Here is a 60,349-nt window from a genome sequence, read left to right on the forward strand (position 1 = left end):
TTGCTCCACCTCCTTCGCCTCTCCCTACGTCTCTGGGTCCTTCTGCCCCCCTGGGCTTCCTCCCTTCTACTCTCCTCTGACGCTGACCCCCCTGATCCTTCTGCCTCCTTGCGGCGGGCTTTAGGACCTGGCTCACTCTCCGGGCTGCTTACTGCTCCAGCTTCCGCTGCATTTGAACTTGGCGCGCGCGCCCAACTCTCTACTTTCCTCTTAACCGTTGCCTCGCTCTCTGAGGAGGGCGTGACCACCCCTGACTCGTGCCCTCCCTCCTGCTGACAGCCTCCGGAACCCGATGCCTGGCTACCTTCCTCCCTGCTGCTCTCAGTCTTGAGCGTGGGTCCCGACTTCCAGCTGCTGCCGCCCTCAGTTATGAGCGTGGGTCCCGACTTCCAGCTGCTGCTCTCTGAATCTCCTCTGTTCCCTTCCTCCTGGGGTGTCCCCCCGGATCCCCCCCTTGCTCTGCTCACTGGGGCTCCCTTTTGGGAGTCCTCTGACTCACTGCTTAGGCTTGGAGATCTCGGGTCGTCATCATCACTCATTCTCCCTTCGGCTTCCTCCCCCTCGCTCTCTGTTTCCACCCTTCTCTGCGTCTCTGCTTCTGAACCCCTGACATCCATCCCCCCCTCGAAGCCCCCCCTTCCCCCCTCCCCGCTGTCAGGTGTGGGTGCTGGGCGCTCCATCATCATGGGAGGGAATGCTGGATACAGGTCGCTCCCCGTGGGTGGCCGCCAACTGAAGACCTCCGAGTCTTCCCCCTCGCGGTCGTCGACGTTGACTTGTTGCTCTTCCATCTCTGTACCGCCGTGCTCGAACCCGAGGTCCTCCCCGAACACGTCCATGTCAGTCTCTGCGTCGGTCGCTCGACCTGGCATCTCCAGCCACTTCCTGCGCCATCGCTCCTCTGGTCGATCGTCCCACCAATACGAGTTGCCTGATGCCGAACCTGCCGGTGAACCTTCTGGGGAACGGGTGCTCCGTGCGGGTTCCCCTTCTGAGTCGAATCCATGGAACGTGCTGGAAGAAAGTGTGGGTGTGAACAACCAGTCGTCGAAGAAGCTCGCTGGCATGGGTTTGTGTGGGAAGAGGGCATGAAACTCGTCCTTGAGCAGGGGTTCCTCCAAAGCGTAGTCTGGTACCCAGCTATTGGCGCTGGCCCGGGTGCCCTCTCTGGCTAAGAGGTATTCGACTCCCTCTTCCCCCCATCTGGAGTCCAAAATCTCCGTGACCTCGTTGATGTGGTCCTGGTGCTTCACCTCCCGCGTCTCCGTCCGTTCCCGGAGCGGACTTGGCGCCGTCCCTGGCTCCTGGAACCTGTGAGGTGCCTTGTAGGGAGTGAGCACCGACCTGTGGAACACCGGATGCATTCTGGAACCCTCCGGCAGCGCCAGTCGGAAGGCTACCGGGTTGATCTGCGCTTCGACTTGGTACGGACCGATCTGCTTGTGCCCCAACTTCTTCTTGGCAAGCGACCTGGTCGGCACTGCGTGGGCTGCCAACCAGACCCAGTCTCCCACCTGGATCACTTCGCCAACCCGCCTGTGCTTGTCAGCTTGCACCTTGTAGGCGTGCTTAGCTAGCTCCAGCTGCCGTCTGAGTTGATCGTGGACCGCCTGCAGCTCTGACGCGAACGCGTCCGCCGTCTGTGGTTCTCCTTCCCCCACTCTCTCCAGTCCCGGGAAGGTTCTGGGATTCCTTCCATTGTTGGCAAAGAACGGCGTCACTCCTGTGGACACGTGCTTCGTGTTGTTGTAAGCGAACTCGGCTAGCGGCAGGTAATCCACCCACGTCGCAGGCTGTTGATTGGCATAGCATCTCAGGTACTGCTGCATGATGGCATTGACCCTCTCTGCTTGCCCGTTGGTCTGCGGGTGTCTTGCTGATGCCAGATTGACCTTGACATTTAGAAAACCCATCAGCTTCTGCCAGAAAGACGAGATGAACTGGCGTCCGCGGTCGGACAGGATAGACCGTGGCAGGCCATGCACTTTGAACACGTGATCTATGAACAGTTTGGCGGTTTGTTCCGCCGTGGCCACCTTCGCACACGGAATGAAATGTGCCATCTTGGTGAACAAGTCCACCACCACTAGCACAGCTGTCTTGCCTCTCGAGCTGGGTAAATCCGTCACAAAGTCCAGGGCCACCCTCTCCCACGGTTCAAACGGTGTTTGCAGCGGTTCTAACAGTCCCGCCGGTGGTCTGTGTACCGGCTTGGCCCTCTGGCAGGTGTCGCACCTCGCGACGTAGTCCGCGACCTCTCCTCTCAGCCTGGGCCACCAGAAGTCTCTCGCGACTAATTCCATCGTTTTCTCTGTGCCAAAGTGACCGGCCGTGGGTGCGTCGTGCAACTGTTGCAGTACCTTGGCGCGAAGGTCGTCTCCTGGTACATAGACAGCCCCTTTGCGTAGGAGCAAGCCGTCCCGCACCTGGAACTCGTCCGTGGTAGCCGTGCCTCTGAGCAGTTCCGCCATCTTGTCTTGCGCGAATGAGTCGTCCCGCAATGCACGTCGCACCGCATCCAGGTCTACTGTAGCTGAGGCACACGCCCACGCCGTCGGTGCGAAGATGTGCATGGCCGCCGCTGGCGTCACCTCTTCTAGGTATTGCGGTTTTCGGGACAGTGCATCCGCCATGATGTTGGTGTCGCCTGGGACGTACTCTATTCGGAAATTGAAGTCAGCAAAGAACTCCGCCCAACGTATCTGCCTCTGGTTCAGGAACTGAGCTGTGCGCCAGTGCTCCAGATTCTTGTGGTCCGTGCAGACCTGCACCGTGTGCTTGGCGCCGATTAGGAAGTGCCTCCACGCCTTGAAAGCTGCATGAATGGCCAGCAACTCCCTGTCCCAGATGGTGTAGTTCTGCTCCGACTTGCTGAGCTTTCTGGAGTAGAACGCTCCCGGCCGCCACACCCCCTGCGGGTCTCGCTGCAGCAGGACAGCTCCCACGGCTCTGTCTGACGCGTCTGTCTCTACCCTCAACGGTTTACTGGGGTCGATATGCAGCAGTTGCTTCTCCGATGCGAAGAGATGCTTGAGCGCTTGAAAGGACTGTTCCGCCTGCTCCGTCCAGATGAATTTCTTTTTTTTGGAGCTGAGCGTGTCCGTAATTGCTGCCGTCTGCATCGCGAACCCCTTGATAAACTTGCGATAGAAGTTGGCGAAGCCGACAAACCGCTGGACCTCCTTCCGGTTGCGCGGGCTTTTCCAATCCAATACCGCACGAACCTTGGTGCTGTCCATGGCAATCCCCTTGTCCGACAACTTGTATCCCAGGAAATCCACCTCCGTTGTGTCGAACTGGCACTTCTCCAGCTTGGCGTACAGTCTATGTTGTTGCAACCTGCTGAGCACCTCCCTCACGTCTCGGTCGTGAGCTTGCTGCGAGTCAGAGAAAATCAGGATGTCATCCAGGAAGCAGACGCATGTCTTGTAGAGGAGTCCCTCCAACACGTGATGCATAAAAGCTTGAAAACAGTGAGAGCCATTTTGTAATCCAAAGGGCATAACTCTGTATTCGTAGGTGCCCAGCGGTGTGAACATGGCCGTCTTCCACTCATCGCCCTCCCGCATGCGGATGAGATTGTACGCCCCTCGCAGGTCCAACTTGGTAAACACGCGTCCCTTGCGCACCGTCGCGAGGAGGTCGTCAATCCTGGGCATGGGGTAATCAGACGGTTTGGTCATCTGGTTCAAAAGGCGGTAGTCCACAACTAGTCTTTTTTGGGGCGTGTCTTTCTTTTTCACGAAGAAAACGGGACTGCCCCCCACTGCCTTGGACTCTCTGATGAAGCCACGCTCCAGATTATGCTCGATGAACTGTTTGAGTTCCTGCATTTCATCTTCAGACATGGAGTATAGCCGCCCCTTCGGCAGCGTCGCCCCCGGTAGGAGGTCAATCTTGCAGTCATATGGCCGGTGAGGGGGTAGCTTGTCCGCCTCCTTCTCGCAGAAGACCTCCAAAAAGCTCGCGTATTTGTGGGGGACCGCTTGCAACGTTCCCAACTGCAGTTGTGATTCCTCCTCCTCTCCCTCCCGTCGGGGCAGGATGCAGTGTTCTGCGCAATAAGAGGAGCCGAAGATCAGTTGTCTCTGGTACCAAGCCAGTGTCGGACTGTGCCTGTCCAGCCAACTCATGCCCAACACAATGGGCGTGTCCGACAGTTGGGTGACATTAAAACTGATGACTTCCCTGTGGTTGCCAAGGCGCATCACCATCAGTGGCGTCTGCTTCACCACCTGCCCCCCTAGCAACTCTCTGCCATCCACTGTGACGACTTGCAGGGGCAGAGTGGCAGGCAATAGCTGTATAGCGTGCTGCTCCACAAAGCTCTGCGCTATAAAGTCTGCGTTGCTTCCAGAATCCACAGAAAGCGGCACTTCGATAGTGACGCCGTCGGGTAGCTGGAGAGATGCTGTGAGCTGCACTACTGGTTTGGGTGGGAGGGGATCCGTGGGTTGCAAGATTGCTGGGGACTGCTTCACAGATGCGTCTGGCTGGGCCCCAGTGCCTCCGTCTCCAGCCAGACATCGTCGTTTCCCTGCTGTGGTTCTCCTTGCTGCGTTGCTGCAGTCACCATTGCTGAGGCTGCAGTGTGCTTGTGGAGCCTCCGGGGACACTCCTTCGCCAAATGGCCTGGATCCTCGCAGATGTAACACTTCCTGTTCCCTCTAGGAGGCTTCGCTTTCACTGCTGCCGGTGCTAGGGCTCTGGCTGCTGACTGAGCCCTTGCACCTCCAACCTCCATCGGTTCTCCTCCCCCTCCTGGCGGAGGTGTGGATTGCGCACGCGCTGCTTCCCTCGGAACGAAAGAGAAACTTCTCGCTGCTTCGCGCCCTCCACGTCCTTCATCTCTGCACCATGGACGTTCTTCCAGCCTCACCCCCACAGTCAGCGCCCTTTGGACCACCTCCTGCGTGCTTCGGGGCCTCTCCCCCCTTGCAATTTCATCCTTAACCGCTGAACTTAGACCCTCCCAGAAGAGGTCTCTGACAGGGGGCGAATCCCGATCCCATTCTAAAGCACTGACCAGCGCAAAAAATCGGGCGTGATACTGCCGGACGCTCGCCCTCCCTTGTATTAGTCCATGAATCTCCCGTCTGGCAAGATCCACATCAATAGTAGACAAAAAACACGCATCCATCGCTTTGATAAAGGCATCTGCATTCTGAAGCGCCGGATCTTTATCCCTCCACAAATTGCGCAGCCAGGCTTTGGCATCCCCATGCAAATGGGACAATATGAACCCCACCTTCTCTTCCTCATCTCTAAAGTCTTTTGCCAGCAGTTGCAGTGCGCACATTACGTCTGCTCTAAAATTAGGGTACTGTTGCAAAGTCCCATCGAAGTGAGCCACAAGCCCTCCTGCTCTCCGTGCCAATCCCACGCCCTCCGGTCTGGGTCCCGGTTGCCCTTGCTTAACAAGCATTTCAAACCTGGCGTGTAGGTCTCTGTAGGCGGCTGTAGTCTCCTCCTCCCGTTTCTTGGAAGCCAATACCTCTGAGGACAACTGGGTCACTGCCTCTCGCAGCGCGGAGATCCTCTGTTCTTCCGTCATTTTGCTAACCTTTGTGAGCTCGCTTACAGACACCCCTCTTCCTCCCCTAGTGGCTTCTGCTCCCGCTGCGAGGTTTCAGGTTTCTGAAGCTTTAATGAGACGGGTCTTACTGTCAGAGCTGCTACCAGGTCCCAGCTCACATAGGACCACGCCACACAGCGTCCACTTTAAAAGAGTCTTTATTGAGTTACAGGTTTCATTTCCGAACTGCAGCGTGCAGCTCTACACCTTCTGCTCTAGGTCGGCGAAGACCCGTCTGAGTCCCCGCCTCTTGCACACCAGCTTAATACCCTAGCCTTGCTCCACCTCCTTCGCCTCTCCCTACGTCTCTGGGTCCTTCTGCCCCCCTGGGCTTCCTCCCTTCTACTCTCCTCTGACGCTGACCCCCCTGATCCTTCTGCCTCCTTGCGGCGGGCTTTAGGACCTGGCTCACTCTCCGGGCTGCTTACTGCTCCAGCTTCCGCTGCATTTGAACTTGGCGCGCGCGCCCAACTCTCTACTTTCCTCTTAACCGTTGCCTCGCTCTCTGAGGAGGGCGTGACCACCCCTGACTCGTGCCCTCCCTCCTGCTGACAGCCTCCGGAACCCGATGCCTGGCTACCTTCCTCCCTGCTGCTCTCAGTCTTGAGCGTGGGTCCCGACTTCCAGCTGCTGCCGCCCTCAGTTATGAGCGTGGGTCCCGACTTCCAGCTGCTGCTCTCTGAATCTCCTCTGTTCCCTTCCTCCTGGGGTGTCCCCCCGGATCCCCCCCTTGCTCTGCTCACTGGGGCTCCCTTTTGGGAGTCCTCTGACTCACTGCTTAGGCTTGGAGATCTCGGGTCGTCATCATCACTCATTCTCCCTTCGGCTTCCTCCCCCTCGCTCTCTGTTTCCACCCTTCTCTGCGTCTCTGCTTCTGAACCCCTGACAGTACATTTAACCAAAAATCGCAGAGTGACATGTTTGTTATCAGCCCAAAACAAGCAAAGGTATATTGGTTCAATCTGACTAGAAAAAGGATGAATAAGCTTAGATTTCGCTTTCGGTGTTCAGTCACCCACAAATAGCAAAGCGGTGTAGTAAGACTAAACAAAGCCAAACAGGTTGTTTTGGTTTCGAACTACATAGATAAAAGAATCTTCGATTGCACTTAATGTCGTGTTCTTTGCTGTTAATGCACATTGACACAGAAATCGTAGTGTGCAATGAGACCAAAATAACACAACATCATCTTTTCGCTTCCATATGCGTAGAAATCAGAGTGGGCTTTTTTCAATTCGCATGGTGTTATTTGGGTGTGCGCCAGAATCACACCGAAACCAAAGCAAAAAGGTGTTTTGCGTTCCATCTACATAAGAAGAAGATGATAAAGCTCTGATTGGGCTTATTTCAAGTTGGTGTTTTTGAGGTTATAATGCACATTCACCCAAAAATCGCAGATATGTTTGTTACCAGACCAAATCAAGCATAGGTAACATCTCAATAGAAAAAGGACGAATAAGCTTCGATTGCCCTTTCGGTGTTCATTCACACACAAATAGCAAAGCAGTGCAATAAGCCTAAACAAAGCCAGACAGGTTGTTTTGGTTTCGAACTACATAGAAAAAAGAATCTTGGATTGCGCTTACTTCATGTCGTGTTCTTTGCTGTTAATGCACACTGACAGAAATCGCAAAGTGTGTGCAATGAGACCGAAATAGCACACCATCTTTTCGCTTCCATATGCGTAGAAAGAAGACGAAAAGGCTTTGATTGGACTTTTTTCAATTTGCATGCTGTTATTTGGGTGTGCACCAGAATCACACCAAAACCAAATCAATAAGGTGTTTTGCGTTCCATCTACATAAAAAGAAGGTAATAAAGCTCTGATTGGGCTTATTTCAAGTTGGTGTTTTTGGGGTAAGAATGCACATTCAACCAAAATCACAGTGACATGTTTGTTATCAGCCCAAATCAAGCAAAGTTGTCTTGGTTCCATCTCAATAGAAAAAGGATGATTAAGCTTCGAATACGCTCTATCGGTGTTCATTCACCCACAAATAGCAAAGCGGTGTAATAAGCTCAAACAGGTTGTTTTGGCTTCAAAGTACATAGAAAGAAGAATCTTATATCATGTCGTGTTCTTTACTGTTAATGCACATTGACGCAGAAATCGCAAAGTGTGTGCAATGAGACCAAAATAACACAACACCATCTTTCCGTTTCTATATGCGTAGAAAGAAGACGAATAAGCTTTGATGGGGCTTTTTTCAATTCGCATGGTGTTATTTGGGTGTGCGCCAGCATCACTCCAAATGAAAAGCAAAAAGGTGTTTTGGGTTCAATCTACATAAAAAGAGCATGATAAAGCTCTGATTGGGCTTATTTCAAGTTGTTGTTAGAATGCACATTCACACAAAAATCGCAGTGACGTGCTTCTTACCAGCCCAAATCAATCATAGGTGTTTTCGTTCCATCGCAATAGGCAAGGACGATTGCTCTTTCGGTGTTCATTCACCCACAAATAGCAAAGCGGTGTAATAAGCCTAATCAAAGCCAAACAGGTTGTTTTCGTTTCGAACTACATAGAAAAAAGAATCTTGGATTGCACTTCCTTATGTCGTGTTCTTTGCTGTTAATGCACATTGACACAGAAATCGCAAAGTGTGTGCAATGAGTCCAAAATAACACAACACCATGTTTTCGCTTCCATATGCGTAGAAAGAAGACGAATAAGCTTTGATTCGACTTTTTTCAATTCACATGGTGTTATTTGGGTGTGCGCCAGAATAACACCTGTCAGGGGTTCAGGAGCAGAGGCGAGGGCAACGGAGGAAACAGAGAGTGAAGGGGAGGAGTCCGAAGGAAAGATGAGCGATGACGACGACCCGAGATCTCCGAGTCTTTCCTGTGAATCGGAAGATTTACAGAAAGGAGCGCCAGTGACCAGAGCAAGGGGGGAGCTTAGGGGGATACCCCAGGAAGAAGGGACAAAATGGGGTTCAGAGAGCAGCAGTTGGAAATCGGGGCCAACATCCCCAACAGAGCGCAGTGGGGGAGAAGGGCGCCAGGCATCGGGATCAGGCGGCTCACCGCAGATGGGAGGACATGAGTCAGGAGTGGCCACACCTCCATCGGAGAGAGAAGAAATGGTCAAACGGAAAGTGGGAGGTTGGGCGCGCGCGCCAAGTTCAAATGCACAGGAAGGCGGCACAGTAAGCAGCCCGGAACGGGAGCCAGGTCCTAAAGCCCGCCGCAAGGAGACAGAAGGGTCCGGGGGGGTCAGCGTCAGAAGAGTCCCGGAAGGAAGAGACCACGGGGGGCAGAGGGACCCAGAGAAGAACGGTCAGGAGGAAAAGGTGGAGTAAGGCTAGGGTATTAAGTTGGTGTACAGGAGGCGGAGACACAGACAGAGCTTCGCCGGTCTAGCTTATAAGACGTAGAGTTGCGCGCTACAGCTTGAAAATGGAAACTGTAAATCAATAAAGACTTTTATACAGTGAATGCTGGCTAGCGTGATCCTCTGTGAGCTCGGATCTGGAAGCAGCCCTGACAACACCAAAACAAAATCAATAAGGTGTTTTGCGTTCCATCTACATAAAAAGAAGATAATAAAGCTCTGATTGGGCTTATTTCAAGTTGGTGTTTTTGGGGTAAGAATGCACATTCAACCAAAAATCGCAGAGTGACATGTTTGTTATCAGCCCAAATCAAGCAAAGTTGTCTTGGTTCCATCTCAATATATATATAAAAAATGATTAAGCTTCGAATAAGCTCTTTCGGTGTTCATTCACACACAAATAGCAAAGCGGTGTAATAAGCTCGAACAGCTTGTTTTGGCTTCAAAGTACATAGAAAGAAGAATCTTGTTACATCATGTCGTGTTCTTTGCTGTTAATGCACATTGACGCAGAAATCGCAAAGTGTGTACAATGAGACCAAAATAACACAACACCATCTTTTCGCTTCCATATGCGTAGAAAGAAGACAAATAAGCTTTGATTGGGCTTTCTTCAATTCGCATGGTGTTATTTGGGTGTGCGCCAGCATCACTCCAAATGAAAGCAAAAAGGTGTTTTGGGTTCAATCTACATAAAAAGAAGATGATAAGGCTCTGATTGGGCTTATTTCAAGTTGTTGTTAGAATGCACATTCACACAAAAATCGCAGTGACGTGCTTCTTACCAGCCCAAATCAAGCATAGGTGTTTTCGTTCCATCGCAATAGGCAAGGACGAATAAGCTTCGATTGCTCTTTCGGTGTAAATAGCAAAGCGGTGTAATAAGCCTAATCAAAGCCAAACAGGTTGTTTTCGTTTCGAACTACATAGAAAAAAGAATCTTGGATTGCACTTCCTTCATGTCGTGTTCTTTGCTGTTAATGCACATTGACATAGAAATCGCAAAGTGTGTGCAATGAGACCAAAATAACACAACACCATGTTTTCGCTTCCATATGCGTAGAAAGAAGACGAATAAGCTTTGATTCGACTTTTTTCAATTCGCATGGTGTTATTTGGGTGAGCGCCAGAATCACTCCAAAACCAAAGCAAAAAGGTGTTTTGGGTTCCATCTACATAAAAAGAGGATAATGAAGCTCTGATTGGGCTTATTTCAAGTTGGTGTTTTTGGGGTTAGAATGCACATTCAACCAAAAATCGCAGTGACATGTTTGCTATCAGCCCAAATCAAGCAAAGGTGTCTTGGTTCCAGCTCAACAGAAAAAGGATGAATAAGCTTCAAATAAGCTCTTTCGGTGTTCATTCACCCACAAATAGCAAAGCGGTGTAATAAGCTCAAACAGGTTGTTTTGGCTTCAAAGTACATAGAAAGAAGAATCTTGTATTGCACTTATACCATGTCGTGTTCTTTACTGTTAATGCACATTGACGCAGAAATCGCAAAGTGTGTGCAATGAGACCAAAATAACACAACACCATGTTTTCGCTTCCATATGCGTAGAAAGAAGACGAATAAGCTTTGATGGGGCTTTTTTCAATTCGCATGGTGTTATTTGGGTGTGCGCCAGCATCACTCCAAATGAAAGCAAAAAGGTGTTTTAGGTTCAATCTACATAAAAAGAAGATGATAAAGCTCTGATTGGGCTTATTTCGTTGGTGTTTTTCGTTTCAGAATGCAGATTCACACAAAAATCACAGTGTGACATGTTATCAGCCCAAATCAAACAAAGGTGTCTTGGTTCCATCTCAACAGGAAAAGGATGAATAAGCCTCGAATAAGCTCTTTCGGTGTTCATTTACCCACAAATCGCAAAGCGGAGTCATAAGCCTAATCAAAGCCAAACAGGTTTTTCTGGTTTCGAACTACATAGAAAGAAGAATCTTGTATTGCGCATATTTCATGTTGTGTTTTTTCGTGTTCATGCACATTGACACAGACATCGCAAAGTGTGTGCAATGAGACCAAAATAACACAACACCATCTTTTCGCTTCCATATGCGTAGAAAGAAGACGTATAAGCTTTGATTGGGCTTTTTTCAATTTGCATGGTGTTATTTGGGTGTGCGCCAGAATCACACCAAAACCAAAGCAAAAGGTGTTTTGGGTTCCATCTACATAAAAAGGAGATAATGAAGCTCTGATTGGGCTTATTTCAAGTTGGTGTTTGTCAGGGGTTCAGGAGCAGAGACGAGGGCAAGGGAGGAAACAGAGAGCGAGGGGGAGGAGGCAGAAGAAAAGATGAGTGATGACGACAACCCGAGATCTCCTAGTCTTTCCAGTGAATCAGAAGATTCACAGGAAGGACCGCCAGTGGCAAGGGCAAGGTGGGAGCTTAGGGGGGCACCCCAGGAAGAAGGGTCCAGAGGGGGCTCAGAGAGCAGCAGTTGGAAATCGGGGCCAGCATCACCAGCAGAACGCAGTGAGGAGGAAGGGCGCCAGGTACCGAGTTCTGGCAGCTCGCAGCAGGAGGGAGGACATGAGTCAGGAGTGGCCACACCTCCATCGGGGAGCGAGGAAACGGTCAGGGGCAGGTGGAAGGTTGGGCGCGCGCGCCAAGTTCAAATACACAGGAAGGTGGCGCAGTAAGCAGCCCGGAAAGGGAGCCAGGTCCTAAAGCCCGACGCAAGGAGACAGAAGGGTCCGGGGGGTCAGCGTCAGAAGCGTCCCGAAAGGAAGAGACCACGGGGGGCAGAGGGACCCAGAGAAGAACGGTCAGGCGGAAAAGGTGGAGTAAGGCTAGGGTACTTAGCTGGTGTACAGGGGGCGGAGACTCAGACGGAGCTTCGCCGGTCTAACCCTTAAGACGTAGAGCTGCACGCAGCCACTTGAGAATGGAAACTGTAACTCAATAAAGACTTTTACAAAGTGACCACTGGCTAGCGTGATCCTCTGTGAGCTAGGATCTTGAAGCAGCTCTGACAGTAAGCTCCGTCTCCAAATTGTGGGCATCTACAGCCTCGCGGAGAGGAGAGAAAGCGGGTGCCTACTTGCAATATGACGGCCGAACAGCAGATAGCGGAACTCAGAGAAGCAGTGACACGACTGAATGCCGAGGCGCTTGCATCCAGGAAGAGAGAGGAGGACGCAGCTGCCGCCTACAGGGATCTCCAGGTGAGGTTGGAAATGCTTACAAAGCAAGGGCAACTGACACCCAAACCGGAGGGGATTGGGTTGGGGAGACGAACAGGCGGTCTGGTCTCTCACTTCGATGGGAATTTGCAACAGTACCCCAACTTTAGAGCAGATGTAAAGTGTGCACTGCAACTGCTGAACAAAGACTTTAGAGATGAGCAAGAGAAGGTGGGATTCATCATGTCCCATTTGCATGGAGATGCTAAAGTGTGGCTGCGCAATTTGTGGAGGGATAAGGATCCAGCACTCCAAAATGCGGATGCCTTTATTAAAGCGATGGATGGGTGCTTTTTATCAAGCATAGACGTGGATCTTGCCCGGAAAGAGGTGCATGGGCTGAAGCAAGGGAGGGCCAGTGTAAGACAGTACCACGCCCACTTTTTTGCATTGGTCAGTGCCCTGGAATGGGACAGAGATTCGGCTCCAGTCAGAGACCTGTTTTGGGAAGGATTGAACAGCGCGGTTAAGGACGAAATTGCAAGGGGGGAGAGACCCCGGACCACGCAGGAGATCGTTCAGAGGGCGCTGGCTGTTGGGGTGCGACTGGAGGAACGTCCATGGAGCAGGGACGAAGGGCGTGGAGGGCGCGAACCAGCGAGAGGGTTCTCCTTCGTTCCCAGGGAAGCTGCGCGTGCGCAATCCACACCTCCGCCAGGAGGGGGAGCGGAACCTATGGAGGTTGGCGGTGCCAGGGCTCAGTCAGCAACCAGAGCCCTAGCACCGGGAGCAGTCAAAGCGAAGCCTCCTAGAGGGAACCGGAAGTGTTACATCTGCGAAAGTCCGCAGCATATGGCGAAAGAGTGTCCCCAGAGGATCCACAAGCTCAATGCAGCCTCTGCAACAGTGACTGCAGCTCCTCAGCACGGAGAATCACAGCAGGGAAACGACGGAGTCTGGCTGGAGACAGAGGCACTGGGGCCCAGCCAGACGAGTCAGTGAAGCAGTCCCCAGAGATTTTGCAGCCCATGGATCCCCTCCCACCCAAACCGGTAGTGCAGCTCACTGCATCGCTCCAGCTACCCAATGGCCTCATTCTGGACGTGCCAATCACCGTTGACTCAGGAAGCAATGCTGACTTTATAGGGCAGGACTTTGTTGATAAGCACGCTATACAGCTGCTGCCTGCCACGCTGCCCCTACAGGTCGTCACAGTGGATGGCGGGGAGCTGCTAGGGGGGTAGGTGGTGAAGCAAACGTCACCTATGGTGATGCGACTGGGAAATCACAAGGAAGTCATCAGCTTTAATGTCACCAGGCTGTCGGACACGCCTATTGTCTTGGGCATGAGTTGGTTGGACAGACACAGTCCGACGTTGGCGTGGTACCAGCGGCAGCTGGTCTTCGGCTCATCATATTGCGCTGAACACTGCATTCTGCCCCAGCAAGAGGGAGAGGGGGAGGAGGCACAGCTGCAGCTGGGGACCCTGCAAGCGATCCCCCACAAATACGCGGGATTTTTGGAGGTCTTCTGCGAGAAGGAGGCGGACAGGCTACCATATGACTGCAAAATTGACCTGCTGCCAGGGGCGGCGCTGCCCAAAGGGAAGCTGTATTCCATGTCTGAGGAAGAATTACAGGAACTCAAAGAGTTCATAGATCATAATTTGGAGCGCGGTTTCATCCGAGAGTCCGAGGCAGTGGGGGACAGTCCTGTATTCTTTGTTAAGAAGAAGGACACGCCCCAAAAAAGGCTTGTGGTGGACTATCGCACCTTAAACAGTGTGACCAAGCCATCGGACTTCCCCATGCCCAGAATCGACGACCTCCTCGCAACGGTACGCAAGGGTCGCGTGTTCACCAAGTTGGACCTGCGAGGGGCGTACAACCTCATTCGCATGCGGGAAGGAGATGAGTGGAAGACGGCCATGTTCACGCCCCTAGGCACCTACGAATATAGAGTTATGCCTTTTGGACTACAAAATGGCTCCCACTGTTTTCAAGCTTTCATGCACCACGTGTTAGCGGGGCTCCTCTACAAGACGTGCGTCTGCTTCTTGGATGACATCCTGATCTTTTTGGAATCGCAGCAGGATCACGACAGGCACGTCAAGGAAGTGCTGAGCAGGCTACAGCAGCATAGGCTGTACGCCAAGCTAGAGAAGTGCCAGTTCGACGTGACGGAGGTGGATTTCCTGGGCTACAAGTTGTCAGACAAGGGGCTCGCCATGGACAGCGCCAAGGTTCGCGCGGTGTTGGATTGGAAAAGCCCGCGCAACCGGAAGGAGGTCCAGCGGTTTGTCGGCTTTGCGAACTTCTATCGCAAGTTTATCAAGGGCTTTGCAATGCAAACAGCGGCCATCACGGACACGCTCAGCTCCAAGAAAAAGAAGTTCACCTGGACGGAGCAGGCGGAGCAGTCCTTTCAGGCCCTCAAGCGTCTCTTCGCGTCGGAAGAGCAGCTACTGCATGTCGACCCTAGCAGGCCGATGAGGGTGGAGACGGACGCTTCTGACAGAGCCGTGGGAGCAGTCCTGCTGCAGAAAGACCCGCAGGGGGCTTGGAGGCCGGCAGCGTTCTACTCCAGGAAGCTCAGCAAGTCTGAACAGAACTACACCATATGGGACAGGGAGTTGCTGGCCATTCATGCAGCATTCAAGGCGTGGAGGCACTTCCTGATCGGCGCCAAGCACACGGTGCAGGTCTGCACGGACCACAAGAATCTAGAGCACTGGCGCACGGCGCAGTTCCTGAACCAGAGGCAGATACGTTGGGCTGAGTTCTTTGCGAACTTCGACTTCCGAATAGAGTATGTCCCGGGGGACACCAACGTCATGGCGGATGCCCTATCCCGTAAACCACAGTATCTAGAGGAGGCGATGCCAGCGGCCGCCATGCACATCTTCGCACCGACCGTGTGGGCGTGCGCTTCGGCGACAGTTAACCTGGATGCGGTGCGACGAGCGTTGCAGGATAACTCCTTCGCGCAAGCCAAGATGGCAGAGGTGCACAGGGGCACGGCTGCAACCGACGAGTTCCAAGTGCGAGATGGCTTGCTCATCCGTAAAGGGGCCATCTACGTGCCGGGAGACGAACTTCGCGCCAAGGTACTGCAGCAGCTGCACGACGCGCCCACTGCCGGGCACTTTGGCAAGGAGAAGACGGTGGATTTAGTCGCCAGAGACTTCTGGTGGCCCGGAATGAGGGGGGAAGTCGCAGACTACGTGGCGAGGTGCGACACCTGCCAGAGGGCCAAACCAGTGCACAGACCGCCGGCCGGACTGCTGGAACCGCTGCAAACTCCATTCGAACCATGGGAGAGAGTCGCCCTGGACTTTGTCACGGATCTGCCCAGCTCGAGGGGCAAAACGGCTGTGCCAGTGGTGGTGGACTTGTTCTCCAAGATGGCACATTTCATTCCGTGTGCGAAGGTGGCCACGGCGGAACAAACAGCCAAACTGTTCATAGATCACGTGTTCAAGGTCCACGGTCTGCCGCGGTCTATTCTGTCTGACCGGGGGCGCCAGTTCATCTCGAATTTCTGGCAGAAGCTGATGGGCTTCCTGAACGTCAAAATCAACCTGGCTTCGGCTAGACACCCGCAGACCAACGGACAAGCAGAGCGGGTCAATGCCATCATGCAGCAGTACCTGAGGTGTTATGCAAATCAACAGCCCGTGACGTGGGTGGATTACCTGCCTCTCGCTGAGTTCGCCTACAACAACACGAAGCACGTGTCCACGGGGGTGACGCCGTTCTTCGCCAACAACGGAAGGCACCCCAGAACCTTCCCGGGACTGGAAAGAATGGGAGAGGGGGAGCCGCAGACAGCAGACGCGTTCGCGTCGGAGTTGCAGGAGGTCCACGATCAGCTTCGGCGGCACCTGGAGCTGGCTAAGCACGCATACAAGGTGCAAGCGGACAAACACAGGAGGGTTGGCGAAGAGATCCGTGTGGGCGACTGGGTATGGTTGGCAGCCCACGCAGTGCCGGCCAGGTCGTTAGCGAAGAAGAAACTAGGACATAAACAGCTGGGACCCTACCAAGTCGAAGAGCAGGTCAACCCGGTAGCCTTCAGGCTGACGCTTCCGGAAGGCTCCAGGATGCATCCGGTGTTCCACAGATCGGTGCTCACTCCCTACAAGTCACCTCACAGGTTTCAGTAACCAGGAACGGCGCCGAGTCCGCTCAGAGAGGGAACCCAGCAAAGGGGAGTGCCACAGGAGGAGCCCATCAACGAAGTCACAGAGATTTTGGACTCGAGATGGGGGGAAGAGGGAGTAGAATACCTTCTCGCCAGAGAGGGCACCCTGGCCAGTGCCAACAGCTGGGTGCCGGGCTACGCTTTGGAGGAACCTCTGCTCAAAGACGAGTTTCATGCCCTCTTCCCACACAGGCCCATGCCAGCAGACTTTTTCGACGATTGGCTTTTCACACCGACGCTTTCAGCCAGCACGTTTCGGGGGTTCGACTCGGATGAGGAACCGACAATGGACACTCGTTCCCCGGAGGGGTCGACAGCGGAATCTGCCTCAGAACCCTCGTATTGGTGGGACGATAGACCAGAGGAACAGTGGCGCAGGAAGTGGCTGGAGGTTCGAAGTCGAGCGACGGACCCGGGAATGCCTGAGGCGGAGACAGACGCGGACATGTACGGGGAGGATTTTGGGTTCGAGCACGGCGGCACAGAGATGGAGGCAGAGGTGACCGTTGTCGACGAGCGCAGGGAGGAAGAACCGGAAGTCTTCAGTTGGAGGCCCACCACGGGAAGCGAACTGTATCCGACATTCGTCCCCGTGACACTGCAGCACCCAGCTCCCGCACCGGAAGGAGGGGAGGGGGGAAGGGGGGGCTTCGAGGGGGGGATGGATGTCAGGGGTTCAGGAGAAGAGGCGAGGGCAAGGGAGGAAACAGAGAGCCAGGGGGAGGAGGCAGAAGAAAAGATGAGTGATGACGACGACCCGAGATCTCCGAGTCTTTCCAGTGAATCAGAAGATTCACAGGAAGGAGCGCCAGTGGCCAGGGCAAGGGGGGAGCTTAGGGGGGCACCCCAGGAAGAAGGGTCCAGAGGGGGCTCAGAGAGCAGCAGTTGGAAATCGGGGCCAGCATCACCAGCAGAACGCAGTGGAGAGGAAGGGCGCCAGGTACCGAGTTCTGGCAGCTCGCAGCAGGAGGGAGGACATGAGTCAGGAGTGGCCACACCTCCATCGGGGAGCGAGGAAACGGTCAGGCGGAAAGTGGAAGGTTGGGCGCGCGCGCCAAGTTCAAATACACAGGAAGGTGGCGCAGTAAGCAGCCCGGAAAGGGAGCCAGGTCCTAAAGCCCGACGCAAGGAGACAGAAGGGTCCGGGGGGGGTCAGCGTCAGAAGCGTCCCGAAAGGAAGAGACCACGGGGGGCAGAGGGACCCAGAGAAGAACGGTCAGGTGGAAAAGGTGGAGTAAGGCTAGGGTACTTAGCTGGTGTACAGGGGGCGGAGACTCAGACGGAGCTTCGCCGGTCTAACCCTTAAGACGTAGAGCTGCACGCAGCAGCTTGAGAATGGAAACTGTAACTCAATAAAGACTTTTACAAAGTGACCGCTGGCTAGCGTGATCCTCTGTGGGCTAGGATCTTGAAGCAGCTCTGACAATATCTAATACGGGAGTCTGTTGCTAGCATGTAATGTGGTTTATCCAGATACTAAAAGACCTAGATTTGCCCATCCAAATGTATGGAGATACGTCAATCGTGCACTGCATTAGTGAGCTTGGAAATAATGAAATCTGCATCAAAACAAACATGTGTGTACAGAATGGGGTAATCAATCAAAAGATAATACCTTGGGTTACAGACGCTTCAGGTTACAGACGCTTCAGATTACAGACTCCGCTAACCCAGAAATAGTACCTCGGGTTAAGAACTTTGCTTCAGGATGAGAACAGAAATTGTGCGGTGGCAGCAGGAGGCCCCATTAGCTAAAGTGGTACCTCAGGTTAAGAACAGTTTCAGGTTAAGAATGGACCTCCAGGAAAAAAAAAAGAATGGACCTCCAGAACAAATTAAGTTCTTAACCTGAGGTACCACTGTATTGATTTGTTTACCAAGCCGTTGCCAGGAACATGCCATAATAAATTGATGACAAAACTGGGTTTATGTATATAAGAAACAGAAGGGGTGTCATGGCTTAAAATTAGTCATTGCATGCATATTCACCCAAAAAACACAAAATGAAGTGAAATAAGCCCAAAGCAAAACACGTGTTTTTTGGGTCAATATGCATAGAAAGAAGACAAATTAGCTTTGTTTGGGCTTATTTCACTCCATTTTGTGTTTTTTGGGTGTGCATGCATATTCACCCCAAAATGCAAAACACAGTAAGCCCAAACAAAGCAAAGCACGTGTTTTTTTGTTCAATATGCATAGATCGAGCACAAATAAGCTTTGTTTGTGCTTATTTCACTTTGTTTCGTGTTTTTTGAGTGTGCATGCATATTCACCCCAAAAACGCAAAATGAAGTGAAATAAGCCCCAAAAAAGCAAAATGTGTTTTTGGGTCAACATGCATAGAAAGAAGACAAATAAGCTTTGTTTGAGCTTATTTCACTTCATTTAGCGTTAACACAAAACGAAGTGAAATAAACCAAAAGAAAGCAAACAAGTGTTTTGAGAGGAACAGCCACTTTGTGTCCCTCTCACCAGGAATGAAATGACCCAAGACATTTTGGCACCTGAGGTGAACCACAAGATGGCGCCTCCCCACCAGGAAATAAGGCAGGAGTGAAGATTTCCATCAGGAAGAAGTGGGAGAATCAAATCACCCTCATCTTTTGGTTGAAGGGGGACTCAAGGGCCTCATCTTTTGTAGGTAAGGGGTCCACTCTGAATCATGTGAGGCGGGTGCAGACCCCTGGAGGCCCTAGAGAACGGCTCCTGCCATTTCCTCCCTAAGGGGGAGAGGACACCAGCAGCACCTTTTCCCCCAAGAGGCTGCATGGGGGACAGAGGGTGCTGCGGTGGAGGAAAGGTCAGCCTCCATGGAGCGCACTGCAGCTGTCACTTTTATTGTGGTGGCAGCAGCAGGTGATGGAGCAGAATTTTCAACCTTTTGCTCTCTTAGCAAACTGTATTCTTTCTGTGGCATCAATGTCAGGAGTCCCGCTTCCCAGCTTGATCACACAGTAAGCACAGGTGATTAAAAAGGAGGATTTATTACCAAAACGAACAGCTATCTCCAGATGCTCCAACGAAGCGTCTTGCACCATCAGTCTCCTGAATTTGAGGTGTCAACAATTTTGGTCGGCCCTCATGCATTTTTCCTTCATGAAATCCAGCCCTCTTTGGGCACCCCTACTGTAGGCTCTCTGCCGAATGCTTTGCTGGGCAGTCAACTCTAAATGCTCTATCCCTATCCCTAACCCCAACCTTAAACTTAACCCTAACCCTAGCTCCAGCCCTAGCCCTAACTTTCGTTCTAACCCTAACCCAGGGGTCAGCAAGGTTTACCTCACCTGGGCTGGTTCACTCCAGCGGAGATCCCTCTGTGGACTGGATTGCGTACGCATGTGAGCGCACACGCACGCCTGTGATTTCCAGCAGACATTTCTGGTGTCTGAACAGACATGATTTTCGTACTGCAGAAGTGAGTACCCATGCCGCGCTGGTTTGCGCAGCACGCGGGAACTCACTGAGCGGGTGGCTTGGTTCGGGGGCAGCTCGTGGGCCAGTTAAGCCCCGTGGGCCGCTTGTGGCCCATGGGCCTTAGTTACCCCTGCTCTAAACCTACTTCTAGCCCTAGCCGCTTGCCTTTGCCCTAACCCTAAAGCAAACCTTAACCTTAACCATAGCCCTGTCCGTAACACTAACACGAACTCTAAACCTCTAAAGCCCTAGCTCCAACCCTATCCCTGTCCCTAAACTAACCTTCACCTTGACCCCAACCCTACTGGGCAGCCCTAGCTCCACGTCCAACCAGTGGCGAGCCAGTGTGGTGTAGTGGTTAAGAGCAGTAGTCTCGTAATCTGGTGAACTGGGTTCGCTTCCCCACTCCTTCACATGCAGCTGCTTGGTGACCTTGGGCTAGTCACACTTCTCTGAAGTCTCTCAGCCTCACAGAGTGCTTGTTGTGGGGGAGGAAGGGAAAGGATATTGTTAGCCGCTTTGAGACTCCTTAGGGTAGTGATAAAGTGGGATATCAAATCCAAACTCTTCTTCTTCTTCCAACCCTAATGAGAGCCCTAACCCTACCTCACCCTACCTCTAGCTCTAGCCCTGGTCCTCACCCTAACTCTAAGCCTAACCCTAAGCCATAAGCCTAAGCCAAAACTATTCAAAGTTTGACCAAGTTACAATTTCTTCTACTAGTGGCAAAGATGTTGCTGCAGAAATATCATCAATCTGTTAGAGGACTGGGGGAACCCCAAACATTGATTTCTAAGGGACAAGGGGGTTGTGTTTAAACCCTTGTACTGACAGCATAACAGTATTTCTAGTCCTAATCACCTCAATTTCCAGACTGCTGGATCATGTGCTCCCCTTGTTGCTGGATCAGGCTGAAGAACAGTGCGCACAGAACCAGTTTGCATGCAATGCTGCTCTGCTGGCCAGGGATATTCCTACATGCGCATGGTAAACCCATCCAAGCTGGACAGAAACCTTTCTTGCTCACCACTCCTTTGTGGAGAAATTGGCTTTTGGTACAGCAGTTTGAAGCCACAAAGGCATTTGGTGGCTGTGAGTGAGTTAGCCCGTCTCTCTGAGGCTCAGCTTCCCGAACATCATAACCTATACTAGTAAAACCTTTGCCTGACAGGAGTTTACCACAATGACACCAGGTAAAAATGCAAAACATTTATTGGAGTGTTTCGTACAAAAGGTTTCTGGTCAGAAAAGGTATATTACAAATCCTTGAAAAAGACAGAATTTGGCATGCATATCCATAATAAAGCAAAACAAATTTGAAATGCTAACGTTTAGATCAGTTTCCTCCAAAGGATGGGCAATGCCAACGCCATCTCTTCCGCAGCATGCACTCCGAGTCTTTCCTGCCACCATGCAGAACAGCTGCTTCATGAACAAAACCTGCAAGTCAGAAATTCACTCTACAAAAATAAAAGTTATAATAAGGAAATCCTTTCTGAATGAAGAGGCAAAGTTTGCAACACTTCTTTAGAGGTTCAAATAGCTTATTGCGTGTGGATTTAGTGTCAATTGACAGGGCATGGGGCAGGCAGGTGTGTTTCGCCCACAGAGCAGTCTGCCCAAGACATCAGGAAGCGGAAACATGCTCAGTCATCCTACTGCTATGGTGAGAAGCAAAGACTCACCCCCATCCCCCAGCAAGCAACCCAGAGGTTTTCCACATCTTTTTAAGGGTTTGCTCTCTAGACTTTAGCATTTCAAGGCAGCATTAAAATTTTCTAATAACCATATATGAATAACAGCTCAGAGAGAATATAAATTTGCTTTTTCTAAGGGCAACCCCGCCCCCAAACATTCTGTCTCTCAGGTTGCAGCCCAACACCTCCACTCCCCAGTGGGAGCAAACAGAGTGGAAACTGAGGCCGGGAGGGAACTGGCCTCTCAGATGGGCTCCCACCTAGAGACAGAAAGTGGGATTTGGGGACCACTGGATTGGTGGGACAAGATCCATCCGGGCTGAACACAACTCAAGTGAGGTGAGGGGCATCAACCTTGTGGGACCCTAGCCAAGGTCGTCCTGATCGTAAAGACTGGACGCTGCTGGGCTCGGCCCTTTGAAGGCTTTTCACAGCGCTCAGCTCCTGGTTCTGGTTCTGCACTCCCTGACACAGCCCGAGACCGAGGGAGACAGTGCAAGGAGCGGTTGACACTGGCCTTGGCGTTTTCACAGCAACTGTTCTGGAATGGCGGTTTGGGGGGGGGGTTCAGGGAGACCAAGAGGAGGGTGCCCTCCACAGCCGGTGGCCACCCTAAGAGCATGGCAAACAGCAGCACTTGGGGACTCTGCTCAGGTCCCTGGCTCAGCTTTGCAGAGCAGTCAGGAACCCCCCTCCTCCTCCCCTCTGGCTCAGGCCAGCACAAGAAGAGCAGCCTGCTTAGCCCAGTAGCACATTTGCACCTTCACATCTTTAGTATTCACAGGAACAAGGAGACTGGCCTTGGAAGAGCAGCTGTGAGCACAGCAGGTGGCCAAGAAGCTTGTAAGCCGGACCTGAGAAACAGAATTCAGAGGTACAAGAGAGCAATGTCTATGGCAAACACCCTCAGCCCCTGGTCAAGCTGAGCAGAAGGAGCGTCATGCGGTAGAGGGGGAGGCAGAAGCCATACTTCCAAAAGGAGTGCTTTCCGCAAGTGGCTCTATGAAACAGAGTTCAACTTCTAAATCTAATATGCTTCTCTACCACGTGGCATCATTAAAATACCTGTGGAATATTAGCACCTCTGGGGTTTTTGTTTTTATTTTTAAATATAAAGTAGGACATTTTGTTCCCCAACCCATCCATTCCCACCCAACTTGCTCTGCACCAAAGCCTTGCCCGGCAACCCTCCCACCCTCCCCACAAGACCCTATGAACCAGAATATCTGCAGGGCTGTATCTCCTCTCTGTACACGTGCCACTAAAAGCATCATGGGCTGAGCCAGAGCCCTGGGGCCCCAGGAGTGGGTGGCAGGAGCTCCGCCCCCTCACTGCTGCAAGTGGGATATGCTGCTTGCTGGCGCCACTAACTCTGCCCCAGATGCAGCCCTGCTTGCCCCTCAAGGGGATCCAGGGCTGCCGGGAGAACATCACACACCACTTTTGGACAGGTGCTGCTCAGCCAAGGCAGCTTCTTTGGTGGAGAACAGCTGTGCCAAGGATTCTGCAAGGCCAAGGGTGGGGTGGGGAGAAGCTGAGCTGCCCTAGGAGGGGGTCACTGCCCACCTGCTCCAAATACTTATCACCTACCTGTCCATACCTTGTCCTCTCACTCTGGGAGGTGGTGCAGATCAGGGCTGAGCAAGCAGCCGCAGCATCTTCCCTAAACTCCCCTTCCAAACAAAGCACCCTGGAACTTGCAAGGCTGCCCAATGGGAGGGACCCATTGAGGCATGGGGCAACACTGCTCACAGTGCAACACTGAGCTTGCCTCTGCCCCCTCTGGGCAGTGTGGAGCGAGCTGCAAGGAAGAGGGACTCGGCAGAAGACGTCCCACATCCCCACCCACCACTGGTCTCCAGTGGCAAGACAAGCAGACAAGTCGCTTCTGGTTTTTTACTGCAGAGGATGGAGCAACACAGACCTCCAAGTGGAATCTCAGCATCCGACACGTATTGTGTGAGGGCTCAACTCTGGATTTTGAGGGCAGAAACAGTTCCCACAAAATCTAGACTTCGTAAGTGCTGGCCTTCAAGTGAGTTGCATCCATTGGATTCAGTGGGCCTTTGACTTGATTTGATACAACCCTGTTTCTAGGGTCATTCCGCAAGGAAGCAGCAATCTTAACCTCACTTACCTGGGAGTAAGCCCCACTGAAATCAACAAGACTTACTTCCGAGTAGACATGGTTAGGATTGTTCCCTGCTTGAAAGCATGGCAGCAGAACTTAGGCAGAGGAAGTTCTGCAATGACTTCAAACAAGCCTTGCCTTAAATCAGTGCTTCTCACTTCATCTCAGCTTCTGAGACCTCCATGCTCCACAGAGCTGCCCAAACTGTTTCAAGAGTCATTCTGTCCTAGGAGCTCCAGGCCTTCTGAGGCACACCTAGGGTCAATGGCATGAAAAGATCACTAATCCTCACATTTGCCACCTGGTTTTATCTGCACAACCACTGGGGTTGCCCCTGAGGGCATAGGCAGGCTTACACCCAGGGTCACTGCTTGACCACTTCCCCCCAGTACAAGAACAGGAGGGCCACAGAAGCAGACTGTCCACTCCAGAGTGGCAACTTTAGCCATGCTTTCTCTTCCCTGGAAACTCCTGGAGCTGCATCACTCTTTGGCTTGCAAGTAGGACAACAAAGTAGACCATGGGCATTGCAAAGGGAAAGCAAATCTTCAAAAGATGGTGGCAGTTCTGGCTGATTCAAGTTCTCTCTTTAAGAAGTTTACTAAGGAACCATCTCCAAGAAAGAAAGAAAAAAAGGAGTGATCATATGCAATGTATAAAAATAGTTTCAGTGACTCTGGGCAGAGTCCCTGGGCAGAGCAAAAAAAGGAGAAAAGACGAGCAGAGACGGTTTCCCTTCCTCTCACATGACGGTGCAGCCCCTGGAGGTGGTCCTGGGATCCCCCTGGAGATAGAGAAGGAAGGAGGGGCATCAGGAAGCTCCCCAGGTGGCCCCGGCAGAACCCTCTCTCCTGCCCCGGCTAAAGATCAGAGAGGCAACTTGGATAGAGCTCAGCCTAGCTGTCCTCTTAGCAGCTTCTACCACTTGGGGACCGACCACCCTAGAGAGAGGCAGGGTGTGTGTACCACAGCCAGTTGGGTGCAGGAAGGAAAGGAGAGCAGCTCCTGGCACCACCCACAGCAGAGATGAGCAGCTGGGAGTCCCTCCCTCCCAGAATCTACCCTCACAAGTCCTCACCTTTTCAAAGTGGGAACGCTCCCTCTGCCACCCCAGGGAGGAAGAGACTCCTGACTTGGCCAATTTCTTCACTTTCCCTTCTTGAGCAGAGTCAACTCCCAACTCCTTTAGTTACCTTTGATAACTAAAAGGCTGGGCCTAAGCTGCTCAGCCTCGCTGTATGTGTGTGTGTGTGTGTGTGTGTGTGTGAGAGAGAGAGAGAGAGAGCGCGCGCAGCTGCCCCTTAGGAGAGACCAAGGTACCCCATTGTCTCCTTGGAACCACCCCCAAACCATGGCTGCAGTTAGGCCCCAATCGATTCAACCCTTGGTGGGTGGGTGGGTGGAAGTGTTTTTTCTTCCAGCTACCTGCTGGTGAAAGAGGTCTTCCTCCCCAAACTCTGCCTCCTCATCTTCCTCCCCGTTGTCCTGCAGCACAGCAGATGACTGAGTCAAACTCCTCACAGCAACTTCCTGAGAAGAAGTAGGAGAAACACAGCTCATGTTGAGTGTAGCAGGTGCTCAGTGAATGCTCAAAGGCAGCTTCTTTGTCATGTCCTTGCATCAAAAGCAAGGCAACCTTTTCTTCACTATTTGGCTTCTCCAGCACCCCCACCCGCAGCGCCCCCCTTCGGAGGACCAACCTCTCCATCAGAGTTCACCAGGTAGGTGCGGACACTGGTCCCGGTGCCCCAACTGGTCTGGTGCTTCCACACAAGGACCGAAGGTGGGCTGTGGGCCACCCCAGCATCAGCTGCCCAGATCTAGCAAGAAAGAGACTCCCTCATTCACAGGCAGGGCACCCTTGATCCTTCACCACGCCAGAGGGAGCAGCTCTCCAAGCTGACCCCAATGGCCAGCCCTCCAAGTGGCAGAGGCACCCCCCCCCCCAGTCGCAGGGAGCCTTTTCTCCACAGGCTGCAGGAAACAACCAAGGAGGTTCTGCGTTGGGCACGGAAGGTGGGCAGAGTGTGAGCAGGTCTCTGGACACTGGGCAACCAATGAGGGCAACCTCCCTTCCAATGAGGAGGCCTTTTCTCCCGAGGAAAGAGCCATGACTTACTGTGACTGCCTGCCCAGCCCGGAGGACATATTTTGGGGTAAATTTGTAAGCCACCTCTTCTCCCTGGCCAATCTTTTTCTTCAGCCTCCAGTTCCCAAGAGATTGATCCTGAGGGAGAAGCAGCGGGACTCAGGGAGCAGCAAAACCAGTCCCAGGGCCAGGCCAGCCAAGGAGGGAAGCCTGAAGGCTCCAACAGGGCTTCTGAGCCAAGACCTCTCTTCCCGCCGCCTACCTTGTCAGAGCGGTTCTTCAGCTGAACATACTTCCCCTCTGGGTCCACGTCCTCGATGCTGATGCTGCCCTTGGCAGAAGCCTGCTGGGAAGTCTGGAAGGCGCTGCTACTGCTGGCACTGCTGCTCCTGGTGCCCAACCTGCTGGAGCCACTGCCAGAGAGCTCCTCTGCTATTTCCAGGCGCTTCCGCTTCCCCCGGGAGGAGCGGGTGGCGGAAATGCCGCTGCTGGACGAGGAGGTGGCCCGCGAGACAGTGATACGGGCTGAGGGGCTGGGGGACAGCTTCAGCCTGGCGGGGAAAGGCAGGCGAGGGTCAGCGGGCAAGAGAAGTGAGGGAAGGGCCTGCAGCCCATCCAGCCAAAGAACCAAGCTGCTGGCGCCACTGCCCAACACAGAGTAGCACCCATGTGCGCTCTGCTCCTTCCTCTCTCTCCCTGCTTCCTCCCTCCGTACCTCTCCTCTTCCCCTTCGAGGAGCTTCCGGTAGGCGCTGATCTCCATGTCCAGGGCCAGCTTGACATCCAGGAGCTCCTGGTACTCCATCAGCTGCTGCTGCATCTGGTCCCGCATCTCTGTCATCTCCCTCTCCTTGGCGTCCAGCATCTTCCGGAACTTCTCTCGCTCACCAGCCATCAGCTCCTCCAGCTCCCGTATCCGGTCTTCTGCGGCGTTCGCCTGCAGGAGAAAGAATAGCGCTGGCCTGGGACCCAGAGAGAGAAAGCCTCCCAGGTGGAAGGGCACTGTGAAAGGAAAGGGGGGCTAGGCCAAAGCACTGTGCAAGCATCCCCTCCCTCACCCAGCCCAAGGGCAGGGCCAACCCCACAGGGAAGGCCTGGATCAGAAACAATCGACTGGAAAGGAACACTTGAACAATCCCATACGAGAAACACTCCTGAGCTGAAAGGAGTTACTACAAATAAACACAGGAGCTTCTCTGGGAGGTATAAAAGGGCACACGTAGTACAAGGTAGCTTTGTGGGACCAGGACAGCCCCGGGCAGTCCAGAGCTGAGACTGGAAGGCAGAAGGGCGTGTGAGAGACTGCCTTTACCTCACCTGCTTCTGCAGCCCTGAAAGCTGGTAGCTGAGGGATTCAATCCTCACGTGGGCCTCCTTCAGCTCCTCCCGAGCAGCACTGGCAGCTTTGTCGTTCTGATCAGAGCAGAGTTTGGCATTCTCCAGCTGACAGGAGATGGAGGAAAGCGTCAGGCTGCTCCCAGGGCTCTTCTGCCTGGAGATCTGCTGTACAAGGCACTGGGCACTCCCCCCCCAGCCCCCAACGCCAAGGAGCACCACAGAGAGTAACAGATTCCAGGAGGGAGCTCCTGAAGCCCCTTGAACAGAGCTGCCCAGAAGCACTCCTGGCCACTGACGTGGAAGGAGTGCAAGGCCAAATGGACAGCAGCCTCCTCCCACGCCAAGCCTTTCCCAGCCCACTCAGCATCTGCCTCCTCCCTCACCTTGGCCTGGTAGGTCTGCTCCACCTCCAGCTTGTAGAGCCGGACCTGCTCGTCATGCTGCCGCCGAAGGTCTTCTAGCGTCTGGGAGAGTTTGGACTCGCACTCCTGCTGGCGGCTGCTATCCACCTCCACCAACTGGCGCTCGTGCCGCTTCCGTGTCTCCCGCACCTCCTGGGAGTGGGGAGCAAACCCAGGCCAGGGCTCAGGCTCGCAAGACCCCTTGCAGGAACCAGCCCAAACACAACAGGAAGACTGAGAAGTACATCATCACACTCACTTTCTCAGGCCCATTCGGGGTGGAGAGTGCTGGCAAATGCCTATTCCAGGAAGATTCATAAAATGCAGGGAAACCTCAAAAGGGAATTGGGTGGTAGGAGAGGTCTCCTGCCTCCCAGCCCCAATGCAGCAGGTCCCAAAGGTGGGCATGACCCACTGCAGACATCCTGGAAATCCAGTCATCAGGTGCCACCGTCCCCACCTCACATCCAGCCCCAAGATCTGGGCTGGGGAGTGATCTGGGTGCTGGACCAAGCCTGCCCTTTGCACCTCTGAGCTGCCAGCTGGGGTCTGGAGGGACTCCTGCTCCCCCACCGCCAATACAGGGTCACACAAGTGCCTCCAGCATAAGAGAGGGACTTGGAGGAAAGGAATGAAGCTCCTTGGGTGCACACCCTGCTCCCTGGTGACCAGAGCAAAAAAGGCATCAGGGAAAACACTCCTGGTGGGGGCAAATGTGAGGAACAAGAACAACAGGATAGGTGGCTACTTTTCCCTGGCATGCTCAAAGGGACCCTTCTCCTTCACAGCTCAAACCCAGCAGGACCGTGATGGAGAAGGGGGCCCTGTCTCCTCTCCCTCCCTGCCCACTCACCCCACCCCACCCAATGGCAGCCGCCGCCCAAGCAACCCAGCAGCCGCAGCAGGTTCTACCTCTTCAAAAATGTTCCTCCTGAAGTCAAGCTCCTCTTGCAGACTCTGGCAGCGATTCTCCAGGTCCACCCGCATCAGAGTCTCCTTCTCCAGCTGCTTCTTTGCCACAGCGTGACCATCTTCTGACTGGGAAAGGCATTGAAGGCAGAGAGTGTGAAAGGGGAGCAAGTGTCCAAATGTCCAGGGGAGTCGTGCTGGAGATGGGTCCTGCACACTTCCCACTGCCTGCCCAACCTCTTGGCTCAACACGAGACATGGTCAGCCTCAATTCACACATGCAGTTCTAGCAGCTGCATTGGGGCCTAAATCTGACTGTGCCTTTTCCAAGCCCATTCAGAGCCAAGGCCTCCGCAGCCTTGCTGGATGCAACCAAGCAGGGTGGCTGGGGGCTCTGAGAAGGCACTTCGCACAGCACCTTATGCTGTTGGCAGCACTGCCACAGACTGGCCTCCCAATTTAGACATGCAAATACTGACTATGAGTACTCCTTATGGAAGAAGTTACACTTCAACCATGTAGGCGGAGGGAGTCCCAAGATAGTGTGCCTCCACCCCCAAAACAGACACCAGCAGTCAGCAACTCCTAGAGAAGCCCTGTCCCCGTCCAAGATGAGCCTCATGTGGCACATTAGCACCATCAGAGCAAACAGGAGGACAAATTTCAGCACCTGACAAAGAATAATTTGGTCCAGAGAGGAACAGCTTCCACACAGCTCCTGGAGTGAGAAATGGTGGGGGGGAGGGGGAAGGGATGAAACCTGCCAACATGTCCCTTCGGCTACAGGCAGGTGCTGAAACCCCAGCATTTCTTAGGCCTTGTTCAAGTTTGGGGCAACCCCAAGGACTCAGCCAAGGACTCCCATGGTTCCAAGTAGGCCATGAGGGAAACAGCCTCTGGCTTCCTTACGCTGCCAGACTACCGGAGCCAAGGAACCTGGAGCCGGGACTTCATTTTGGCATCTTAGCATCAGCAAGAGACTCAAAGCAGCAGGAGCTCAGCCCAGAGACAAGGGAGGCCCTTGCACACAGCTGACCCGCAGCCGGGCTATTCTGGGATCAGGAAATCAGGAACCAGGGATGAAGATGATGCCTATGGAGCGACTGCAGATGGCCCCTTCCCTGCTGCTTCTCAGGATGCTCTCTGCCTCTGCTGTGGTAACCCCCCCCCCTTACCTTGGCCAGCTGTGCACGCAGGTCGGCCACCTCCACCTCCAGGTTGCGCTTCTCTGTCAGGGTTGCCGTGAGTTCTGCTTCGCTCCGATGGAAGAGGACTTCCAGCTCCTTGATGCGGCCCTGAGATGTGGACCACTCCCCATCTTTCTTTTTGTAGCTATGGAAGGAAGGAAAGGAAGACTCAAAAGCAGCTTCCGCTGTCATCCGAGTCGTAACAAACTCCTGCAAGATCTGGCCCCTCCTCACCCTGGGGCTATGGGCAGATCACCTCCTCAAAGCATTGCAGCACCAGGTCATTCTGCCTCTAGCAATCAGAGCCGAACTGACAGACATCAAGGGAAGTGTTCCTGCATAGCAAACATGTGACCTCTGTCTCTCTCGCGTGCATATATACACGCACACAAAGGGTGACAGGAAAACTACCGTATTTTTCGCCCTATAGGGCGCACTGGCCCATAGGACGCACCTCGGGTTTTTTTTTGGGGGGGGGTGAATAAAAAATATATATTCCCCCCCCAGCCGCGGGGCTGGGGCGGGGGAAGCCTGAGCTTCCCCCGACCCCTGAACAGGCTGCTATCCGCAAGCCTTGCCAGCCCGGGAGCTCCCGCCGGGCGCGCAAGGCTTGCGGACATCTGGATATAATATACAGTTTGATGACTGGGTTAAGGTATGGAAGGAAAATTTAAAATTCACAGCATGACTGCTGTCAGGGGTTCAGGAGCAGAGGCAAGGGCAAGGGAGGAAACAGAGAGCGAGGAGGAGGAGGCAGAAGAAAAGATGAGTGATGACGACGACCCGAGATCTCCAAGTCTTTCCAGTGAATCAGAAGATTCACAGAAAGGAGCACCAGTGGCCAGGGCAAGGGGGGAGCCTAGGGGGACACCCCAGGAAGATAGAGCCAGAGGGGACTCAGAGGGGAGCAGTTGGAGATCGGGACCAGCGTCACCGCCAGAGAGCAGGGAAGAGGAAGGGCGCCAGGGATCAAGCGCTGGCAGCTCACAATAGGAGGGAGGGCACGAGTCAGGAGTGGCCACACCTCCATCGGGGAGCGAAGAAACGGTCAGACGGAAAGTGGAAGGTTGGGCGCGCGCGCCAAGTTCAAATGCACAGGAAAGTGACGCAGTAGGCAGCCCGGAGAGGGAGCCAGGTCCTAAAGCCTGGCGCAAGGAGACAGGAGGGTCCGGGGGGTCGGCGTCGGAGGAGTCCCGGAGGGAGGAGACCCCGGGGGGCAGAGGGACCAAGAGGAGAACAGTCAGGCGGAAAAGGTGGAGCAGGGCTAGGATATTAAGTTGGTGCACAAGGGGCGGAGACTCAGACGGAGCTTCGCCGATCTAACCATAAGACGTAGAGTTGCACGCAGCAGCTTGAGAATGGAAACTGTAACTCAATAAAGACTTTTACTTAATGATCGCTGGCTAGCGTGATCCTCTGTGAGCTAGGATCGGGGAGCAACTCTGACAACTGCGTTAAAGGAAAATGTTATGAATATGGTATACAGGTGGTACATTACACCAGCAAAATTAGCGAAAATGTTTAAGACATGTAATAAGTGCTGGAAATGTAAAGAAAAAGAAGGGACATTCTATCATACGTGGTGGGATTGTAAGAAAGTGAAAGGCTTCTGGGAGACGATATATAATGAATTAAAAAAGATGTTAAAATATACATTTGTAAAGAAACCAGAGGCTGTTCTTTTAGGAATGGTAGGAAATGAAATAAATAGAAAGGACTGTAAACTTTTCCAATACGCAGTAACAGCAGCAAGAATATTATTGGCCCAAAAATGGAAACAGGAGGAATTACCGACGCTCGAAGAATGAAACTGATGGACTATGCAGAACTGGACAAATTAACTGGGAAGATCAGATATCTACGTGACCAAAAGTTCATCGAGGACTGGGGGAAATTTGTCAAGTATCTCAAAAGTATATGTGATGAGCAAACAACGCTGGTGGGGTTTCAAGAAGTTCTGTGAAATTTGAGGAGTATTGTCAAAATGAAATAAGATTGGGAAGGTATACTTAAAGGCAATACTAAATAAGGGAATGTGTAATCAAAAATTAAATATGGATGTTTGTCAGAGAAGCTGAAGGAAGTCCAAAAGAGATCCATCAGCAGTTTGATCCATCTTTTAGATTTAGGGGAGCTAGTCTCAAACGTTTGTTGGGGGAGACCTAGGTTTTTTTTGTGGGGGGAGTTATTTGTCCTGTCTTCACGCTTTTTATGATGGAGGACCACTGTAGCCATCCCCAACGACACATTCTCAAGATGGAGGGGGAGGGAACAGGTGCTGTCGCCTGCGGTTCCTGCGCAATGTTTGCCATCTTGCCAAAGGTTGCAGGCAGCTTTACCTGCAGCAATTGCATGTTGATTGCCCTCTTAAAAGACAAAGTCCAGCAACTGGAGGAACGTGTAGCAACGCTCCAAAGAATTAGAGAGCTGGAGCTATTCTTGGAAGCAACAGACCACACCGTCTCCATCAAGGAGGAGACAGGGGACTCCCCTGAGAAGGAGGCTAGTTCACCAACACAGGAGCCAGATATATGGAGAAACGTGACTCAAAGAAGTAGGAGGCCCAGGGTTCGTTCTGATTGTTTAGAAATACACAATCGCTTTGAGGTCCTCTCCCCTAGCATGGAAGACGAAGAGCAGACTCCATTTGAGGATCTCTCCCTCATTACAGTCGATCAGGTATATGAAGACGAGCAGCAAAGTCAGTCCTCAGGGAATGTGCAGGCGACCTTGGAACGGACAGCTCACGGAAGAACCCCGACCAAACCTAAGAGGAGGCGTGTAGTGGTGATAGGGGATTCCCTACTGAGGGGAACAGAAACAGTGATTTGTGGGCCTGACAAGATGTCTCGGGAAGTGTGCTGTCTCCCCGGGGCTAAAATCCAAGATGTAACTGAACGACTGCAAGGAATCATAAAACCCACTGACAAATACCCCTTCCTCTTGGTTCATGTGGGAACCAATGACACTGCAAGCAATAGCGTCCAGAAGATCAAAAGAGACTACAAGGCTCTCGGCAGGAAATTGAAGCAACTAAATGCACAAATTGTCATCTCATCTCTCCTCCCAGTTGAACGACGTGGCCCAGGGAGAGAGGGAAAAATCGTGGAAGTGAACAGCTGGCTTCGCAAATGGTGTAAACAGGAACGGTTTGGATTCTTAGATCACGGACTGCAGTTTCTTGAAGATGGACTTCTGGCAAGTGATGAGCTGCACCTCACAACGGTTGGGAGAAATGTTTTTGCCAAAAATCTCAGAAACCTCATCAGGAGGGCTTTAAACTGACTAATGTGGGGGAGGAAGACAGTGCTCCTGAAGGTAGGAGCCTATCAATTGATGAAGATGATCATCCAAATGTCATAGACCAAATGGAGCAAACAGCACGCAGACCTAGTGGTGGGAGGAAAAAATCCTTAAATAAGAGACACGGGGGAATGATTAATGGACTTCAATGTCTGTACACTAATGCGCAAAGCATGGGAAATAAACAAGATGAGCTTGAGCTCTTGGTACAGCAAACTAAATATGACATAATAGGCATCACTGAAACCTGGTGGGATAAGTTCCACGATTGGAATGTAATAATGGGGGGATACAATCTATTTCAGAGAAACAGACCAGACAAGAAAGGAGGAGGAGTGGCGTTATATGTCAGAGATGTGTATACCTGTGAAGAGATCCAAGATTTAGAACCTCAAAGCCAAAGTGAGAGCATTTGGGTCAAAATTAAGGGAGAGAAGAATAACAGGGACCTCATTGTGGGAGTTTACTATAGATCCCCAAGCCAAACGGAGGACATAGATGATGCCTTCCTGGAACAGATGGCCAAGCATGCAAAAGGAAGGGAGATAGTAGTAATGGGGGACTTCAATTACCCGGATATTTGTTGGATGTCAAACTCAGCCAAGAGCATAAGGTCAAACAGATTCCTCACTGGCCTTGCAGACAATTTCATTGTACAGAAAGTGGGAGAAGCAACAAGAGGAACAGCCATTTTAGATCTGGTCCTAACCAATGTTGATGACCTGGTTAGTGGGGTAGAAGTGGAAGGATCATTAGGCGCGAGTGATCATGCTGTTCTGAAGTTTACTACACAGCGGAAAGGAGCAGCCAAGCATACTAGGACTCGATTTCTTGACTTTAAGAAAGCCGACTTCATAAAACTTAGGGAAGTGCTGGGTGAGATCCCATGGACAGTAATACTAAAAGGAAAGGGAGTTCACGATGGCTGGGAGTTTGTTAAGAGGGAGATACTAAAAGCACAACGTCAGGCAATACCAATGAGACGGAAACATGGAAGGTGCCTAAAGAAGCCTGGGTGGCTAAAGAACTTTTAACTGAGTTAAGATTTAAAAAGGATGTGTACAAAAAATGGAAAAGGGGGGAAACCACCAAAGAGGAATTCAAACAAATAGCCAGCACGTGTAGACACAAAGCCAGAAAAGCTAAAGCACAGAATGAACTCAGGCTTGCTAGAGAGGTTAAAAGCAAAAAAAAAGGCTTTTATGGGTATGTTCGTAGCAAAAGGAAGAACAAAGAAACAATGGGGTCACTCAGAGGAGAAGATGGTGAAATGCAAACAGGGGACACAGAAAGGGCTGAACTCCTCAATGCCTTCTTTGCCTCAGTCTTCTCCGATAAGGAAAACAATGCCCGACCTAAAGAATTTGGAGCAAATGATTCAGCAAAGGAAACACAGCCCAGAATAACTAAGGAGATAGTACAAGAATACTTGGCCAGTTTAGATGTATTCAAGTCTCCAGGGCCAGATGAACTGCATCCAAGAGTATTAAAAGAACTGGCAGGTGTGATCTCAGAACCACTGGCAGTCATCTTTGAGAATTCCTGGAGAACAGGCTAAGTCCCGGCAGACTGGAGGAGGGCAAATGTTGTCCCTATTTTCAAAAAGGGGGAAAGAGAGGACCTAAATAATTATCGCCCAGTCAGTCTGACATCAATACCAGGGAAGATTCTGGAGCAGATCATTAAGCAAACAGTCTGTGAGCACCTAGAAAGGAATGCTGTGATCACCAATAGGCAGCATGGATTTCTGAAAAATAAGTCATGTCAGACTAACCTGATCTCGTTTTTTGACAGAATTACAATCCTGGTAGATGAAGGGAACGCAGTGGATGTAGCCTACCTTGATTTCAGCAAGGCATTTGACAAGGTGCCCCATGATATTCTTGTAAAGAAGCTGGTAAAATGCGGTCTTGACTATGCTACCACTCAGTGGATTTGTAACTGGCTGACTGACCGAATCCAAAGGGTGCTCATCAATGGTTCCTCTTCAACCTGGAGAAGAGTGACTAGTGGGGTGCCACAGGGTTCTGTCTTGGGCCCGGTCTTATTCAACATCTTTATCAACGACTTGGATGATGGACTCAAGGGCATCCTGATCAGATTTGCAGATGACACCAAACTGGGAGGGGTGGCTAACACCCCAGAGGACAGGATCACACTTCAAAACGACCTTGACAGATTAGAGAACTGGGCAAAAACAAACAAGATGAATTTTAACAGGGAGAAATGTAAAGTATTGCACTTGGGCAAAAAAAATGAGAGGCACAAATACAAGATGGGGGACACCTGGCTTGAGAGCAGTACATGTGAAAAGGATCTAGGAGTCTTGGTTGACCACAAACTTGACATGAGCCAACAGTGTGATGCGGCAGCTAAAAAAGCCAATGCAATTCTGGGCTGCATCAATAGGAGTATAGCATCTAGATCAAGGGAAGTAATAGTGCCACTGTATTCTGCTCTGGTCAGACCTCACCTGGAGTACTGTGTCCAGTTCTGGGCACCACAATTCAAGAAGGACACTGACAAACTGGAACGTGTCCAGAGGAGGGCAACCAAAATGGTCAAAGGCCTGGAAACAATGCCTTATGAGGAACGGCTAAGGGAGCTGGGCATGTTTAGCCTGGAGAAGAGGAGGTTAAGGGGTGATATGATAGCCATGTTCAAATATATAAAAGGATGTCACATGGAGGAGGGAGAAAGGTTGTTTTCTGCTGCTCCAGAGAAGCGGACACGAAGCAATGGATCCAAACTACAAGAAAGAAGATTCCACCTAAACATTAGGAAGAACTCCCTGACAGTAAGAGCTGTTCGATAGTGGAATTTGCTGCCAAGGAGTGTGGTGGAGTCTCCTTCTTTGGAGGTCTTTAAGCAGAGGCTTGACAACCATATGTCAGGAGTGCTCTGATGGTGTTTCCTGCTTGGCAGGGGGTTGGACTCGATGGCCCTTGTGGTCTCTTCCAACTCTATGATTCTATGATCTTAATGTATTTTTTAAAACTATTATTAAAATCTTACTTTTTTAAAAAAGGAAGGCAAGATCACATCAGAGGACTGATTTGGAAGGACCTTGCAAGTAACATGTGCATCATTTTTAAAGTGCATGTTTCTTTGTTTTAAGCGCAGAAAACCTCCAACCAATATCTGATCTGAGTCGCAGGCAGTGCAAGGCAGGGCAAAGTATTTGGAGCCTCATTCCAGATTTGCAGAAAGCAAGACCTTGATATGCTAAGCATCTGGCAGCTGACCAGAGCAGAATTTCACTTTCAGATGCAGCAGCAAACCACTGAGCGAGCGCAGGATTTTAAAAGCTCATATCCAGGACAGTAAAAATGGCACTCGCCACAAGCAGAGCAGCCAAACTTACACCAGGGAGAAGTCAATGGTTTGTCAGCAACTCAGTTTTATTCAGAGGAGACCCACGACCAAAGTCAGCCATGTCTTTTACTTTCAGTGGGTCTACTCTAAGCAACACTAACCCTGGATAAACCCTAGCGTCCATGCTCCATTGTCTTGCAACTTTAGCTCCAAGCAGAGAATGTTTCATTCAACGTGGATTCCTGGAAAAACCCCGGAGATCTGCACCCACTGGGTCCCAACTCTATTCCCCATGTCAGCATGAAGGCTAGCTAACGAACTCACCAAGAGCTTGTGAGAACTTTGGTCCTAACTTCATGTCACACGCAAAAGGTGTGCAGCAAACAGTTCCAGAGAGCCACACCTTCTGCAGGGAAGCAGCTCCTGGAGTGGGGGTGTAATTTGGAGCAAAAAAACCGTGTATGTGTGGGGTGGTGGGCTCTTAGCATCCTTTTCTCCAGCCTGCTCCCCCCCCCCCAGATTCTTTCCACAATATTTAAGGAGAGGGAATGCTTTCCTGCTGGAAAGCAGCAGGCAGGGAAAGCAGAAAGCCTCAAGACCAGCCTTGGGAAGCCTGCAGCCTGGGGTCCAAATTCAGCCCTCCAGATCTCTCTCTGTGTCCCTTGAGAATCTCTCCCTGGGTGGAAAGCATCCTCACACTGTGAGAATGCCTTCCCTTCCCTGCACAAAAAGGTGGGGGAAGGAGTGTGTGCAGCAATCTCTGATGTGTGGGTGGCCAGCCCCTCCCACCACAGGCAGCTCCCTCAGAAGGTGGTTCGTGGCCTGAAAAGGGTTTTCCACCCTGCTTCCTTCCCCTGCAGCTGGTGGGCGGGGACAAGCACATCATAGTAGCTTGTGTGCAACATGTGTTCCGGCCCAGACATGCTCACGCCTAAGCATCCTGGCAGCATGGCTTCCCTTACCTCTTGGCAAGCTCATCAAGTTCTGCTCGCAGCTTCCCAATTTCAATCTGCAGCTTGGCCCTCTCTCTGGCCGTCTCATCAAGAACTCTCCGGGCATCCGCCAACTCTGACTCATAGAGGGCCTTGATGCCGGTCACCTGCACAGAGGGGAGAATCAGGTACCCCCACCTGCCTCTGGGGAATATAAAGAGCAGCAGAAGGGTGGATGCCATTTGCCCCCCCTCCAAAGCATGGAGAAGAGGCCCCCCCCAGGCCACAGCAGGAAAGGGGCAAAAGAGGCCAAGGCCACAGCAGAGGAGCAGTGTGGAAGCCACTTTCTCCTCCCAGAGCAGCAACATCTATTATCTTCATCCTCCTGCCCCTATTTCTCCAGAAATGCTTTTTCCTGCTCCTTTCTGAACAGCCTACCTCTCAGCAACTCTGCCATTTTGGGGGGTCCTGCCCATAGAATGATTCAGTGTCATTAAAAGCAACATGAAGTGCTCAGCCAACCACTAAAAAGAAATGTTGCCCTAGCAATAGGATTGGGTCCTTATTTAGCGCTTTGGACGCCTTGGGAAAAGCAGACCAAGCGAGAGTGCTGTGCATATTCCAGCCACTCTGGAAGGGAGGCCAAGGACATCCCTGTGCAGAACTGAAGCTCTGAAATGGCACAGCTCAAGGCTGCCCCAGGAAACAAGACACTTTGCCACAAGGCTTTGTCCACAGCCAGAGGAGCGGGAAGCCCAGCCCCACCTGCAGGGCCATGGGGTCCCCATCTCTGCTCAAGCAGGAAGCTGGAAGGAAGCAAGGGAGCAGCTGAGCTAGGGGCATGCAGGCGATGACAGATGCCTCCCGACAAAGGAGGCAGCTGCTTCTTCTTTTCTTGTCCCACCAGGCTTTCCGAACTTTTTGAAGGGACCAGCACAGAAAAGGCTCTGGGAGGCCGCTGGGGTAAGAGGGGCCTCCCAAGCGCTTTCGACCAGCTCTCTCACCCAAGCCCCGAGGCAGGAGGAGGGAAGAAAAGAGCAAGAGCGGAGCGGAGCAACAAGAGGCAGCAGCTTCTCTGGCGGGAAGAAGCCGGCAGGGAGCGGCTGAGAGGGACCGGCAGCGGGGAGAAACCGACGCGAGGGGAGATCCTGCGATCCCCGAGGACAGCACACATGCACACCCACGCCCCCCCCTTAGGAAACCGCCAGAAGGTTCCGCCCCTTCTGCTCCTGGGACTCCCGGGGTGAGCTAGATGCCCTCGGGGAGACCAGCAATGGAGAGCCGCCTGGCGTGGCGAAGCGAGGCTGCCGGGGCGGCGGCTCTTCTCGCCCCCACCGCCGGGCTGTCGGGACCCGCTGGATGGCCGAGGTCGCCCTCGCGAACCCCTCCCGAGGCCCGACAGCCCCGCGAGGTGGGCCGCCAGAGGGGCGGGAGTCTCGCACAACAGCCCGGCCAGGTAGGCCGCCCCTCCTCCCTCCGTGGCGCACCTCTCTCGTGACCACCTCCTCCTTCTCGGAGACGCGCAGCAGCAGCCGGTCGTTCTCGAGCTCGAGGGCGCGCACCCGCTCGATGTAGTGGGCCAGGCGGTCGTTGAGGTGCCGCAGCTCCTCCTTCTCCTGCAGCCGCGAGATGCGCGTCGGCGACAGAGGGGTTCCGACCGGCGGCGGCGCTCTGGGGGTGCCCGGGGAGGGGGCCGGAGGGGCGGCCGAAGGCGGAGAGGAGGACATGGCGGCGACTCCTCATTCAATCCGCCCGGCACTGGGCGGGAAGGCGAGAGCGAGAGCGGCACAAAATGGCGGGCCCGCGCGCCAAGCTCGGAGGAGTCGCCGCCTCATGCGGTGCACCACGGGAAATCGAGTTCTCCGTCCGGACCAATCGGAGGAGGCGGCGGAGCTTCGCGGGCCTTCCGCAAAGCACCCTGGGGAACGTAGTCCTCTCCCTCATGGCCTTCGCAGCCGCCATTTTGTCGTCTGGAGGCGGTTTTGTGTGTTTCCTCCTCGCGCGCTCGCCTCGAAACGCGTTTGTTTGTTTGTTTGTTTGTTTGTTTGGGTACGTAAGTTTAAGAGACACGTTATGGCGCAATGAAAGTGGTCTGTTAGTGGAGATGAAGTTTCCCGCCTTCCCCGGAAAGAGCGAGCGAGGCTGGCTCCCCCTCCCGTGCCTCCTCTTTGGGCGCCCTTCTCCACGTTGTCCCTGTGATAGGAATTTTATGGTCTTAGATATATGGTAATGTTCATAATTGCACATACATAGATCAACACAGGAAGACCATCCTGGAACCATTTTGATTCCTAAACTGACCTAATCCTTTCTCTGCAAGGTTAAACTGGAAAAGCCTCCCCATTGTCTCTTTCCTCACAAATCCTGTCTCAAGGATATGTCTGTTTGAATAAGGAATAAGGCCTGTGACCTGGCCCAGGAAATAAGTATTTTACCACTACAAAAGAATGGCCAGGCTCCCCAGGCAATCCAATCAAGTAACTTGCCAGACAGGAGATAAACTGTGACAGGAGAAAAACAACATTAAAATTTCTGTGATGTAGGTGGGATGTATCTGAGGGGTGGTCTTAGGTTACACCCCTTCTGTGATGTATGCATAATGTTTCTGGGGGTGGTCTTGATCTAGAGAATGGGAATTTCAAAAGTCTTTATAAGCCCTTGCACAGCAATTTTGGGGGGTCCTCCGCCTTTCCTGCGAGTGAGGGGAGCACCCTGTTGCAACAGATCAATAAAGATCAGGCTTACTAGCTGCTTTGCTTCTCAATATTCTCTGGTTGGCCTCTGTTCTTTTCTCCTACCAATAGGGAACCTATGCAAGGACTCTATATGGGCTCTTGGATACCCCATAAGGGAAAAGGGCATATTTTTATTTACAACATCCCTCAGGCACGGGCTCCGCTGGAGGGGCCTCCTATCCAGCCTCCTGGTGAGGGAGCTGGCCTGGGGCCGAGAAGCCGGCGGACTTCATAGAATCCCCTGCGGAGCAGCCGCGGCTCTTCCGCCCAAAGGAGGCTCCGCAGGCGAGGCGGGAAAGGTGGCCCCGATCCCGCTTGACCTGTGGAGCTCGCAAGGAGGAGGGAGGGTCTCCCGAGGCTGCATCTGGCCCAGCGGAGAGGGCGGGAGCTCGCGGGGACGGCGGCGTCTCCACTTCCTTTTATGGTTGTTTGTTTTTTTTTTTTAAGCATAGTAATAACAATAAATAAATGGAAATGTGCACCCCACCCCCAAGACCATTCCATGGTAATTATTCATCCTCCCCAAATTTCAGCAGTTCTTGCGATGGCCCCTTTCCGGTTTAACAGCACAAATTCTATAGACACCTTCTATGGACTACTTTTAAAATTGCATTTTAACTTGTATTTTAAATTGGTTTGTTTTTTCCTATTATGTTTTTACTGTAATTTTACTGGTGTTAGCCGTCCTGAGCCTGGCTCTGGCCCGGGAGGGTGGGGTATAAATAAAATTAATTTATTATTATTATTATTATATCTCCTCCGCGTCACACTGTTGGCTCAAACTTGACATGAGCCAACAGTGTGACACGGCAGCTAAAAAAGCCAATGCAGTTCTGGGCTGCATCAATAGGAGTATAGCATCTAGATCAAGAGAAGTAATAGTGCCACTGTATTCTGCTCTGGTCGGACCTCACCTGGAGTACTGTGTCCAGTTCTGGGCACCACAGTTCAAGAAGGACACTGACAAACTGGAACGTGTCCAGAGGAGGGCAACCAAAATGGTCAAAGGCCTGGAAACGATGCCTTATGAGGAACGGCTAAGGGAGCTGGGCATGTTTAGCCTGTAGAAGAGGAGGCTAAGGGGTGATATGATAGCCATGTTCAAATATATAAAAGGATGTCACATAGAGGAGGGAGAAAGGTTGTTTTCTGCTGCTCCAGAGAAGCGGACACGGAGCAATGGATCCAAACTGTAAGAAAGAAGATTCCACCTAAACATTAGGAAGAATTTACTGACAGTAAGAGCTGTTCGACAGTGGAATTTGCTACCAAGGAGTGTGGTGGAGTCTCCTTTTTTGGAGGTCTTTAAGCAGAGGCTTGACAACCATATATCAGGAGTGCTCTGATGGTGTTTCCTGCTTGGCAGGGGGTTGGACTCGATGGCCCTTGTGGTCTCTTCCAACTCTAGGATTCCTCCGCCCTGCGGCTTCTGAATCGCTCAGGCTCACCCACTTTAGCTTGGGGAGGACAGGCGGAGCCGCCTAGCGCTTGGTGGGTGTGACACTGAGGAGCAGAGGGAGCTCCTTGGTCCAGGATCTGCCCTCTTGTCAAGGAGTTTGTACAGGTCCCCCGAAAGAAGAAGTCCTGGGGACAGAGGCGCTTGGGTTGCATTTGCCAAGGAGAGCAGTGCATGGTGAATGCCAGCTCTGCTTGCCAACCTGCCCTGAAAAGAGACCTAACAATTTAACCCCCGTGTTGCAAACAATAGTAATCTCCAAGGCAACACGATGACCAAAGACAATGATACAATATCAATATACACTCTTTATATAGTATGAAATCACATAAACAGAAAACTTATGATTAATGGATTCCCTTGAAAACATAAAACCTTATCTGGTGAAAACTTTCATAAACTAAGCTGTACAGCCTGTTTTCACCAGATAAGAATCTGATACATTGCTTCTTTCAGAGACTTGCATAGTCTTCAAAGACTTTTAGAGGCTTGTAAGACATGTTTATTTGGTTTTATTTCCTATTATATAAAGAGTGTATATTGATATATCTTTGCATTTGGTCATCGCATTGCCTTGGAGATTACTGATTGAAAAGAGATCTGGCAGAGCAGTCATGTCCCCAAGAGGAGTGCTGTGCAAAAGGTCCCTCTGGTCTTGTGCAGAGGACAGCACCCCCAGAGTCCATCCCTACAGTTTTGCCTGCCAAAGCTCCATCTGCTGCTTCAAGACAGCAAAAGGGAGCTGAGTGCGCAGCAAAATTCCACATGGTGCCTGATGGGCACCAACCTGTCACAGGGCCAACCTTGGCCTGTTCCCCCACCCCAAAGTCTGCAAGAGCCGCTTTCTTTTTTTTAATAAAGATATTTATTGCAATTTTTTAAACAACAAACAAACCACCAAACATATAAAATACCATCACTATACACACAAAGAAAAAGTCTAAGCAAAGTTAAGAAATAAACAAAGAATAAAAAAAGAGTACATAAAAAAATACAGTTGTTCATAAGTCATATTTTCATAATCTTTGGACTTCCTCACATCACCCTTCCCTGCGTTCTTGATCAGTTTGTTAGACAGCAATTTATTACCTTATTTCAGTTCTTATTTTATAAATCTCAGATATTATGTCCCAAATTTTAAATAACTTTATCGTAAATTAAACTGCTTGGTTTGAGCATAATATTGCTTCAAATTTCATCCTTTCCTTAAACCTCACTTGTTCTCATATATCCTACAACAAAGTTACTGCTGCCGTGTTACTTTCAATCGTGCATTCTCCTAACATTCATACAGTTTATAGTGCTTTTGTAAATAGTCTTTAAATTTTTTCCAGTCCTCTTCCACCGTCTCTTCTCCCAGGTCCCGAATTCCGCCAGTCATTTCAGCCAGTTCCATGTAATCCATCAGTTGCGTCTGCCATTCTTCCAGTGTGGGTAAATCTTGGGTCTTCCAGAACTTTGCGATGAGTATTCTTGCTGCTGTTGTTGCGTACATAAAAAAAGTTCTATCTTTTTTTAACACCCCTTGGCCGACAATGCCCAAAAGGAAGGCCTCTGGTTTCTTAAGGAAGGTATACTTAAATACCTTTTTTAACTCATTATAAATCATTTCCCAGAAAGCCTTAACCCTTGGGCACGTCCACCAGAGGTGAAAGAATGTTCCTTCAGTTCCTTTACATTTCCAACATTTATTATCAGGCAGATGATATATTTTTGCCAGCTTGACTGGGGTCATGTACCACCTGTATATCATTTTCATAATATTTTCTTTCAAGGCATTGCATGCCGTGAACCTCACTCCGGTGGTCCATAACTTTTCCCAGTCAGCAAACATAATATTGTACCCAATGTCCTGTGCCCAATTTATCATAGCTGATTTGACAGTTTCATCCTGTGTATTCCATTTCAACAGCAAGTTATACATTTTTGAAAGTACCTTGGTCTTAGGTTCTAACAGTTCTGTTTCTAATTTCGATTTTTCCACCTGGAAACCTATTTTTTTATCTGCCTTAAAGACCTCCCTAATCTGAGCGTAATGTAACCAATCTCGCACTTTGTCCTTTAATTTCTCAAAACTCTGCAATCTCCAAGTATCTCCTTCTTTTTCTAATATTTCCCAATACTTCGGCCAATTGGCCTCCATATTGAGTCTTTTCTGAGCCTTGGCTTCCATTGGTGACAGCCACCTTGGGGTCTTGTTTTCTAATAAGTCTTTGTATTTTGTCCAGACATTAAACACAGCCTTCCTGACAATATGGTTCTTAAAAGCCTTATGGATTTTTACCTTGTCATACCACAAATATGCATGCCATCCGAAAGCATTGTTAAACCCTTCCAGATCTAGGACATCAGTGTTCTCAAGAAGAAGCCAATCTTTCATCCACCAGAAAGCTGCGGATTCATAATACAACCTCAAATCTGGCAGGGCAAACCCCCCTCTTTCCTTAGCATCAGTTAGTATTTTGAATTTTATTCGGGGCTTTTTGCCCTGCCAGACAAATTTAGAAATATCTCTCTGCCACTTTGTAAAACATTCCACTCTGTCCACAATCTGTAGGGTCTGAAACAAAAACAACATTTTTGGCAATACATTCATCTTTATCGTAGCAATTCGGCCCAAGAAGGAAAGTTTTAGTCTTGACCAACTTTCTAAGTCCTTTTTAATTTCTGTCCAACACTTTTCATAGTTGTCCTTAAATAAATTCAGATTTTTGGCAGTCATGTTAACCCCTAGGTATTTCACCTTTTTAACCACTTTTAAATCTGTCTCTTTCTGAAACCTTTCTGATTCCACAGTTGTCAAATTTTTCCCCAAAACCTTAGTCTTTTGCTTGTTTAATTTAAAACCCGCCACCCGACCAAACTCATGAATCAATTCTAAAACCCTTTTCGTACTAGATTCTGGCTCCTGCAATGTCAAAACCAAGTCATCTGCGAAAGCTTTAAGTTTATACTGTTTGGCTCCGACCTGAATCCCTTCAACCAACCGGTCCCCTCTAATCATATTCAGGAGCACCTCCAGGACCGAAATAAATAACAAAGGGGAAATAGGACAGCCTTGTCGTGTTGCTTTCTCAATCTTGAACTCTTCTGTCACCACATTGTTAACTATTAATTTAGCTTTTTGTTCTGAATAGATTGCCTCTATGCCATTTTCAAACCCCCATCCCACTCCCATCTCTTCAAGATTTTTCTTCATAAACTTCCAAGAAATATTATCAAAGGCCTTCTCCGCATCTATAAAAATCAACACTGCTTTTGTATTGATGTTCGTTTGTAAAAGTTCCAAAATGTCGATAATGTTTCTAGTGTTATCAAACAAATGTCTGCCTGGGAGAAAACCTGCCTGGTCTTTATGAATTACTTCATTTAACACTTTTTTAAGTCTACTTGCCAGAATATCAGCAAAAATTTTGTAATCCACATTCAGGAGGGAGATGGGATGGTAGTTCTTAAGTTGTGTCTTTTCAGTTTCCAATTTGGGTATCAATGTGATGAAAGCTTCTTTCCACAATTCCGGTGCCTTCTTCCCCTCCATAATCTCATTGCAAACCTCCATTAATGGTTGTGTCAGATATTCTTTCAATGTCTTATAGTACTTGGAGGTAAGCCCATCTGGCCCTGGAGATTTGCCCAGTTGCATATTCTGAATGGCACCTTCAATCTCTTGTTGTGTTATTTTATAATTCAGGGTTGTTCTATTATCTTGAGACAATTTTGGTAGGCCATTCCTTCTCAAAAATTGGTCTATCTCAATCTCATTTTGCGGCCCTTGAGTATAAAGTTGTTTAAAGTATCTCTGGAAGCACTTTCTAATCTCCACAGGATTCTGAATGTTTTTCCCTTCAATCTCTAAATTGGTAACCGTATTTAGTTTTTGTCTCTTTTTCAGTTGCCATGCTAACAGCTTTCCACATTTATTTGCCGATTCAAATGATCTTTGTTTCATTAACTTGATTTTCCACTCTACTTCCTGATTTATCAATTTAGAATATTGTGCTTGGTAGAGTTTAATTTCTCTCAGAATCTCCTGTGTTCGGTTTCAATCTCAGCTTTTTCTCACATTCCCTAATTTTCTCCAAAATCTTGCCCTTTTTCTCATTCTGTTCTCTTTTCTTTATGGTGTTCTGTTGTACCAGAAACCCCCTCATTACAGCTTTGCTTGCGTCCCAGATTACTCTTTTTTCCACCGTGGTGTTCAAATTTATTTCGAAATAGTCCTTCAAAGTTTTTTGGGCCTTTTAAATAATCTCCTGATCTCTGAGCAGGGTGTCATTCATCTTCCATCTAAAGGAGCCGGTTGTAGTTAGTCTCATATCCATCTTTACTGTGTTGTGGTCGGAGCAGGTCTTTGGGCAGATTTCCACTTTTCTAATCTTAGGTGCCAGACCTCTAGTTATCCAAATTTGGTCGATTCTTGTCCATGTCAGTTGGGCTTCAGAAAAGAATGTTCCTTCTCTTCCTAAGGGGTTTTTTGTCCTCCAAATATCAATCAAGTCCATATTGTCAGTCAATTCAAAAAAAGTTTTAGGTAGTCTGCCATCTTTTGTAACGTTTTGGCTTTGTGACTTATCCATGTTTGTGGACACCACCCCATTCATGTCTCCCATCATAATGATGTTGCTATAGTCCAGATAGTCCGGCATTGTCTCATGCAGCTTCTTGTAAAATTCTGATTTTCCTTCATTTGGTGCGTAAATTCCCAATATCAAAAACTTTTCACCCTGAGTTTGTATTTCAATTGCCAAAATTCTTCCTTGCTCATCTTTAAAAAGGAATTTTGGTGATAGGCTCTCCTTAGCATAGATCACCACCCCTCTCTTTTTAACTCGGTCTGATGAAATAAATTCTTGGCCTAATCTCTTATTGATTAACACTTTTCTGTGGAGCCTAGTCACATGTGTTTCCTGCAAGCAAATAATGTCCAATTGTTCTTTCTTTAGTATATGAAATATCCTTCTCCTTTTTTCCGGGGAATTTCCGCCATTAATGTTCCAACTAAGAAGTTGCAGAGACATCCTGGGCAAATCTGTTATTCAGTAGGTGGTGGCGTTTCTTTCTTTTGGTCGTCAGATCCCAAAGGTGTGGGTGCAGGCGCAGGCGGTGGTGGTGGCCAAGACCCAGGCCCTGTAATCCCTTTCTGCAGGTCTTCTCCTTAGTCGTTCAAAAACTTGTCTTTGTCTTCAGGTGTTTTAATCTTCACTTTCTTCCCTCTGAATGTAAAAGATAATCCTTGAGGAAATTCCCACCTAAAAGGAATTGTGTTGCTTCTCAAGAGTTTTGTTAGTTCTGTATAGGTGGTTCTAAGATCCAAAAGTTGTTTAGGGATATCTTTGTAGATTTCGGCTCTCCTACCTTGAATTTCAAGTGACTTTTCGTAATGTAGGCCTAGTATTTTTTCCCTCTCTTCCTTAGATCTCAAAATGATCAGACAGTCTCTGGGTCTATCTTTCTTCACCACTCTTCCAAGTCTAAAGGCACTCACAATTTTAAAGTCCTTATCTTCCTCCAAATTCCAAAACTTAGAAAATTCTTTTGTCAGATAATCCATCAAATTCCCCTGTTCAAGTTCTGAAATTGACCTCAGCCTCAGATTATTTTCCCTGGAACGTAATTCAATCATAGACAGGTAGGCCTGATGTTCACCCACCTGTTTGTGCAATGGTTTAACCTCCTCCTTCATTGGCCACCTCATTGGCCGCCTCAGCCAATTTACGATTCTCAGTGGTAGCTTCAAAAAGCTTCCCAATTGATTGTGCATGTAGAGTAACTTGTTCAGTTAATTTATTTAGGCTGGCAGTGTTTTGGTCAATCTTAGCCGATTGTGCATCCACTTTTTTGTCCAATGTTTCCAATTTCTCCAGGATTTTATCTAGTACTGATTCATTTCCTCCAGCTGCCATGCCTTCTAGTGGAGTCAACTCAGTTTCTACTTCTTGTGCTCCCAAAACAGTGGGAACCGATGATCTGCGAAACTGGGAAGTTAATGTTAATTGAGTTGATTGTTTAGCTTTAGCCTTGGCTGATCTTGTTTTCCCAGTGCCACTCATTCCACTCCCATCTACGTGCCAAGGTCAAATTATGTATGCTCCCATGGGAATCCACAAGCCCAGAGAGTAAACAACAAGTTGAAGGAAGAAAGTGGAAAAACACAGGTCACAGACAATTGTAAATCCAAAGTCCACTAGGGGGAGTTCAAACCAGTCTTGAGGGAAACAAAGGAAGTTTTTCCACAAACTTATTCCAAAACTTGGAAAATTCCTCAATGTTCAACAATGTCCAACCAATCTTATATTTCCAAAAAGACCTTCAGCTCTTCTTTAAAATCAGCAGAGTAAGTCCTTACTTAGACAATGTTTCAGGAAAAGTGCTAGAAAGCAGTGTTTCAAAGTAGCTAGTCCAAAAACACTCAAAAGTAACAGCTCACTGTAACAAAGACAAAGTCCGCAAACTGACAGTTCCAGTAGTTTGGCAGTCAAGTACCTGGGTTTCTTTATGTAGTTTTGTAAATCCACAGGGAGAGGAAAAATCAAAACCAAGATCCAAAAAGAAAGGAAAATTAAATCCCTTAGTTCCAATAACGACAGTTCAAATCATGCGCAGACTTAAAACTTTCAACTCCTCTTCAAAGGCTTCAGATCAAAGTCATTGCTTTAAAAGTTTAGCAGAAGAGGGAGACGGACTTCCTGGTTGCATCTCCCGCTTAGTCCGAATTTTTTAAGATTAATTTAGATTATTTTAGTCCCTTTTACTCACGGGTTGCTGTTACCGAATCCAATAATCCAGGAAAAAAGGTCAGCGCTCACCGACAGCAGCTGTGCGGCTTCGCTCACACGGAAAGAGCGATCGACTCACAGCACCGCGATCCCTTCCACGTTCCGGAACCCCTTACGGGGTCCCTTCTTCATTTCGGGGGGCGCTTCTGGTGCCCGCCGAGTCCCATGGCCACAGGCTCACTCTGCCTGTGGTTTTCCGACGTGGGTCTCCGCTTTGCCGTAGCGGACGACCCGTTTCCGCGGAGCTTCCCCTTCAGCAAGTGAAGGAGACCGCCATTGCTGTTTGCGCCGCCTCCGGAAGTCGCAAGAGCCGCTTTCTGTTTCTCCTGGGCAAGGCAGGCTTATGCCACGGGTTGGCTTGTCTTGGTGTGCAAATTGTGCTTTTCGCAACAGTTTCACAGGCTGCACGGGGGTGGGTGGTTCCTGGTGGGGACCAGGCTCACTGTCCCGCAGTTGGGCTCCTCCATAAGGAAGTAGCCTTCGGTGGCAGCTTCCTGCCATGCTGGGCCAAGCAAAGACATCCGTTGCCTCTGCTTTCCATGCCAGCATTTGGCCTCCCTGCTAGACAGTTGGCTCCACACCTGCTTTTCCTAGGCTATCAGGGGCGAGGGAGCTTTCTTGGGGGGGCATCTGCAGCTGGACATCAAAGGTGCCCCCCCAACTAGTCCAACATTGAGAGTGCCACTGGGGCCAACTAGATGCGCACAAACATAGCAGCGTAGCAGCATCAACTCTCCCCCCACTCAACTTATATAAATCTCTGTAATCTTTGGCACTGGATGGCGTCAACCCTTGTGGCCAGGAGGCATTGGTAGCCTTTGGATTTGCCAAAGCACAGCTTAAAGCAGTTCTCCAAGTTGCTCCTGGTCATTTCTGGCTGTTGGAGAAGCAAATTCTAGCATTTCACCATGTGCTGCAGCATGTGCACAGGACAGGGGGGCTGCAACATGTGCAAAGGGCAGGGGGGCAGCTGTCCCACCCCATCAAGTACAGTGGTGCCTCGCAAGACAAAAACAATCCATTCCGCGATTCTCTTCGTCTAGCGGTTTTTTCGTCTTGCGAAGCAACCCTATTAGCGGATTAGCGCTATTAGCGGATTAGCGGCTATTAAAGGCTTAGCAGCTTAGCGGCTAAAAGACTATTAGCGGCTTAGGAAAAGTGGGGGGAAAGTGGGGGGAAATCGGAACACTCGCAAGACGTTTTCGTCTTGCGAAGCAAGCCCATAGGGAAATTCGTCTTGCGAAGCAGCTCAAAAACGGAAAACCCTTTCGTCTAGCGGGTTTTCCGTCTTGCGAGGCATTCGTCTTGCGGGGCACCACTGTACAGGAAAACAATAGAAATACTTAACTAACTAACCAATCACCCCTAACAAAAGTCCTCCCAACCAAGTAACACCCCCCCCCCGCAAAAATCCTGACTGCCCATTTGTTGCAATATATCTGCCCTGAATCCTCCAACATTCAGTTTCACTGGGTGCGGTTTGCAAGGAAGGGAGATGCAGCCCCCTTTCTCCAGCCACACGCCCCGAGGCACTTTCCTGTCCTCCTGGTCCCTCTGCCATCCCTTGCCTTCCTTCTAAGCTAATTTACTCCTGTCTTCAGGCCCCATCCAGGCTTCTCCTCTGCAGTTTGGTGCTTTGGCTTGTACCCACCATTGAAATTAATGGACCATAGTCATGTCCATTATTTCCAATGGGTCTACTCAGAGTAGGGCTAACACTGGCTAAACCTCCTTGGCTCAGTGTCTTATCAAAGCTGAATGATGCCAAACCATCACAGCCTCTTGAGCAGCCTTATTTTAAGTTGGAGCACACATTTGTCCAAAGGTCAGGCCAGCGAGGTAACCGTTCAAGGCTGCTAAGGGTGACTGGGGCGGAGTCCTGTATGGAACAGAAGTCGAGGGCTTGCAGCTCCAACCCAATGCAAGAGGCAGGCTGTCCTCAGTGCTGGCCCCACTCCTCTCTGGGGAGTGACGCAGAGCCTTTGCTTTCTCTGTTGAATGGTCACTGTAAAATGTAAAGGTTCATTATTGCTTCGCAAGTTGTGTATTTCTTTCAGGGCCAGGGCAAATAACGGGACCCATTCTTGCAGCTGTGAAACATAGCAGGTGCTGCTGAGTTGTGTTCATCAAGCTGTGTCAGCAATTGGGTCTAGTATATAAGGAGCAGCACCTAGCTCCTCTCCCATTACCCTGGGAGATGGTTGGTGGTTGGGTCATGTTTGTTGTTGTTATCTTTAGTGTAAAAGGAGTTTTTGTTATTGTTATTAAAACCTTGTTAAAGTTATTTTTTAGTTCCTTGTCATGCATGGTCTCCCCAGCAAGCTCTCTGCAGCGCTACTAACCTGCAAATAGCCAATATTCTCCACTTGCTGGCCCCCCGCTCCAGCACCTGACCACGTGCCATTCTTTGTAAATAGCAGCCTGTCTGGGCAGCAGAGGCTCCTTGAGCCTTGTGGTGGCCGCTGCACAAAGAGGCAGCTGGGGTTCTGAGCTTTGGGGCTGAGCGACTGTGGGGTGTAGTTGGGTGTGTGAAGGCTGAGCTGGAAGTGATCACCAGACATGAAACCAGACAGGGCTTCCTGTTTCCATGGCACAAAAGTCAGTACCTGGGTCCTTGACTGACAGCTTCTTTGCTCCTGTGCAGCATCTGCATGTGGCTTAAACCATAGATGGGGACTCGTTGCGCCCCTTCCCACTGTGGAAATTACCTCAAGTTTGGGATTCTGTGACCAGGGCTGTGTGCTCTGGGCAGCTGTGTAGAAATAATCCTGCCTGTGCTGCTGCGAGAGGCCCCTGGGCAGAGCCCAGGGAGGCCAGAGACCCAGCTGCTCCAGTCCCACCTGCCTGTGTTTTCTGAAACCAGCTTTCAGTTGAGCCTTTCTTCTTCGCCCTTGCCAACAGTTGGGACAACGGCCTCTCTTACTGACTGGGGAGGCAGAGGGAGCAGCTGAAGCCCCTGTCAGACAAGGGGCAACAAAAGGAGCACAACGTTCATGTGCCTCATTTTAGAGAGGCAATTTATCAAGGCAGAAGCTTTCATGGGCCAGAGCCCACTTCCTCAGACACACATAGGGCAAGTTGGCATTGGACTCCAGGCCTCTGATGTTCCTACATAAGACATTTGTAAGGTGCCCAGACTCTGCTGGCTTCCCTCGTCATCCTCGGGATGGTGCCCTTGCCTCACACAGAAGGCATGGAGGCTCCAGATCCACTGCCATTCAGCAAAGATTGTGTGTGCGTGTGTGTGCTTGAGAGAGAGAAGTGGCATCCAAAAAGGGGGGTGCCAGAATGTCTGTAGCAGGGAATTGCATCAGGAACCCACTTCCTTCCTTCTCTCCTCTCCACACCCACCCACCCCATAGGCAGGGTCTGATCCTTTCACATAGACATGCAAAAACGCACAGCCTGTGTGCTTGGCGGTGGCTGGTATTCTTCTTGTAGAACGTGCTAGCAGAGGAAGGCCAGGTTCAGGTGCTGTGAATCTGCCTAAATAATAAATAGCATTTAGATCTCTCAGCCAGCAAACAGCTTTGACAAGCCCACATGGCTGACTGAGAGAGACTCAGAGAGCTTGCAGGGCAACAGCTGAAGGAGGAGCAAAAGGGTTTACTTCTGTGTGTGTTTCTTTGTGGCTGATTAGCTGCTCTCCCTGTGCAAAGGTCAGAGGGGGCAGGGTTTCTGTTGAGTCAGGTGATTAGCTGTGGGATGAGCTTATCAGAGCTTGCAGGGCAGTGGCGCACGCCGTTTGATCCATCTTTTAGATTTAGGGGAGCTAGTCTCAAACGTTTGCTGGGGGAGACCTACGTTTTTTCGGGGGGGGGGGTTATTTGTCCTGTCTTCACACTTTTTAAGATGGAGGACCACTGTAGCCACCCCCAACGACACGTTTTCAAGATGGAGGGGGAGGGAACTGCAGTCGCCTGCGGTTCCCGTGCAATGTTTGCCATCTTGCCAAAGGTTGCAGGCAGCTTTACCTGCAGCAATTGTATGTTGATTGCCCTCTTAGAAGACAAAGTCCAGCAACTGGAGGAACGTGTAGCTACGCTCCAAAGAATTAGAGAGCTGCAGCTCTTCTGGGAAGCAACAGAGCACACCGTCTCCACCAAGGATACGGGACACCCCTGAGAAGGAGGCTAGTTCACCAACACAGGTGCCAGATATATGGAGGCCCAGGGTTCTCTCTGATTGTTTAGAAATACACAATCGCTTTGAAGTCCTCTCCCCTAGCATGGAAGGCGAAGAACAGACTCCATTTGAGGATCTCCCCCTCATTACAGTCGATCAGGTATATGAAGACGAGCAGCAAAGTCAGTCCTCAGGGAATGTGCAGGCGACCTTGGAACGGACAGCTCACGGAAGAACCCCGACCAAACCTAAGAGGAGGCGTGTAGTGGTGATAGGGGATTCCCTACTGAGGGGAACAGAAGCAGTGATCGGTGGGCCTGACAAGATGTCTCGGGAAGTGTGCTGTCTCCCCGGGGCTAAGATCCAAGATGTAACTGAACGACTGCAAGGAATCATAAAACCCACTGACAAATACTCCTTCCTCTTGGTTCATGTGGGAACCAATGACACTGCAAGCAATAGCCTCCAGAAGATCAAAAGAGACTACGAGGCTCTGGGCAGGAAATTGAAGCAATTAAATGCACAAATTGTCATCTCATCTGTCCTCCCAGTTGAACGACGTGACCCAGGGAGAGAGGGAAAAATAGTGGAAGTGAACAGCTGGCTTCGCAAATGGTGTAAACAGGAACGGTTTGGATTCTTAGATCACGGACTGAAGTTTCTTGAAGATGGACTTCTGGCAACCGATGGGCTGTACCTCACAACGGTTGGGAGGAATGTTTTTGCCAAAAATCTCAGAAACCTCATCAGGAGGGCTTTAAACTGACTAATGTGGGGGAGGGAGACAGTGCTCCTGAAGGTAGGAGTCTATCAATTGATGAAGATGATCATCCAAATGTCATAGACCAAATGGAGCAAACAGCACGCAGACCTAGTGGTGGGAGGAAAAATCCTTAAATAAGAGACACGGGGGAATGATTAATGGACTTCAATGTCTGTACACTAATGCGCAAAGCATGGGAAATAAACAAGATGAGCTTGAGCTCTTGGTACAGCAAACTAAATATGACATAATAGGCATCACTGAAACCTGGTGGGATAAATCCCACGATTGGAATGTAATAATGGAGGGATACAATCTATTTCAGAGAAACAGACCAGACAAGAAAGGAGGAGGAGTGGCGGTATACGTCAGGGATGTGTATACCTGTGAAGAGATCCAAGATTTAGAACCTCAAAGCCAAAGTGAGAGCATTTGGGTCAAAATTAAGGGAGAGAAGAATAACAGGGACCTCATTGTGGGAGTTTACTATAGATCCCCAAGCCAAACGGAGGACATAGATGATGCCTTCCTGGAACAGATGGCCAAGCATGCAAAAGGAAGGGCGATAGTAGTAATTGGGGGACTTCAGTTACCCGGATATTTGTTGGATGTCAAACTCAGCCAAGAGCATATGGTCAAACAGATTCCTCACTGGCCTTGCAGACAACTTCATTGTCCAGAAAGTGGGAGAAGCAACAAGAGGAACAGCCATTTTAGATCTGGTCCTAACCAATGTTGATGACCTGGTTAGTGGGGTAGAAGTGGAAGGATCATTAGGCGCGAGTGATCATGCTCTTCTGAAGTTTACTATACAGCGGAAAGGAGCAGCCAAGCATACTAGGACTCAATTTCTTGACTTTAAGAAAGCCGACTTCATAAAACTTAGGGAAGTGCTGGGTGAGATCCCATGGACAGTAATACTAAAAGGAAAGGGAGTTCATGATGGCTGGGAGTTTGTTAAGAGGGAGATAGTAAAAGCACAACGTCAGGCAATACCAATGAGACGGAAACATGGAAGGTGCCTAAAGAAGCCAGGGTGGCTATCTAAAGAACTTTTAACTGAGTTAAGATTAAAAAAGGATGTGTACAAAAAATGGAAAAGGGGGGAAACCACCAGAGGAATTCAAACAAATAGCCAGCACGTGTAGACACAAAGTCAGAAAAGCTAAAGCACAGAATGAACTCAGGCTTGCTAGAGAGGTTAAAAGCAACAAAAAAGGCTTTTATGGGTATGTTCGTAGCAAAAGGAAGAACAAAGAAACAGTGGGGTCACTCAGAGGAGAAGATGGTGAAATGCAAACAGGGGACACAGAAAGGGCTGAACTCCTCAATGCCTTCTTTGCCTCAGTCTTCTCCAATAAAGAAAACAATGCCCGACCTGAAGAATTGAAGCAAATGATTCAGCAAAGGAAACACAGCCCAGAATAACTAAGGAGTACAAGAATACTGTATTTTTCGCCCTATAGGATGCACCGGCCCATAGGACGCACCTAGTTTTCAGGGGGGGGGGGAAATCAAGGAAAAAAATATGATTCCCCCCCCCCCCGCAGCTCTGGGAGAAGCGGACAGGCTGCACGCAGCCTGTGCGCTACTCCAAGACCTTCTCCCTGCTTTTGCGGGAGGTGGCGGAATTCCCCCACCTCCCGCAAAAGCCCACAGGAGCCCCACTTGACTCCTGCGGGCTTTTCGACCAGGAGGGAGAAGGGACTGAAAGGGCCAGTCAGTCCCTTCTCCCTCCTCGGGGAAAAGCAGCCAAGAGCCGCTTGCTCTTTAAAGGGTGCACAGCTCCTGCAGACTTTTCTAGGAGGTGGGGGAATTCCCCCCCTCATAGAAAAGCCAGTAGAAGCCGCGGAGCCCCTTTAAAGAGCGCACGTCTTTTGCCTGCTTTTGCGGGATGTGGGGGAATTCCCCCCTCTCCCGCAAAAGCCCAAAGGAGGGAGAAGGGACTGACTCGGCCAGTCAGTCCCTTCTCCCTCCTCGGGGAAAAGCCCCCAAGAGCGGCGCGCTCTTTAAAGGGTGCGCAGCTCCTGCAGGCTTTTCTAGGAGGTGGGGGAATTCCCCCACCTCCTAGAAAAACCGCCTTTAAAGAGCGCGCGGCTTTTGCCTGCTTTTGCGGGAGGTGGGGGAATTCCCCCATCTCCCACAAAAGCCCAAAGGAGGGTTGGAGAGTAGCGGGAAGGCGTTGCGCACCTTCCTGCTGCCCCCCCATCCTCTGGAGCTGGTGATAGGGGAAGCGCTGCTTTCCCCACCGCCAGCCTCGAAGCCGGGTTGGAGAGTAGCGGGAAGGCGTCGCACGCCTTCCTGCTGCCCCCCATCCTCTGGGGCTGGCGATGGGGGAAGCGCTGCTTTCCCCACCGCCAGCCTCAAAGCCGGGTTGGAGAGTAGCGGCAAGGCGTTGCGCGCCTTCCCGCTGCCCCCATCCTCTGGGGCTGGCGATGGAGGAAGCGCTGCTTTACCCCACCGCCAGCCTCAAACAGCAGACTCTCCTGGCTTCAGCGGAAGCAACGCGAAGCCTCCGGAGCGCAGGCTTCGTAGGCTTCGTGTTGCTACCGCTGAAGCCAAGGAGTCTGCATTCACCCCATAAGACGCACCCTCATTTCCCCTTCATTTTTGGAGGGGAAAAAGTGCGTCTTATAGGGCAAAAAATACGGTACTTGGCTAGTTTAGATGTATTCAAGTCTCCAGGGCCAGATGAACTGCAGGGGACACAGAAAGGGCTGAACTCCTCAATGCCTTCTTTGCCTCAGTCTTCTCCGATAAGGAAAACAATGCCCGACCTAAAGAATTTGGAGCAAATGATTCAGCAAAGGAAACACAGCCCAGAATAACTAAGGAGATAGTACAAGAATACTTGGCCAGTTTAGATGTATTCAAGTCTCCAGGGCCAGATGAACTGCATCCAAGAGTATTAAAAGAACTGGCAGGTGTGATCTCAGAACCACTGGCAGTCATCTTTGAGAATTCCTGGAGAACAGGCTAAGTCCCGGCAGACTGGAGGAGGGCAAATGTTGTCCCTATTTTCAAAAAGGGGGAAAGAGAGGACCTAAATAATTATCGCCCAGTCAGTCTGACATCAATACCAGGGAAGATTCTGGAGCAGATCATTAAGCAAACAGTCTGTGAGCACCTAGAAAGGAATGCTGTGATCACCAATAGTCAGCATGGATTTCTGAAAAATAAGTCATGTCAGACTAACCTGATCTCGTTTTTTGACAGAATTACAATCCTGGTAGATGAAGGGACCCCTTCATGGATCACTGCCTTGCCGTGGCGAAGGGGCTTGAAGAACTCAGAGAAGCTATGAACTACGCCGAGCAGGGCACACAAGATGAACAGGTCATAGTGGAGAGTTTTGACCAAACGTGATCCACCTGGAGTAGGAATCGGCAAGCCACTCCAGTATCCCTGCCAAGAAAACTCCATGGACAAAGACAACAGGCATATAAAAGTTATGACACTGGAAGATGAGCCCCTCAGGTCGGAAGGTGTCCAACATGCTACTGGGGAAGAGCGGAGGACAAGTACAAGTAGATCCAGAGCTGATGAAGCGGCTGGGCCAAAGCCGAAAGGACGCTCAGTTGTGGATATGCATGGAAGCGAAAGGAAAGTCCAATGCTGTAAAGAAAAATATTGCATAGGAACCTGGAATGTAAGAACCATGAACCTGGGTAAGTTGGATGTGGTCAAAAATGAGATGGCAAGAATAAATATTGACATCCTGGGCATCAGTGAGCTAAAATGGACGGGAATGGGCGAATTCAGTTCGGATGACTACCATATCTACTACTGTGGGCAAGAAACCCGTAAGAGAAATGGAGTGGCCCTCATAGTCAACAAAAGAGTGGCGAAAGCTGTACTGGGATGCAGTCTCAAAAATGATAGAATGATCTCGATACGAATCCAAGGCAGACCTTTTAACATCACAGTAATCCAAGTTTATGCACCAACTACTGGTGCTGAAGAAACTGAAATTGACCAGTTCTATGAAGACTTACAAAACCTTATCGAAGTGGCACCAAAGAAGGATGTTCTGCTCATTATAGGGGATTGGAATGCTAAAGTAGGGAATCAAGAGATAAAAGGAACAACTGGCAAGTTTGGCCTTGGAGATCAAAACGAAGCAGGGCAAAGGCTAATAGAGTTCTGTCAAGAGAACAAGCTGGTCATCACAAACACGCTTTTCCAACAACACAAGAGACGACTCTACACATGGACATCCCCAGATGGGCAACATCGAAATCAGATTGATTATATTCTCTGCAGCCAAAGATGGAGAAGCTCTATACAGTCAGCAAAAACAAGACCTGGAGCTGACTGTGGCTCAGATCATCAGCTCCTTATAGCAAAATTCAAGCTTAAACTGAAGAAAGTAGGAAAAACCACTGGACAGGTAAGATACAATCTAAACCAAATCCCTTATGAATACACAGTGGAAGTGAGGAACAGGTTTAAGGATTTAGATTTGCTGGACAGAGTGCCTGAAGAACTATGGATGGAGGCTCGCAACATTATACAGGAGGCAGCAACTAAAACCATCCCAATGAAAAAGAAATGCAAGAAAGCAAAGTGGCTGTCCAACGAGGCCTTACAAATAGCGGAGGAGAGAAGGCAAGCAAAATGCGAGGGAGATAGTGAAAGATACAGGAAATTGAATGCAGATTTCCAAAGAACAGCAAGGAGAGACAAGAAGGCCTTCTTAAACGAGCAATGCAAAGAAATAGAGGAAAGCAACAGAATGGGAAGAACCAGAGATCTGTTCAAGAAAATCGGAAATATGAAAGGAACATTTCGTACAAAGATTACCATAATAAAGGACAAAAGTGGTAAAGATCTAACTGAAGCAGAAGGCATCAAGAAGAGGTGGCAAGAATACACAGAGGAATTATACCAGAAAGATATGGATGTCTCGTACACCCCACGTAGTGTGGTTGCTGACCTTGAGCCAGACATCCTGGAGAGTGAAGTCAAATGGGCCTTAGAAAGCACTGCAAATAACAAGGCCAGTGGAAGTGATGGTATTCCAGCTGAACTGTTTAAAATTTTAAAAGATGATGCTGTTAAGGTGCTACACTCAATATGCCAGCAAGTTTGGAAAACTCAGCAGTGGCCAGAGGATTGGAGAAGATCAGTCTACATTCCAATCCCAAAGAAAGGCAGTGCCAAAGAATGCTCCAACTACCGCACAATTTCACTCATTTCACATGCTAGCAAGGTTATGCTTAAAATTCTACAAGGAAGGCTCAAGCAGTATGTGGACCGAGAACTCCCAGAAGTGCAAGCTGGATTTAGAAGAGGCAGAGGAACCAGAGACCAAATTGCAAACATGCGCTGGATTATGGAGAAAGCCAGAGAGTTCCAGAAAGACATCTACTTCTGCTTCATTGACTATGCAAAAGCCTTTGACTGTGTTGACCACAGCAAACTATGGCAAGTTCTTAAAGAAATGGGAGTGCCTGATCACCTCATCTGTCTCCTGCGAAATCTCTATGTGGGACAAGAAGCTACAGTTAGAACTGGATATGGAACAACTGATTGGTTCCAAATTGGGAAAGGAGTACGGCAAGGCTGTATATTGTCTCCCTGCTTATTTAACTTATATGCAGAATTCATCATGCGAAAGGCTGGGCTGGATGAATCCCAAGCCGGAATTAAGATTGCCGGAAGAAATATCAACAACCTCAGATATGCAGATGACACAACCTTGATGGCAGAAAGTGAAGAGGAATTAAAGAACCTTTTAATGAGGGTGAAAGAGGAGAGCGCAAAATATGGTCTGAAGCTCAACATCAAAAAAACGAAGATCATGGCCACTGGGCCCATCAACTCCTGGCAAATAGATGGGGAAGAAATGGAGGCAGTGAGAGATTTTACTTTCTTGGGCTCCATGATCAGTGCAGATGGTGACAGCAGTCACGAAATTAAAAGACGCCTGCTCCTTGGGAGAAAGGCGATGGCAAACCTAGACAACATCTTAAAAAGCAGAGACATCACCTTGCCAACAAAGGTCCGTATAGTAAAAGCCATGGTTTTCCCAGTAGTGATGTATGGAAGTGAGAGCTGGACCATAAAGAAGGCTGATCGCCGAAGAATTGATGCTTTTGAATTATGGTGCTGGAGGAGACTCTTGAGAGTCCCATGGACTGCAAGAAGATCAAACCTCTCCATTCTGAAGGAAATCAGCCCTGAGTGCTCACTGGAAGGACAGATCGTGAAGCTGAGGCTCCAATACTTTGGCCACCTCATGAGAAGAGAGGACTCCCTGGAAAAGACCCTGATGTTGGGAAAGATGGAGGGCACAAGGAGAAGGGGACGACAGAGAATGAGATGGTTGGATGGTGTTCTTGAAGCTACTAGCATGAGTTTGATCAAACTGCGGGAGGCAGTGGAGGACAGAAGTGCCTGGCGTGCTCTGGTCCATGGGGTCACGAAGAGTCGGACACGACTAAATGACTAAACAACAACAAAGATGAAGGGAACGCAGTGGATGTAGCCTACCTTGATTTCAGCAAGGCATTTGACAAGGTGCCCCATGATATTCTTGTAAAGAAGCTGGTAAAATGCGGTCTTGACTATGCTACCACTCAGTGGATTTGTAACTGGCTGACTGACCGAATCCAAAGGGTGCTCATCAATGGTTCCTCTTCAACCTGGAGAAGAGTGACTAGTGGGGTGCCACAGGGTTCTGTCTTGGGCCCGGTCTTATTCAACATCTTTATCAACGACTTGGATGATGGACTCAAGGGCATCCTGATCAGATTTGCAGATGACACCAAACTGGGAGGGGTGGCTAACACCCCAGAGGACAGGATCACACTTCAAAACGACCTTGACAGATTAGAGAACTGGGCAAAAACAAACAAGATGAATTTTAACAGGGAGAAATGTAAAGTATTGCACTTGGGCAAAAAAAATGAGAGGCACAAATACAAGATGGGGGACACCTGGCTTGAGAGCAGTACATGTGAAAAGGATCTAGGAGTCTTGGTTGACCACAAACTTGACATGAGCCAACAGTGTGATGCGGCAGCTAAAAAAGCCAATGCAATTCTGGGCTGCATCAATAGGAGTATAGCATCTAGATCAAGGGAAGTAATAGTGCCACTGTATTCTGCTCTGGTCAGACCTCACCTGGAGTACTGTGTCCAGTTCTGGGCACCACAATTCAAGAAGGACACTGACAAACTGGAACGTGTCCAGAGGAGGGCAACCAAAATGGTCAAAGGCCTGGAAACAATGCCTTATGAGGAACGGCTAAGGGAGCTGGGCATGTTTAGCCTGGAGAAGAGGAGGTTAAGGGGTGATATGATAGCCATGTTCAAATATATAAAAGGATGTCACATGGAGGAGGGAGAAAGGTTGTTTTCTGCTGCTCCAGAGAAGCGGACACGAAGCAATGGATCCAAACTACAAGAAAGAAGATTCCACCTAAACATTAGGAAGAACTTCCTGACAGTAAGAGCTGTTTGACAGTGGAATTTGCTGCCCAGGAGTGTGGTGGAGTCTCCTACTTTGGAGGTCTTTAAGCAGAGGCTT

General features: G+C 50.2%; 1 protein-coding gene and 1 long non-coding RNA gene across 2 annotated transcripts; one reads left to right on the forward strand and one right to left on the reverse strand.

The window, feature by feature from the left end:
- Positions 1–20,854: 20,854 nt before the first annotated feature.
- Positions 20,855–38,709, reverse strand: LMNB2 (lamin B2). Its single transcript, XM_082206916.1, has 12 exons — positions 38,449–38,709; positions 36,992–37,128; positions 29,400–29,556; positions 28,228–28,353; positions 27,298–27,468; positions 26,894–27,019; positions 26,293–26,513; positions 25,840–26,128; positions 25,608–25,715; positions 25,189–25,308; positions 24,914–25,018; positions 20,855–24,272 (listed from the first exon to the last, which is right to left on the reverse strand). The coding sequence occupies exons 1-12, from the start codon at positions 38,686–38,688 to the stop codon at positions 24,231–24,233; spliced, it is 1,842 nt and encodes a 613-aa protein (XP_082063042.1). The 5' UTR covers positions 38,689–38,709; the 3' UTR covers positions 20,855–24,230.
- Positions 38,710–38,917: 208 nt separating this feature from the next.
- LOC309523164 lies at positions 38,918–50,212 on the forward strand. The gene is made up of 2 exons (XR_014215272.1): positions 38,918–39,000; positions 49,986–50,212. It is a non-coding gene; the product is annotated as an uncharacterized lncRNA (long non-coding RNA).
- The last annotated feature ends 10,137 nt before the right edge of the window (positions 50,213–60,349 follow it).

This window comes from Podarcis vaucheri (assembly GCF_965113315.1).
Source record: "Podarcis vaucheri genome assembly, chromosome: 18".
Taxonomy (NCBI): Eukaryota; Metazoa; Chordata; class Lepidosauria; order Squamata; family Lacertidae; genus Podarcis; species Podarcis vaucheri.

Coding starts and splice junctions, on each gene's coding strand:
- LMNB2 (XM_082206916.1), bottom strand. CDS start 38,688: ATGTCCTCCTCTCCGCCTTCGGCCGCCCCTCCGGCCCCCTCCCCGGGC. Junction 37,129..38,448: donor AGGAGGTGGTCACGAGAGAG/GTGCGCCACGGA, acceptor CCCTCTGTGCAG/GTGACCGGCATCAAGGCCCT. Junction 25,716..25,839: donor TGAAGAACCGCTCTGACAAG/GTAGGCGGCGGG, acceptor CTTCTCCCTCAG/GATCAATCTCTTGGGAACTG.